General features: G+C 31.0%; 5 protein-coding genes across 8 annotated transcripts; 3 read left to right on the top strand and 2 right to left on the bottom strand.

Moving 5' to 3' along the window:
* Nucleotides 1–30430: 30430 nt before the first annotated feature.
* LOC112283370 (uncharacterized) lies at nt 30431–33560 on the bottom strand. Of its 2 annotated transcripts, XR_016503329.1 has the most exons (3): nt 32814–33560; nt 31715–32597; nt 30431–31523 (listed from the first exon to the last, which is right to left on the bottom strand). XR_016503329.1 is itself a non-coding variant. In XM_024521969.3 (2 exons), the coding sequence occupies exons 1-2, from the start codon at nt 33145–33147 to the stop codon at nt 32581–32583; spliced, it is 351 nt and encodes a 116-aa protein (XP_024377737.1). In that variant the 5' UTR covers nt 33148–33560; the 3' UTR covers nt 30431–32580. The 2 variants fall into 2 exon arrangements, 1 of the variants encoding a protein (XP_024377737.1); XM_024521969.3 differs by having other exon boundaries at nt 30431–32597.
* Nucleotides 33561–35323: 1763 nt separating this feature from the next.
* On the top strand, nt 35324–36185 carry LOC112283171 (uncharacterized). Its single transcript, XM_024521565.3, has 2 exons — nt 35324–35716; nt 35875–36185. The coding sequence occupies exons 1-2, from the start codon at nt 35407–35409 to the stop codon at nt 35889–35891; spliced, it is 327 nt and encodes a 108-aa protein (XP_024377333.1). The 5' UTR covers nt 35324–35406; the 3' UTR covers nt 35892–36185.
* A 10386-nt stretch (nt 36186–46571) lies between these two features.
* LOC112283366 (bidirectional sugar transporter SWEET4) lies at nt 46572–50071 on the top strand. 3 transcript variants are annotated; one of them, XM_090251256.1, is made up of 7 exons: nt 46572–46637; nt 47274–47533; nt 48655–48691; nt 48870–49083; nt 49218–49379; nt 49483–49605; nt 49730–50071. In XM_090251256.1, exons 2-7 carry the CDS (start codon nt 47494–47496, stop codon nt 49895–49897), a joined length of 744 nt encoding a protein of 247 aa, XP_090107382.1. In that variant the 5' UTR covers nt 46572–46637; nt 47274–47493; the 3' UTR covers nt 49898–50071. The 3 variants fall into 3 exon arrangements, with proteins under 3 accessions (XP_090107382.1, XP_073390679.1, XP_024377730.1); XM_073534578.1 differs by lacking the exon at nt 46572–46637 and adding an exon at nt 46935–47009; XM_024521962.3 differs by lacking the exon at nt 46572–46637 and adding an exon at nt 47016–47170.
* Nucleotides 50072–50153: 82 nt separating this feature from the next.
* Nucleotides 50154–51050, top strand: LOC141045489 (uncharacterized). Its single transcript, XM_073534579.2, has 2 exons — nt 50154–50293; nt 50410–51050. The coding sequence occupies exons 1-2, from the start codon at nt 50215–50217 to the stop codon at nt 50733–50735; spliced, it is 405 nt and encodes a 134-aa protein (XP_073390680.1). The 5' UTR covers nt 50154–50214; the 3' UTR covers nt 50736–51050.
* Nucleotides 51051–53332: 2282 nt separating this feature from the next.
* LOC112283839 (putative polyribonucleotide nucleotidyltransferase 1, chloroplastic) lies at nt 53333–62300 on the bottom strand. Its single transcript, XM_024523074.3, has 25 exons — nt 61861–62300; nt 61478–61625; nt 61110–61178; nt 60651–60757; nt 60100–60142; nt 59808–59891; nt 59605–59669; nt 59170–59326; nt 58867–58923; nt 58557–58670; nt 57909–58181; nt 57515–57589; nt 57088–57201; nt 56832–56924; nt 56435–56613; nt 56121–56304; nt 55954–56001; nt 55761–55833; nt 55325–55398; nt 54977–55084; nt 54699–54793; nt 54381–54444; nt 54100–54153; nt 53767–53808; nt 53333–53606 (listed from the first exon to the last, which is right to left on the bottom strand). Exons 1-25 carry the CDS (start codon nt 62028–62030, stop codon nt 53493–53495), a joined length of 2604 nt encoding a protein of 867 aa, XP_024378842.1. The 5' UTR covers nt 62031–62300; the 3' UTR covers nt 53333–53492.
* Between the last annotated feature and the right edge of the window lie 9789 nt (nt 62301–72089).

Here is a 72089-nt window from a genome sequence, read left to right as displayed (position 1 = left end):
TCAAGGATATTTAAAGAATCTTGTTTGGTAATACTATGGATGATTAATAAGTATTATTGAATGAAGATTTTGAAGGAGGTGATAAGGTAATAAATGTACATTCTAAGAAATTTTATGATAGAATAAAAGAATATATAGATAAGTATGAAGTGAATATAAATACAAAATATAAGACTGTTACAAGAAAGATTAAATTAGTGGCATTGCTACTACCATTGGATTTTGAAGAAAGGATTAAACGGTCTTCTATGCAACCAAACTTAAGAGATCCAAGGAAAATAGGTCATAAATTCAAAGTTGATTTGACACTAGATGGTTTGAAAATTAGATGTGATAAATTTTTAATAAAAGTTGAAGAGAGATGTTTTAAAGAAATGCTTTTACGACATCGTAAGGCATTTGAATCACATGAAATAGGGCGCATTGATCTAAGTATTGTAGCACTTATGGTTATTTTTACAATTCCACATGAACCATAGAATTTGAGGCCAATTCCAATTCCAAAGGCCTATTTGCCAAAGCTAGTTGAATTACTTAATAAAAAGATTAAGATGGAAATTTAAAAACCATCTATTGCACCATATTCCAATCGGTGGTTCACGGTGTCATAATACGTAAAGTCTTGCTTGAAAATGCTTTGGGCACCTTGCTAAAGAAGATAGAATGAAAATTACAACAAAAAAATTCTAACTCTAATAGAATATTAAGTAAACTCTAATTAGACTATAAAAATATTAAGCAAGCTTTAATCAAATTCAAAAAAACTTCAAAGAAATTAAAAAGAAATAATAAGAAATCTTAAAGAAATATTAGAATAATCAGAAATATTTCTTAAATACATCTCAATTCAATCTTAATTTAATCTTAGTGAAAATCCTATTGAATTTCATTCAAACATTAGGCCAAAAACTAACTAAATCTTAAATCCTAAATAAATCCTAATAAAATCCTTAACCTAATCAAATCCTAACCAAATTCTAAATCCTAAATCAAATCCTAATCTTAAATCAAATCCTAATCAAATCTTAAATCCTATACCAAAAGCTAATCAAATCCTAAATCCTAATCCTAAATCAAATCCTAAGCAAATCCTAAGCAAATCCTAAACTCTAAATCAAATACTAATCAAATCTTAAAATCTAAATCAAATCCTAATCAAATCCTAAAGCCTAAATCAAGTCTTAACCAAATCCTAAATCCTAAATCAAATCCTAGTAATTCCTACAATATATTTAAACCTCAATTACTAATGAAATTTATTGTTGATCTTAACTCAAAATTTTCACACTTCTTAAAAATTAAATTGAAAATAAGTACAAAAAATTTGAGAAGGATCGGAATTACCATATATTCGATAGCCTCAAAAACATGCTTAGGTATTGGCCAACCTCCTTCTCCAACCTTGATGCTAATCTCCCAGAGCTAATATCTCTCCTTTTCAAAATTAGATTGATTTTAAAATTCTCATACACATAAGAAAACAAGTCTTATATCTTCACATATAAATTTCACTCCAATCCAACTAGTAGATTGAAAGAAATCTTAAAAACCTTCATTAGATCTAAAATTCTACTTTCTAAGACCTTGACCCACTTAAACCTCAATAACCCTCAATTCAATCATTAGATCGAGCTAAGATTGACAATACATATTAAACACAACTATGACCATTAATCCAAAAAAATTCACCTATATATTTATTGCAAAACTCCTAAAATCATCCAAAACATCAACCCTATTTTATTTCACAAAACCCAAGTCATCCAAAAACAAACTTGACTTTGTAAAGGTCTTAAAAATTCATTATAAATCTAAAATATAAAAAAATAATGCTCATAAAAACCTTATTTAGTTTGCTATTAAATTTCACTCTCTAATTTGCAAAAGAATCCTCGAGTTGCCATAGGTGCTTGATTTTGTGCCTCGGGGTCTAATTTCAATCCAAGTTGATAACCAATCCTCCTCGGGTATCAAATTTTGTCTTTTTGATTAATATTTGTTAAAATCAACTCCTAAATTCTTCCTATAAATGATCATAGTCTTTATTTTTCTAATCTATTTTATTTTGTCTTATTTATGGTCCAACAAAGTAAATAGAAGTCAATTTTCTAAAAAGACAGCATTACTTCTAAAAGTTTTACTACCTTCCTATCTTTTATTCATATTTTTTTTTACTTTATATTTTAACTTGGCTATTCTATAATAAGATCTATATTATCTTCTTTCACCATATAGTTGTATTACAGTATGACAATAGTACCTAAGAAAAATGAGACATTGAAGTTTATTCAAGATTTACAACTGGTAAATAAGATAACTATTAGAAACATGGGCTCAAGTCCAATTGAGAATGAATTTGCAGAGGCATTTTTAAGAAGAGCAATTTATTCTATGAAAGAAATTTATTTGAGGTACGATCAATTTCACTTGACAATGCAAAGCAAAGATTTGACAACTATGAAGATTCCATTATGATAGGTCAAAATGTGTACCTTATCACAAGAGGCTATAAATTCTGTGGCAAATATGATGAATGGAATGCATAAGGTGTTAAGAGATTTTATTCCAAGAATAATAATATCTTTTTTACATGATGTATCAATTAAGGGATGTGAAGAAAAAAGAAAAGTTGAGACTTAGGATTAAAAAGGATGTACGAAGTTTGTGGCAGATCATATTGAGGATTGTGAGAAGATTTTGAAAAGGTTAACCTTATTGGGGACAAAATCAATGTTTGGAGTAAAAGAAGTTTTAGTGATAGAACATATGTGTGGATCATATGGACGTAAATCAAGTATAGAAAGGATTCATATTATTAAAAAGATGTAAGAATGTACAAATATAATAGAAATCAAAAGATTTTTAGGAGCATGTATTTTTTATGTATGGATACGTCACTTTGCACATATAACAGATCCATTGTATGAGTTATTAAGAAAGAATCAAAAATTTCAATAGAAAGAAGAACAATACAAAGTTATGAAAAAATTAAAAGAATTTTTTTCTTCATCTCCAACTTTGAAGAAAATAAATTATGAAAGTAGAAGGCTAATAGTATTAATAATTAATATAAGTCCAATTAGAATAGGTTGGACAGTTAGACAAAATAATGAACAAAAAAATAGATATGTAGTAAGATTTGGAGCAAAGGTATTGAATGCCAAGCAAAGGACATATGTGCAAATCAAAAGAGAATTATGGAGTATAGTAATAGCTATGAAAAATGAAAAAGAGTACTTGATTGGAACATTAGTAGTTATAAAAATAAATTATCTACCTTTATTAGGCATGATTATAAGTTCTTCAACTTATGATATTGCTATGTTGAGGTGGATAGCATATATCAAATCTATGAATTTAGAATTTAAACATATTGCAGGAAAAGAAAATTTAGTTGTAGATAGATTATCAATAGCAAAATATTATGATGAAGAAGAGATGATTGATTTGGAAGATGATGTGGGTGTAAAATTTTATACTAATGAATTATCAAAGAAAAAAGGTATATGTTTGAATATACCATTGAAAATACTTTTGAGAGATTTATATGAGAATGAATGGAAAGATGTTGAAGAGTATTTGAGCACATTAAAGCGACAAGAAGGTTGGACAAATCAAGAATTTAAGAAAATCCGTAAGAAAGCCTAAGGATATTTTTTACATGATAGATATTTATAGAAGCATTTAAAAAAGTGAGGGGAAGTACCACAAAGGATGATATGTAGTTTAGAAGCTCAACAAAGGATTATTAAAGAATTTCATGAAAGTTTATGGATAGGGCATTGAGGTATTTGGGCAACATTTACTAAGTTAAGAGAAAAATATTAGTAGAAAAAATTAAACAAAGACGTAGCAAATTTTGTAGGATCTTGTGAGACTTGTTAAGTATATTCAAATATTCAGCATTGAGATGGATTACACCCAACATATCTTTTAGCTTTACATTGTAAATAGGTAGTAGATGTAGTAGTAATGTCTATGGGACTTTGACAAATGAAGTATTTGGTACTTGCACAAGAAGATTTATCAAATATGATTGAAGGACAAGCATTAAGAACAAAGAATACTAAAAGTATATGCCAATTTTTATCAAAAGAGCTTATTTATTGCTATAGTTGTATTGGAAAAATCACAACAGATAGAGGTGAATAGGATACAAAAGAAGCACAAGAATTCTTTAATAGAATAGAAATTAAACTTCCTTTAACAACAACATATAACCCAGAAGATAATGATAAAAGTGAGCATGGGCATTCACCTATTGTTAAGACATTAGTAAAGGCATGCAATGGCAAAGCACATGATTGGCCTAGACTACTACCATTTTTATTATAGGCAGATTCTAAAACTCATAGTTCAGTAATAGATTATATGCCTTCTGAATTAATATATAGGCAAAAATCAATAATGTCAATAGAAGATGTAGTACTTATATGGAGTATATTACCTTAGAAGAATGATATCAATAGAGAAGAACTTTTAGTATTATAGATTCAACAATTATAAAGAATACTTAATGATATTGAAGTGGCAATAGAAAAATTAAAAGAGGTAAAGAAAATGAATAAAGAAAGACTTGATAAAAAAATATCAATTACAATCCAAGGCAATTAAAGATAGTAATTGGATATTAATTCATGATAGTAGCTTGGATAATCAATATAGCACTACAAAAAAGTTTGCAAAGAGATGGTTTGGGTCTTATATTGTCAAAAGAGCATACAAAAATAGAACATACTTGTTACAAAAACTTGATGGTACAGAATTGAATGTACTTATAGCAGGTAAATGAATCAAGTTATTTAAACAAAGAGATGAAGAGATTTGTTTTAATGAAGAACAAAGTCCAATACAAGATATTGAGGTTGGAATAAAAGAGCATATTGAAGATCAAGAATTAGACCAAGATGAAGAACATTCTACATCAACACATTGAAGAATCATTGAGGCATGCTAGAAGATGCACAAATTTAGGGAGAATAGATGTTATGATGTAACATGACTAATAGGTGAAAGAGTGTGAAAATTATTATAGTATAAAAGATCTTAGTTCAAATTATTAGAAAAAATTATCTTAGAAATATAATTAATAGTTAAAAAGATAGTAAAATTAAAAAATATTAATATTAGCTTTTATAAAATGGCCTTCTATTTACTTTGTTGGACCATAAATAAGGCAAAATAAAATAAATTAGAAAAATAAAGAATATGAGCATTTATAAGAAGAAGTTAGAAATTGATTTTAATAAAAATTAACTCAAAAAGACAAAATTTCATACCCAAGGAGGGCTAGTTATCAATTTGGATCGAAATCAGATCCCGAGACACAAAACTGAGCACCTACAGCAACTCCGAGATTCTTTTGGTAGATAGGAAAGTAGAATTTGAAAGCAGACTAGATAGAATTTTTATGAGCATTATTTTTGTGTAATTTGAATTTGTAATGACTTTGTAAGAGCTTTATAAAGTCAAGTTTATTTTCAGATGACTTGGATTTTATAAAATAAAATAAGATTGATATTTTGGATGATTTCAAGAGTTTTGTAATAAATCTATAGGTGAAATTTTGTAGATTAATGGTTATAGTTGTACTTATTATGTGTTGTAAATTTTAACTAGATCTGATGGTTGAATTGAGGATTATTGAGGTTTAAGTGGGTCAAGGTCTCAAAAAATAGAATTTTAGGTTCAATGCGGATTTTTAAGATTTCTTTCAATCTACTAGTTGGATTGGAGTGAAAGTTGTGTGTTTTCTTTTATATTTGAGAATTTTGAGATTGATTGAATGGTTTAATAAGAAGAGATTGGCATTGGAAATTCAGTATTCAGATTGAAAAAGAAGGCCGACCTACACCTGAGCACGTTTTTGTGACTATCATCCATTTGAAGTTAAGAATATTATCTTGCTCCTCAAAAATTTTGAATGCAATTCAACAATTGGATTGAAAGAAATTGAGTGCTAAAGTTTTGTAATTTTAAAGGATATTGGTTATTGCTACTAAATATTAGTTTTTGATATTGGATATTAGTTATTGCTAGTGGATATTGATTTTTGCTATTGGATATTGATTTTTGCTACTAGATATTGATTATTGTTACTTGATATTGATTTTTGCTATTGATTATTGGCTATTGCTACTATATATTGATTACTACTATTGATTTTTTAATATTGCTCCTAGTAATTAGCTACTGTTATTGGTTATTGGCTACTACTTTTGGTTATTGGTCACTATTATTAATTATTGGTTGCTTCTACTGGTTACTATTATGAAAGTCAATTACTTGTACTAATTATTTGTTGTTGCAATTTTTCCTTTATCTTCCATAGTCAGGCGCGTAATGCATTCTCAAGCTAAATGCTATGTAATATGACATCGATAAGTTAGCAAATGATAGCTTTTGAATTAAAATTATTAATTATAGATTTTTTATCTTGTTAACATTAAAAAATTCAAAAAAATTACAATAAAAGATAGAAGATAGAATTCAATCTCTATCAAACATCTTTTATTTTATAGCAAAGAATTGTTTGATTTTTTATTTTTGTTTTGATGGATGTTATTAATGAAAATTTTTAATCTTTTTTATTGTATTTATAAGATTCTTTGTTGGCTTCCTTGTACATTCATTAATATTATATTTGTACTAGTAAATAAGATATTCCAACCTATTTATGTGTCATATTGATTTTAATACTTCTTCTACCTTGAACTCTTGATTATTATCTACTTCAAAAGAGCCAATGGCATTTGTCTTCTTTCAGAGATATTCATTATTTTATATGGCTTAAGAAAAGATATGTAAAATACAAGATAGATCTTTATATAATTTGATAATTGTAATCAATATGCAATAGAATTGATTTGTTCATAAATAGAAAATGGTCCAAATCTATGGTAATCTAACTTTTGACAAGGACAAATAGTCTTAATATTATGATGAAGTAACCATACCTTATTGTCAATATAAAATTAGAATTGTTCTTTACAATAGGCATCCACATTGATCTTTTGTTGTTCTTGAGCTTCTTTTAGTTATGCCTTCATTTTTGTATGTAGCTCAAATAAACAATTTATCAAATCTTTTGTTATAAGATTATCAAATCTTTTGCAATAAGATTATCAAATCTTTTGCAATAAGATTATCAAATCTTTTGCAATAAGATTATCAAATCTTTTGCAATAAGATTATCAAATCTTTTGCAATAAGATTATCAAATCTTTTGCTATAAGATTATCAAATTTTAAAAATCAAAAGCATCAAGTTATGGATGGTAACCATAATTAACAAAAAATAGATATTTATTGAATAGAAGAATGTACTATATTATTATAAGCAAACTTTGCTAATGAAAAAAAAAAATTCAATCTTCATATTGATAATTAATGATATATTTCAAATATTCTTTCAAACTTGATATATGTACTTTTTTTGTTTATAAATTTGACAATAGAAAATTAAAGATAGTTTTATGTCTACCTTCAAAATCTTGAAAAGAATTCTCAAAAATCTTAATACAAATCAAGTATTCTATCTATTATAATATCTTATTATGGACATGCATATTTTTATCAATAATTGTATATATATGATAAGATAGAAGTAAGTAAAAATAGATTAATTTCATAATATCATTTAGAAATTTTTTTAGAAACTTTATAAATATAGTTTTGAATTTATACATGTTTATAATTTATTGATAGGTTAGAAACTTAATCAATAAATTAACCACATATCATACATGTTGGTAGCTTGTAGAATAAGCTAACAATATAATGCATATATAGATAACTTGCCTTACAAGTTAAGATATGTATCTTGCAAAGTCTATACATATTAAAGGTCTTGTAGAACATTACTACATAGCTCTAAGTTAGATAATATATATAGAAGTAAGAGTAAAGTCTTCTTCATTCTTATCAATATATTTTTAGTCTTTAATCTTATTTTAAGACTTTCTAGTCTTCTTATCTTTGAAAATAGTTGTTCTAATTTAAAATATTACTATCTTTGAATGATTATCTAATCTTTTCAAGTGACTTAAGACTATCTTGATTTTTTAATTCTTCAAGATTTATATCTTTGATAATTTAATAAGAGTGTTAACTTACTTTTTTTTGTCTTATTCTAGAAGTGAATAGATTATCTTATTTCTATTATTATATTATAAACATTATAAACTACTTATTTTTAAATAAATAATTTAATTTTTTAATACTAAGTATTTTTTAAAAAAGGTGGATTATCCTTCTTTATAGAAATTTTTATTTGTTATTAGAGTTTGTAGATTATTTTCCTCTAATTTTACTTTTTAAATTTATTTGAATTATTTATATAAGGAAAAATTATGGATGCTACTCTTAAAAGAAGTGAAAATATATTTGCAACTATCGTAGATCTTTATGAGCTTATTAATACTCTTAGGATAGAAATTTCATGTATTTTTAATATAAATCATGGAGATACAATTTCTACCTATATAAAAGAAGTCAATAATGAAGTTCAAAGTATGTACAAAGAAATTATGAAATTAAGAAAAATAAGTAGAATAAGTTAATAACTAAATCTAAGGAGTCTTGCTTCTACAAATATAAAGGACAGAAGGATAAGTATGCTAGAGAAGTTTAATAGAATAAGATCAAATTTTTGAAGGTTTTTACAACAAATAAAACTCTATCTAAACTTATATCCTTCTTAATACTTTGATGGATTTATTTAAGTTAGATTCATAAAAATACTTTTCTCTGGAAGTATTCTTTCTTTGTTTGCACCTTTAATGAAAAGATTCATAACTATCCTATGATTTTAATTTATTTTTAAAATTATTTATGGCTATATTTTTAAAAAAATAATAATTAAAAAAAGATAATAAAAACAAAGCTTGTATTTCTATGATAAAAGTCATATTTAGCCACCACATATACTATTGAATTTCAAAATCTTGCTTGTAATGTGGATTGCAATAACAAAGCCCTTATTAATCAATTTTGATATGAATTCAAAGATATTATCAAAGATTTATTATTAACAATATGAAGAGTAAATTCATAGGAGCAATTTATTCCTTAAGCCATTGCATGTAATGATTGTTGCATGCAATGGCTTGAGCAATAAATTCTTTGAAATAGGCCAAGAACAAAGATTTGGTTAAAGAAGTACAAGTCAAGCTATGGTAACACATTATAAGTTTTTGAAAGCTTACTTGTCTACGCTTGAGCCTATGCAAATTGACATAATATATTTTAATCCTCTTATTGAGAGAAAAAAGACTTATCATTGTCAAAAAGGTTTATGCTTATATTATGGAAAATCCAAGCAATCTACTTAACATTATCCAAAGAAGCAACGCAATCATAAAATAAAGAGTATGATTTTCAAAGAGGATAATGTGTTGAAAAATGAATTTTTTTAGCTGTAATAGAGACTATATGGTTGGAATCTTACATAACATCTAATAAAGGTCCTATTTTCTTTTTAGATCCTTCATCTTATTTCACAAAAGAAGTTTATTTAATACCAAAAAATTATAATGTCTTAACATTGTTAGATTCAAGAGCCTAAGTCTATTTTATAGACAAAGACTTTGTTAAAAATCAAGAAATATTTTTGGTTAAGAAAACCAAATATGTACATATAAAAATAATAGATAGTTGTTCCTTATCTTTTAAAGATATTATACATGAAATTTTTATTTTAGATTTGGTAACTAATTATCATAATAGTTTAGTAATATTTAATGTGATTAGATCTCCTTTTTATTTAATTATTTTAGAATTATCGTGGCTTGAAAAGCATAACCTTCAAATAGATTAGATTTTTTGTAACCTTGATTTTTCTTATGATTTAGCTCAAGCTTCTGCTAGGCAAGTAAAAATTTATAATACCAATATATCTAAACCATTATTGATAGGTACTAGAACTTTCATATATACTACAAAAAAATTTCATCTTTTGCTATATATTTCATACCTATTTTTGATAGAGAAAAGATTTCAAGTCACATTCCACATCAATATTAAGATTGTTAAGACATTTTTGAAAAAAATAAATATAAATATTCTTCTAGAGAGTTATCTTTATAATTATTCTATTGATCTTTAAGAAAGAGCTTAACTATCATTTGGACCAATCTATAACCTATGACAAAATGAGTTGGTTGTATTCAAAGAATACATTGATAATAATTTGGCTAAGAACTTCATATACTATTTTAAATCTCTAGAAAGGACTCTTATCTTATTTGTAAAGAAGAAAGATAGATCTCTACAAATATATGTGGACTATCAAGGATTCAATAAGATCACTATTAAGAATAGATATTTTCAACTTTTGATCTTAAGACTTTTGAATCAACTGAATTAAATAAAGAACTATACAAAATAGATCTATAAGGAATATATAACCTAATAAGTATTACAAAAATAGAAAATTCTATTTTAAATCAAGTATATATATTTCAAATATAATATTATACTTTTTGTACTCAAAAATGTATCAATTAATTTTTAACATCTAATAAATGATATTTTTATGAGTTTCTTGATGATTTTATTATCTATTATTTATTTAATATTTTAATCTATTCTAAAAATATAGAAGAACATAAAATTTATATTATTTTTATACTACAAAAATCATGAGATATAAGATTATATACCAAGATGGAAAAATATATATTTTATACTACTTAAGTTGACTTCTTAAGGCACACTATTTCAAAAAATGGTCTTATAATAGATTCTATAAGGTCTAGACTATTATGGATTGTAAAATCTCAAAACTAGTCAGAGATAGACAATGCTTTTTGAAATTAACCAATTATTACTAGATCTTTATTAAAAACTTTTTTCAAGTTGCAACTCCTCTTCTACGCTTGACATGTAAAGAAAAATTTGAATAGAATAAAGAAGCTTATAGATCTTTTGAAGCCTTAAAGATAACATTTATTTTTATATAAATCTTATATTATATCAATTTTTTTAAGATATTTTTTATAAAAATAGATACATTAGACTTTGTTGTAGGTATTATTTTATTACAAATGAGAGTGAATGACAAGTTCTACTTGCTTGATTTTTATTCTAAAATATTTTTAGGAGCCAAAATTAAGTGCAAGTTCCATATTAAAAAGCTTCTTGTAATTATGAATTCATTTCAAGAATAGCGCCATTATTTTAAAAGTGCTTTGAATTCAATCATTATATATATGAATTACAAGAACCTTGAGTATTTTATTTTAACATATATTTTGAATTATTATTAAGCTTGTTGAAACATGTTCTTATGAAGATTTAATTTCAAAACCACTTATCGACTCAAAAACAATAAGATTTATTAGATGCACATTTAAGATGTTTATATCTTATACCAAAAGAAAGAAATGTAACTTTTAATCAGTAAAGAATAATTTTTTTGAATCCGAAGGTGTCAAGGATATGAATCTTGAAGAAAGGAAATCCTTAATATACTCTTGTGTCACTCAAAAGAACTAGAAAGTCACTCAAAGATGATATAATAATGAACTAGAATGGCTATTGCCAAAAACACAAAAACTAGAAAGTCTTGAAATAAGACTAAGGACTAGAAAGGCATTGACAAGAGTGAAGAAGGATTCACTGTTGCCTCTTAATTAAGAGCTAAGTGGTGATATCTTATAGGACTTTCAAAATATATTGACTTTGTAAGACACACATCTTAACTTACAAGGCAAATTTTCTATATGTGCACTATATAATTAGCTTATTTTTGAAGCTATGAATACATAATTAACTTCTTGACCAAGTTTCTAGCCTACCAATCAACTACAAATATATATTAAGTCAGAGCAATATTGTTGTGATGTAACATGACTAATAAGTAAAAGTAGAAAAAGAAATTATTATATTATAGAACATCTTATTTCAAATATTATAGCAAATTATCTTAAAAAATAGACAAAACTCCAAAAGAAAGTGAATTAAAGATCTAAATGTTATCTTTTTACAAAGTAAGCTTTTACGTACTCTGTAAGACCATAAATAAGGCAAAACAAGATAGATTAGAAAAATAAAGAATATGAGTATATGAAGGAGAAAGTTAAGAGTTGATTTTAGAAAAAATTAATTCAAAAAGAAAAGTTTTGATACTAAAAGAAGATTGCTTATCAATCTAAGTCGAAATCAGACCTTGAGACACAAAACTAGGCATCTACAACAACTCCACAATTCTTTTATAGATCAAAGAATAGAATTTAAAGAAAAACTTGATAAGATTTTTTTGAAATTTTATTTTAAGTAAATTGAATATACAATGAATTTGTAAGAGCTTTTCAAAGTCACAATTATTTTAGGTGATTCTAGAACTTGTGAAATAAAAAGGATATTATATTTTAGAAAATTTCTTAAATTTGGTAGTAGATCCATAATTCAAATTTTGAAGACTTATGTAAATAGTTGTTTGGAGTATATGCTATAAGTTTGAGCTTGATCAAATAGTTGAATTAAAGGTTATTGAATTTTAAGTAGGTTGAAGTCTCAAAAATTAGACTTTGAAGAACAATTAGAATTTCTAAGATCTTCAATAATCTACTAGTTAAATTAGAGTGAAATTTATATATAAGAGTAATATACTTGATTTGTTATACATGTTTGAAATTTAAGAATAATTTAATGATTTAAAAAGAAGATATTAGTATCAAAAGTTCAACATTCAATTGGAATAGGAGGCCGGTCAATACTCAAGAAGATTTTAGGATTTTTTTTTTATTTGATTTATGCAATTATCCTCAAATTTTGTATATTATTAGTTACTTAATTATTGAAAAGTGTATAAAATTTTAAGCAAGATCAATGATTTAATCGATAGATATTAAGGTTCTAAGTTGTACTAGAATTAAGTTAAGTTGATTAGGTTTTGATTAGGATTTGGTTTAGGATTAGGATTGGATTAGGGTTTAAAATTTGATTAGAATTTAGAATTTAGGATTTTCTTAGAATTTAGAATTTGCTTAGAATTTAAGGTTTGATATAGGGTTTGATTGAAGGCCATTAGGATTTCAATTAGAATTAAATTAGGACTTAGTTGAGATTTATTTAAAATATATTTTTAATTATTTTAATATTTCTTTTGGATTTCTTAGGTATTCTTTTAAGATTTATTATAGATTTCTTTTGAACTCTTTTAAAATTTCTTATTATTTCTTTTGTAATTTTTTAAGGTTTCTTTTGAATTTGATTTAAATTTTTTTAGTTTTTTTATGGTTTAATTAGAATTTATTTAATATTTTATTAGAATTAAGATTTTTTCTTATAATTTTTATTACATCTTCCATAATCACATACTTGGTGCATTTTTAAGCAAGACTTCACATAATACTACAATATCTATGAAGCTTCTAGAAAGCTTTTTTAGAAGGTATTATAAAATTAACCTACTTTTATCTATTCATATAGGTATTTATTAGAATACTTATGTATATTTGTAAAATTACTTCTTTTTTTAGAAATAAATTCTACAATGAGCGATCTTCATATGTTGAGAGAATCCAAGATGTCGTAAATTATATTTGCTACATATTATAATCTTTGGTTGCTTTAAGATGATTGATAGGTCTTCTCAGCCATTGATAGTTTCTCATACAATAGCAAGAAGATCACCTTGTTATTTGATCATTGTAGAAGCTTTTGTAACTTCCTTCAAATAAAACATTTAGAAAACTGTTTAGAGTTGTTTCTACCTCTAATAAAATCACCAAACCTTTGAAGTCCCTTCTAAGATTGTAATACCAAGTATGTTGTATCTTGCCATCTATTCATGGAAAGACATATCTTTCTTACAGATCTTCATCTCAGTTATGTCATCTTGAAGGTTGTGACAATTATAATGCATTGTCTAGTAAGTTAGCAAATAAAAGTTCTTGAGTTGAATCAGCTGATTCTAGGTTTTCCATCTCCTTAGCATCACAAATACACAAAAGCTAAAAAAAAAAAATAGAATGTAGAGTATTATCTTCTTTTGATCTTGTTTCTTTTATAGCAAAGATTTGATATTTTTCATCTTGATTTTGATGGATGTTATTGATGAAAAGCTTCAGATTTCTTTGCTTTATTTATAAGATTCTTTGCTAACTCCTATGTATATTCACTAATATCATATCTATGCCAATAAACAAGATATTTCAATATATTTTGGTGCCGCCTTAAATCTAAGACTTTTTTTTATCTAAAACTCTTAATTATTATCTATTTTTATAAGAAGAAGTAGCATTTGTCTTATCTCAAGATATTCATTGTGTTATATGGTTCAAGAAGAGATATATGAAATATGAAGTGGATCTTCATAGACTCTGATAGATATAATCAATATGCAATAAGATTGACTTATTTACTAATAGAAAAAAGTCTAAGCTTACAATAGTCTAACTTGTCACAAGGATGAAACATCTTAATATTACGTCAAAGTAATCATACCTTATTACTTACATTATATTGTGGTTGTTCCTTGTAATAAATATTTGCACTATTCTTTTGTAGTTCTTGAACTCTCTTTAATTGCACCTTCATTGTTGCATGTAGCTTTGACAAATAATTTGAAAAATCTTTTATCATAAGATTAACTTTTAAAAAGTCAAAAGTATCAAGTTATGGATGATAACCATAATTGGCAAAAAAGGAGTTTTTTGAATAGAAGAATGTATTAAATTATTGTATGCAAACTTTGCCAATGATAAAAAAGTTATCCAATTATCTTAATGATAGTTGATGGTACACTTTAAGTACTACTCGAAAACTTGATTCATCCATTCTGTTTGTCTATTAATTTGAAGATAAAAAGTTGAAGAGAGCTTTATATCCACCTTTAAAATCTTGAAAAGGGTTCTCCAAAATCTTGATATAAAGTAAGTTCCTCTATTTAATATAATATCTTTAGGTAATCCATAATAAAAATAGATATTATTAAAAGAAAGTTTAGCTATTTTTTCACATATAATAGATTTTATATATGGTACAAAATATGCCATCTTTATAAAATAATATATTACTATAAATATAAAATCATATAAATTTGAGATTAGAAAATCCATGATAAAATCCATAGAAATGAAAGACCATGGTTGTTTTGGAATAGATAATGGTTGAAAAAGTCTATAAGATCAATGGCGAGGAGTTTTGGATCTTGAGCAAATATTACATGATTGTAAAATTCAAATATAAAAAGAAGCCATCAAAAATCAAAGTCTGATTTTTGATGACTTCCTTTTATATTTGAAGCCATCAAAAATCTCTTAATATTAGCTCCAAAGTCTTGTTGTATTCAAAATGTCTGGTTGTTAAAAAGTCATGACGAGTTTGAAAAACACATAATCATGCCCTACCTTTTGGAATACATAATTGTCCCTAAAAAATAGAAAGTTGTTCTTAAACTCAAATTTGGAAGTATCATGAGACTTATAAGAATTATTCTTGATATCATGGATAAGAAGTTCAAAGGACATACTTATTTAAATTTTTTTGATAAAGGTTGAATCAACAATCAATGTTGATTTTATTACTTGAAGGTAAAAATATTCTAATTTTAAGAGAATTCTTCTTTGTTGATTAAAAGATGTATTTTCTTCTTTTGGTGTAAGATAAAAATGTCTAAAAAGTGCGTCCAATAAATCTTATTGATTTTTGACCCAATAAATAATCTTGATAAAGACATGCTCTAACGAGCTTGACAAAAATTCAAAAAATGTGCCAATATAAAATACTCAAGATTCTTATGATTTATATATGGTGTGATTGGACTCAAGGTGTCTTTTAAATAATGACACCATTCTTGAAATGAATCTAAGATTACAAGGAGCTCTTTGTTGTGGATTTCATAATAAATCTCAGCTATTGAAAAGTTTTTGGAATGAAAAGCTACTAGATGGAGTTTGTCATTTGCTCCTATTTGTGATAATACTAAATATAAGGTAAATTTTGATGCATCTATTTCTATAAAAAATACCTTAGAGAAGTCAACACAATATAAGATTGGTGCAAAAGTAAACTCCTTTTTTAAAACATCAAAAAATACTTTTGCTTCTTTACTCTATTTAAGTTTGTTTTTACAAGTCAAATGTGTAAGTGGAGCTATAACTTGAAAAAAATTCTTAATGAAGATTCAATAGTAATTGGCAAAGCTCAAAAAATATTGCATGTCTCTTACTATTCTTAAAATCTTCCAATTCATAATAGTCTGGATCTACTTTGGATCTATTATTAATTCTTTGTTAGAAATGATGTATTCTAAGAAGTCAACTTGAGTAATGTAGAATATATACTTTTTTAACTTGACATATAATTTTTCATCTTTAAATTTTTGTAATACACAATAAAAATGAACTTCACCTTCTTTCATATTCTTAGAGTAGATTAAGATATTGTACAAATAACACACAATAAAATCATTAAAAAACTCACAAAAGATATCATTTATTAGATGTTGAAAAGTAGCTAGTACATTTGTGAGTCCAAAAGGTATGACATTATATTCAAAATGCCCATACTTAGTTCAAAACTTAGTTTTTGATTCATCTTCTTTTTTGAAATATACTAGGTTATATGCTCTTTGTAGATCTATTTTTATATAGACCTTTATTTAATTCAATTAATCAAAAAGTCCTAAAATCAAAGATAGAAGATATCTATCTTTGATGGTAATCTTATTGACTCTTCGATAGTCTACATACATCTGCAAAGATTTGTCTTTTTTCTTCAAAAATAATTAGGAGCTCCCCTTAGAAATTTAGAATGATGTAAGAAATTTTTAGTCAAGTTTTCATCAATGTACTCCTTGAGTGTAGCCAACTTATTTTGTCATAGGCTATAGATTGGTCCAAATGGTGGTTGAGCTCCATCCTAAAGATTAGAGGAACAATCATAAAGACAATGCTTTGAAAGAATATTTACATTCTTCTTTTCAAAAAAATCTTTGAAATTATGATATTTTCTAGGAATAACACTTGAAGTCCCTCCACCATCAAAAATAGGTGAGGCATATAAAGCTAAAGACAATCTTTCTTTTGCAGCATGCATAAAAGCTCTCATATCTATCAATAATGATTTGGACATACTAGACTTATGTATTTCTACTTGACTAATGGAATTTTGGATCAAACTATGAAAAAATTAAGATTACAAGATATCCAATTTATATAAAGATTATATTTTTTTAATCAAGATAATCCTAAAATAATTTAATTAGACAAAGATCTTATTACATTAAATATTATTATGTTATTATGATATTTAATTGCTATATTTAAAGGAATAATTTCATGCATAATATCTCCAAAAGATAATAAACCACCATCTATAACTTCTATATGTATAGATTTAGTTTTTTTAATTAACAATATTTCTTATTTTTTGACAAAATCTTTGTCAATGAAACATGTGGAGGCTCTAAAATCTAACAAAGCTAAGACTTTGTGATTTTTTGGTCTTAAATAAGCTTCTATTGTAAATCAAGGTGAAGGATCTAAAGCGAGAATAGAACCTTTACTAGGAGTTATATAAGATTTTAGCCACACAATTCCTATTGTAGTTGGAAAAACTCATTTTTTCACATATTATCTTCTTTAACAACCATGCTTCTTATTTTCTAGTTGTGTTGTTTCTTTGAACAATATTGAGCAGTATCTTTACCTTCTCCATAATATAATCATAAACCTATTTAATATTTTCAAGTCTTTTCCTACTCTATGAGGAATTTAAAACATACGATATCAATTTGCGTTGGTTCTGGCTTTAATGAATGAATTTTTGAAATTTAGGAAGTGTCATCATGATTTAATTTTTTCCTCTGCACCCAAGTCTTTGACATTATCTTTCAATCCATATCAAAATTGATTGATAAAAGCTTTATCATTCTAGTCTATGTCACAAGTGAGGTTTTGGAATTCAACAACATATATAGTGGCTAGCCGTGATCCTTACTATAAAGATAAGAGCTTGGTCTCTACTTATCTTTCTTCATCACTTTTTCCAAATGTGGCTATAAATACTTCTAAGAATGAATTTAAATCATAAAGAAGTTGTGAATATTTTTTTATTAAAGGTGCAAATCAAGAAAGAGGACTTTCTTGATTCAAACCTATGAATTCAACTTAAGTAAATCCATCAAGATATTGGATGACATGCAATCTTAAATAGAGCTTGGCTTTTTGCAAAAACCCTCAAAATTTTGATCTTGTTCCATGAAACTTCTCAGGCATACTAATCCTTATCCTCATTATACTTATAGAAGCAAAACTTCCTAGATTTGGTTGTGAAGTGGATCTACTTACTTCGCTCAATTGTAAAAAAATTTGTTGTAGACTTTGAACTTTTTTTATAGGTGTAGGAATAGTACTTCCATGATTCATATTAGAAATATATGAGATTTCTATTCTTAGAGTGTTGAAAAGTTTATAAAGATCTATAATAGTTACAAATCTATTCTCACTTCTAATGAGAGTAGTATTCATAATCTTTTCTTCCATAGATAATTCAAAAAAATTTAAAATCTTGTTGCTAAAAAATCTTGAAATAAAATTAAAGATTATAAAGATATTGACAAGATTTGGAAAATTATTTATTTGATCTATATATACTAATAAAGGCACATTTAAAAGAAGCTTAAGAATGATAATAGACTAACATAGATGCCTATTACAAAGAGCAATCTCAATTCCATATTGGCTACAAAGTATGGTTATTTTGTCATAATATCAAGTTGGATTATGGTAGATTAAGACCATTTCTTATTTGTAAATAAATAAATCTTATTGATTATTGATTATATCTACTAGAGTCTATGAAGATTCATCATATATTTTATGTTGACATGTGGTAATACAACTATATAGTGAAAAATTAAAATATGGATGTTATTATAGAAAAATCTAGTAGAAAGATATAGTATAAAAATAAAGATAAATGATAGAAAGATAGTCTCAATGTTTCTTCTTATAAAAGTAAATTCTATTTACTTTGTATAAGTATAAATGAGCCAAATCAAATTAAATGAGATAAGAAATTGATATAGGCGTGTATAAGAGAGAATTAAAAATAATTTAAAGAAAAACTTATCTCAAATTACCAAAAATACTATGAAATTCTTTTATAGATCAAAGAGTGAAATATGAGAGTAATCTAGAGAAGAGGATTTTAAGCAATGATTTCATGTCATTTGAATCAATATTGAGATTTTAAGGGATTTTTAAAGTTAGTGATATTTTTGGTAAGATGAAGATTTGAAAAATAAAAATATGTTTACAAATTTGAAGGTTTCTTGAATTTTGTGGAGTAATCATAGGTAAGATTTAAGAAATATATTGATGTACTAGTTATAAATAAAAATACAAAATTTAAAGTCAATCAAATAATTATATTAAAATAATTATATGGATACTAAACTTGATTTTTAACATATAGATGAAATTTGAAAGTAATTCAATAATTTGAGAAGGAAATATTGGTATTGGAAGTTTAGCATTTATGTTGGATAAAAAAGCCATCCAATACTTGATTGGATTATCTTGCATTTTTCTCAATTGATAAGTGCAATCAACTTCATCTTACTTGTTTTTAACTAAGATGTTAAGAAGTAAACAAATTTTGAATTGATATCAATGGTTTGATCATAAATTATTGAGATTTTGATTTACTATAGGATTTGTTAAGAGTTTGATAAAGATTTAGAATTTGATTAGGATTTTCTTAGAATTTGATTTAAGATTTGTCTAGGATTTAAGATTCATTAAGTTTTCATAAAAATTTGATATAAGATTTGATTAAGATTAAATTATTATTTTAATTAGGATTTCAATTAGGATTTGACTTAAGATTTTTTTAAGATTCAATTAAAGTTTCAATTACGATTAAATCTAAGATTTGATCAAGATTCATTAGAATTTTAATTAAGATTAAATTAAAATTTGATTAGAATTTATTTTAAAAAATTATTTTTAATATTACTATGGGATTTTTTATTATTTATTTTAAATTTTCTATTTATAGTATTTTTAAAAGATTATTATTTCTTTAAATTTTTATTTTCATATTTTTTAAAGATTTCTTGTTATTTATTTTTGACATTAATTTAGGATTTTTTTGAGTTTTTCTTATAAATTCTTTTAAATTTATGTTAGATTGGTCAAAATTTGATTATGATTATTAAGGTTTACTTAAAGTTTATTTGAGATCCTATTAGAGTTAGTAGGATTGTTATTGCATTTCTACTTATCTTCTTCAACTAGGTGTCCAATGCATTTTTCAAGCAAGAATATACGTAATATGACAATGTAGATTTTTTTGAGCCATATAAGACAATGAGTATCTAAAGAAGAAGACAAATACCACTTCCTCCTACAAAAGTAGATAATTATCAAGAGTTCAAGATAGAAGAAGTCTTAAACTCAAAGATGCACCAAAATAGATTTGAATATCTTCTTCATTTTCATCTTTCTAGCCCTTAGTCTTATTTTAAGACATTCTAGTCTTCTTTTCTTTGATAATAGCCATTCTAATTTAATATTATATTATCTTTGAGTGATTATCTAATCTTTTTGAGTAATATAAGAGTGTCTTGATTCTTCAATTTTTTAAGATTCATGTCTTTGACATATCCATAAGTAATCTATAATAGTGATAGATGTTGTTAAGAAAAAATTTAGTCATTTCTTTACTGATGATAGATTTTATATATAGTGTAAAAAGTATCATTTTGGTGAAATGATCTAATATCACAAATATAGAGTTATAATAATTTGAGACTAAAAAATCTATAATAAAATATATAGAAATAGAAGACCATAGTTGTTTTAGAATAGGTAATGGTTTAATAAGTCCATAAGGTCAATGAAAATGAGTTTTTGATCTTGAACAAATATCACATGATTGTATAAGTTTTTTGACTGCCTTCTACATTTGAGGCTATTAAAAAAATTTAGATATTAATTCCAAAATCTTATTGTATTCAAAATATCCTGATATTGAGTAGTTATGACATACTTGAAGAACACTTAATTGTGCTTCACCTTCTAAAACATATAAGAAACTCTCAAACTAAAGTAGATTATTTTTAAATTCAAATTTAGAAGTATTATGAAATTTTAAAGAATTTTTTTTAATATCAAAAATAAGAAGACTAAAGGACATACTTGATTAAACTTGCTTAAGAAAAGTTGAATGAATACTTAATTTTGATTTTATTGCTTGAACATGATATTATATTGGCTCCAACAGAATTGTCTATTGAAAGAACTCTAAGTCTTCTTGGAATAATGTTGAGCAATGTTCTTAGGTTCTCCACAATATAAGCACAATCCTTCCCAATAATGAGAAGTCTTTTTTTGCTTAGTGAAGGATTTGAAACGTATTACATCAATTTGTACATATTCTATTTTCAAATGTATGTACTAAAAAGACATTGGTATTGCTATTAAATTGAAATAACGTTAAGGCTTACTTGTGCAACTCTTGAGTTAAAACTCAAAAAGTTTATTTTCACATTTCATAGCAAATTTGATTGTTTGGCTTAATGTTTGAGAGTTAGATAAATTGAACATCAATTTTTTTATCTCATATTATAATCTATAAAAAAATTGGATAATGAATGCAATATCATCCTACTTGATATTAATTGTAAGTTATCAAAATTGTGAAGCATACAATGTTATGGATCAATTGCCTTGTTGCAATACATGGATTTTGTTTTTTTATAATAAAAATTGTATCATATTTTCCATCAATGAATCAACATTCTATCAAAAAAACTTCTAAATTATCCAATATTGGATCTCATTTTTCAAAAGAAAATAAAAACTACAATAATATAGAATCTAAAATAATTCTATCAATAAACTTGATTTATGATTTTTGAATTGAATAGCTTTGAAGTTGAAGTTCAATTGCTAGTTGTATTTGATTGATGAACCTTTGAAATTTTCATCTTGTGCCATCAAACTTTTTAGACAAGGAAATTTTTGGTTTTCTAATACTTGAACAATGTCCCATTATAGGAAGAGTAGAATCTAAAAGAACATTTAACTACCTACTTTATTTTAAGATAATTTATAAAAATCTTCTTTTTTAAAAGAAAAAAAAAGAAATATATATATATATATATATATATATATATATATATATATATATATATATATATATATATTCTAGTGATTTAAATTTTTATTAAATTTTTTGGTCAAATTTTAGTAATTTTTTTAAGATATTTTTTATTATTTCTTATAATTTAATTTAAATACAGTAATTTTATTTTTGTAGTTTAATTATTTAATTATATGTTAGTTATTTGGTAGATGTTTTGAATTTTTAATTTTTATGTATCTCATCATACAAAAAACAATTAAAACTTAAATTTTACATGTACTATTATTTGAATCAAAAATAATAAAGCATAAACTATATATATATATATATATATATATATATTTAAGCTCATTTTAATAAATAAAAATAAACCATATATGTATTATTACTATTTGAAATTATTTAAATATAAAGATACTATTTAAGGTAAAAATATTTGTACTATAATTCTATAATCTAATTCACAAAATAATAATAAAAATAGTTAAAAATTAGAAATAAATTAAATTTCATATTAGGTACTTGATTGAATTTAAATAATTTCAAAAGTTATTCTTTATAAAAAATATTTTTTATTATAAATATTTTTATAAATAGATAAATTTATGGATTGAATCTTTTTAAATTATAAAAAAATACATATTTATTTTTTATATTAAGTTTTAATGAAAAAATATGTTTATAAACATAAAAAAGATTTTAGAATTAAAAAGAGATCTATCTTTGATAGTAAGTTGATAGTATTTAGTTATGCTATTCTTAATATAATTTTTTTTAAAATTTTTTATAGGATTTTATTAAAAATTACTATTTTTTCAAGCTTTAAATGGTATATTTTTATTAAATTAAATTAAATATATATATATATATATATATATATATATTCAAAAATATAAAGCTACATATTGTTTCATTTTTTGACTTTTATTCCTATTTTAATTATTAGATCTAAAAAGTTACATCAATGTATAATAAATAATATTTTTTCTTATTTAGAATTGCTATTGGTACTAAATATTGTTAATGCTATAATTTGACATGTCTGAGTGTATGTAATTTAAGTTATATTTATTTATATGTTTGATTATTGTGTGGACAAAATCATGAAACAAAATTATGAAATATTTTTATGTTTGAATTTTTAGAAATAGATATCTTGTGTAACTTAAACTTTAGATTAAACATTGACCCATGATATCTGTTTTATTTTAATTGATAATAATATTGAATTGCCAAAGTTTTAAATTTTATATAGAATTAGATATTATTAACAGGTTTTTTAATTTTTATTTTACAGCCTTCTTTTGCCAAATATCTCTCATTTTTTCTCAAATTTCTCAATAATTTATTTTCTAATTAATTTATTTTTCAAAGATATATTCTAAAACTCATGCATGCAAAGATAACACAACTGTTGTCAAGTTAGTGTTTTGAAACCTTACTTGAATAATTCATCAGAAAAATATAAGAGATGGCCATAAAAAAATACCTGATTTTGTTAAAATCTATTTCTGCAAAAATCTGTTATTATTCTATTAATTTTACATAGACATTTAAATAATAGTCATTTATAACTAACTCGTGGTCATTTACAAATACATAGAATTATGTACTGGTAAGAAAAATTTTATTTCAGTTTTTTTCTAAAAAACACTACCCACCATCTTTTAATAATTACACACTTTTTTAGTAAAAATAGATGATTTTTTTATATTGATATTTGGTAGGGTTTTTTATTTTATTTTATTTATTTATTTTTATTTTATAAAATAATCAGAAAAACTAAGATAAATGTATAAAATATGTATAAATTTAAGTAATACAAATTTTCATACATATTTGCATTTTTTTAAGGATATTAAGTGTGCTCCTAAAAAAAAATACCAGATATTATTAAAATATCTTTCAAAAGACATTCACTGTCTTATTTGCTGCAAAACTATAAGGTACAATCAATTTTTCTATAATTTTCATACAAGTCAAAACATAATTAGTTTTTTTTTTTTTTTTTTTTTTTTTCTACTCTACAAAATTTGGGTACTTTGCAAGCCTTTTCTTTTACCTCTTTTCGTTTTTCAGAAGCAACTACACTATTAACAACCACTGTTGTGTAATTGGAGTAACATTAAAACAGGAATATTATTCAATTATTTTTGTTAAACTCTACTATGCAAAACATTTTTTGGATAAGATTTCTATCCTTTAAGCTTAAATATGTTAAGAAAATAAAATCTATGAAATAACAGTCTATAAAAGAGATGCTTATTGTTTGTATTTGGTTTTGATGTAATTTAGAAATACAATTCTTGCTATGGATGAAAATCTTCTTACTATTTAATTTAAAATAATCTTAAACTACGTAGTTTAACTATTTTTTATTTAGTTGATTAATAATCTTTGGTTTGCATATTTTTGTTGTTTTTTATTTTTTTAATATGTATATATATATATATATATATATATATATTCAAATTATTATAGTATTAAATGTTTTTAAAAATTATATATAAGTTCATTAAACTGCAAAATAAATAAATAAATAAATAAATAAATAAATAATGCTATAAAGTGTTTAAAGAAGAAATTAAAGAGTCAAATTTTTCACTTAACAAAAAAACTGAGTTTTTTGCCGTATATTTGTAAAAGATTGTTGACAATCATACTCCTTTAATATTTTGGAACTAAAATTAATGATCAATGAGTGCAACATCATTTTGCTTATTGTATTTCTCTAATCAAATTTATTGTAATGTAAACTAAAATAAATGACACAATTTGATGTAAAACATTTTTACTTTTGGTACATTCTAAATTACATTATCTTTACCATAAATATGCAAGAATTTAAATTTATTTTTTTTAATGTTGTGTGAGCAATAAAATTATGGATGCACCTTGTAAAAACAACCACATGTTTTTTTTAGTAACCTTAGCTCCTATTTTATTTTTCTGCTTAAATATATATATATATATATATATATATATACATGTATGACCGAAAAGAAAAGAAAAGAAAAAGCTGCATCTAAAATAAAAAAATCACTTGTTTTACAATGGATGCAAAAATTACAAAAATTAAAAAATGCTCAAATCCAGTGCTATATCTCTCAATCTCTGTTCCAGGTTGTGAGACATTTTGGTTATGATGCTTCTAATTAATGATCTTATCATCATCAAATTCATCAATGTTAATAATTATAAGCAAAACCATAAGAATAATAATAATAATAATAACAATGAACTAATTTGTTCAAAAGAGAACTTCGTCAAAATCGTATTACATCAAAGAGAGAAAGAGCTCAACAACAAGTGGGTTGGTGATGTCACAAGAGTAGAGCATATCAGCACAGCAATGGATTCGTTGGAACAGGTCCATTCAATACAGTAAGCTCCTGTACAGATTGAGTTCCTGATATTTTTGCTGTATTTTCCAAAGGTCGCTACAGACAAGGCAAAGTGGTGCTGCCACTTATACCGAACCCACGTTCCAAAATCCAATTGTTGTAACATGTTTCTAAACAGTGTTGTTCGGAAGTCACTTTTCAACACGATTTTGAGAACCTTCGGGATCACTAACTTGGGCGAGAGTCCAGCAGGAGCTACACAACACAAAAGCCTGTGACATCAACCCGAAGTTGACCTTCAGTTGTATGATCACTATTTCTATCCTGGATCAGACGATTTGTTGACAGTAGCAGTAATGAGCATCCGGAGATCAGAGCTTGTAAAAAAACGAGAGGAAGAAATGAAGTGGGAATATGTGTTTGCTTGCAGATATTTCATGCTTTCCGACTTAAACTCTCGCATTATCGGCCAAAAAGCAGATGGCGCAATGTCAGTCGCCATCTCTGGTGAATCTAGTGTACAATATGGGTTTTGTCTGCATATGGCTGTTTGTGCAGCACAGTACCGGTTGGTCGATCGCATGGAAAAAAGGGAGGTTCATAATGTGCACTTACTGCGGAGCCTGAGAAGTCGTCCTGATTGAGAACAGGATCTGTGTGAACTGCCACCACCGGTGTGATCATACACTCGCAGCTGGCAGCTGGCCATCAACCTGGCCAGGCTACGCAGAACATGATTCAGTACGGCCATGAAAATTCAAACATTTGATTGTAAATAATCCACTATGTTCAAATTATATTCGTGCCACATTTCTTCTTTATTTTTTCTCATGCCAAATAATATCTCACATTCTCCATCTTCCAATCTCAATCCACAATTTTACTAAAACCTTCCAAATGTTTTGGTTATACTACCTCTCTTATAACAAACTTGTAATACCAAAATGAGTAGATCTCTCTCCTCCTCCTCCTCCCCTCTCCCTTCCTTCTAGCATTGATCACAAATGACAACCTTTGCACTATGCAAACATTGACTGCTTGTCTATGTCGACTCGATCCAACAACCACCCCATAGTACTAAATTGGATCAATATCTAACTGGCCACAACAACTTAGGTCAATGTCTATTTGGCCATGCTGACGTAGGTCAATGTCCAACTTGCTATGGGACCCTCTTATAATGCCAAATCTACATGTGGTTCCTTTGCAACGCCTATCACAACCTCCATTTTGGCTTAGAATCTTCCTAAAATATTAATATTAGTATTTAAAAAATTATCAACATTATTAACATCATCTAGATATGTTTCCACATTCTATGCAAGAATAAAGGCATTTAATTGTTCAAATAGTCTTCTTGACACTCTTACTAATCATACCATAGACAACTTGACTTAGAGGGCTAGACAAGCTTGGTATAGAAATACTTACTATTCTTGCAAATCTTGGCATTACACTTCTTTCATGCATGTGACTATTTTATGTAGAGCTACTTTGCATACAACCAAAAGTAAGGATTTTTGCTCGAGCATCTTACAAGTATGTTCTTTTGATAAAGTATTCCACTTAAGCACCTTGTAGGTGCACTCTTCCATGATAGCTTCTTATTGTATAGGCTTACAAGCTTGTTCTTCTCCCATTGAAACTTAGTAAGCTTCTCTTAAAATCCTTTTCTCTTCCAAATCTACTAATCTTCTATATTTTGATTCTTCATATCAAATTTGTGTTCTTTTCTTCTCTCTTTCTTATTCAAGTTTTTAATCTTATATTTGTTGCATAATACTCATATATACCTCTCAGGTTAGTATTAATGTTTTAGAAAAATCTACTATAAGATTCACATTCCATCTCCTAGAGTTGGGTATATTTGTAATAGTAGGTAGTATTAGAAATCAAGTTATAGATTTTGAATTAAACCATGCAAGGTCTAATTTGTCAACTTCTTCTGCCAACTTCAAATTTAATATGTTTGCATCAACAAAAAATATTTAGTAGTAGAATTTGAAGCCAGTTTTAATTCCACTGCAATGTCATGAATCAATAAAGTAGGTAATTCTTTAAAAATTGACTCCATGCTATCAATTTCATTCTTTGAAGAATTTTCAATTACATTATTTTTACCTTGTCCAACTTCTATAAATTACATGTAAGTTTGATTTGGATCCATAAAATTGCCCATTGAGTTCTATCAAGTAGAAAAATATCGATAGGGCTAAAACCTTTAATGATATTATTTGTTGTCAAAGCACATTTTAAGCTTAAGGACATCCAATGTATAAGAGTTTATTTTTGGATATATTAATTTAGGTTTCTAGAAACCTAATAATTCCAATATCCTTTGAAATATGTCTTGAAAGGTCTAAATATACATATATCTAAAGACTATATGGCATGCGATATAAGAGATGGTAGGATTAGAATATTTAGTCTTACATTGTATGCTAGTCTTACCACTTCAATAGTAACATAGCTTATATGTCCATCAAAAATTAGTAGATACTTCTAAGTAGGAGAAATGCCACCAAGTTGTTCCATGCTCTTAATAAAATAAGAAATCTACACAAAAAAAAAAAAACAACTTGTCATCCAAGCCTTAGATTGCATTGCCATAGTTGCATCTAGCTTCCAATGCTATATGTTATTTTGTCAAAAATGTTTATGTTGAAAAATATAAAAAGAAAATATGCAAATCTGCATTGCATTGATGTAAATTGACACTAATAGCAATTTTTTTTTTTTTTAATTTGGAATGGTCAGATATATCCAACAAGCACTTCTTTAAGCTATGATAAGCATACCACCATTTTTTCCTACACATATATTAGATTTATCACAATTTTACACCTTTTTTTTGGAGAATATCCATGCAATGTATATAACTCACTTAGATTATCATAGAAGCTTTGTATATTTTCTTTGGATAGTATCTTTGCACTAAAAGACACAAGAGCTTGTACCATTCTCACTATGAGCTTTGGATGATGTTTTTTAAACCACATCAATCATCCATTACCTAAAATTCTATTCTAAAATGGAGTTCTTTGAACCATAGTTACTTCAAAAACCTTCATTTTCAAAGTTGTAGGTAAGAAACTTACGCCCCTATCACATATGGCTAAAATATACTTCACAAGCTCACTTTATCCTTTTATAGTTAGAACCCTTTTAACTCCTCCTTTTCTAAAAGATCACATTTCATAATACCACTTCATAAAAATTGTGTATAAAATATCATAGTTTATTATTATTTTTTTGATGCTTCTATGCTCATCATACTTTGTTAATGCAACACTCATTTTCTCATTACTCCATAAAGAATTTTTTTCTTATATTTGACAATGCCGCTTATACATTGCCTTGATGATAGTAATTGTAATGCTGATTGTTGATATGTTGCAAAATTATTTGATTGCCTATGATGTCCTCCATGTCAAGGTTGCTAAAGAGCAACACCTTACTCTCCATCCTTACCCTTGTCCTCTTTATAAATCCACTTGAATTGACTCTTTTCTTGCCTTGATAGCCTATTCTTTATCTCCTTCTAACCATATTGCCTTAACCTTCTATTAACTTCACCACCCCATAAAATTCTTCTAATTTGTGAATGTAAAATTTCAAGACCTTTATAATTATCAACTTTAGTCCAAATAGGAGAGTTTGACTCACTTGCACTACTATATTGATTATATTTATTAGTATTGGAGTTGATTTCCAATAGCTCACTAAGACTTGGTAATTTATTATTTGCTCGTACCATAATGTTGATTTCAACCTATGAAAATCATATATTTTGGATTAAGATCATCTAAAAAAGTCAAATAAGTATGTATTATACAAGTTAAATAATTATTCATTCAACAAGTAAAATGATTCTACATTAATGAGCTAATTACTTAAGTATTATATAAGTAAAATAATTATATGTTAAACAAGTCAATTACTTGGGCATTATACAAGTAAAATAATTATATATTAAATAAGTCAATTACTTAGGCATTATACAAATAAAATAATTATACACTAAACAAGTCAATTACTTAGATCAATTAATTATGCATTAAAAAATGAAAATAAAATCAATAAAATAAAGTGATATTATTTATTCTAAAATTTTATTATTAAAATCTAATTTAAACTTAAAATTAATAATAGGTATTGAAAAAAAAAACTGCAATAACGTTTTTAACAGTAGTCCAAAAAACTATCATTCAAATTGATATTTAAATTATAATTAAGAATAAAATTAATAAAAAAATTAAAATTTTATTCTTAAAAAAATTCAAAAAAAATTACATTCAAATTAAACATTCACATTACCATAAAAATAACATTTGAACTTAACATTAATAATAAATGAGAAAAAAATTAAGAAATGTCTTTAACAGTTGCAAAAAAAAAAAAAAAAAAACAAACAAACAAACAAACAAATAAAAATAAGCATTGAAATCATCATTTGAATTAGAATTAACAACAAATTGAATAAGAAAATTGAATTTCTATTTTTTAAAGTATTCAAAAAAATTAACATTCATATTGCACATGATAATTACCATAAAAATTACATTTAAATTAAACAGTAATAATAATTGTGGAGAAAGAAAAAATTAAATTGAAGAACTGTCTTTTACAATTGTCCAAAAAATTCATTCAAATTAATATTAAAATTTGGTAACCCAAAGTATATGCTTAAAGCTTTTCAGTTTTTATTGGAATCCCATTTTGAGCTTAACATGGCAGAAAGCAACAATCCAAGTTGATTCACATTATGCAAAAGCGCAGCACACACACACATTGAAAGTGTTCCAATCGATTTGAGCAATTTGGTCAAAGGAAAAACGTTCAACAAAAAAAATGAAATCCATGGGCATTTTGTACATGAATCAAAACTTCAAATATAATGAATATAATTGAGTAGAATAGTTCAAAATGCTTTACGTATGGCAAGTTTTCTAACTTCACATGTTTTCAATGGGGGAACTAGTATATTTTCGCACTCAAATTGTCGAGGAATTTTTTACAAGAACAAAGTGTACATTTTGTCAAAGATTGATGCTTTGGACTGATTGTGTAAATTGCGGCGACGAATTCTTAGCACATTATTCATCACCCCACTCACATCGCGTCACACTCACCCTCCGTCATTCCCTCCGCTGTATTCTACCTGGCGAGCATTCATGCGTTCATTCGCTAACTTGCAAATTCAAAAATGCACCCAAAGTATTCTCTCTTGTACCTCGATCAAAGCCAGATGACTTGGTGCGAGAATCTGCTCTCCCTGCTGTTCGACTTTGTCAATGTGGGCTTTCGTGACAGTGCTAAATTTGCCCTCCGAAATGGTGTGGCCTATGGTGCAAACACGAGCATTCACAGCAGCTAAGCTCCTCGGGTCGGAAGCTGCTTGGTCAACTTTGCTGATCACACCAACGGTCCTTGCAGTGGGAGCCGCTGGTTGATTATTATGTGTTGGTGAGGACAGTTCATCTGGTAGCGTGCTCTGGTTTGGGGATGATTCATTGGGCGAAGGTCCTCTCGTATTGCTGGGTTTTTTGCCCCCGAGAGAGTTGTGCAGTCATGAATCAAGTGTGCCGCCGAAAGACAGTAACGGCATCAGATGGGCAGATGGTTGTAATCGACTTGGATGCGTGCCGCTTTCCCCGTTACTGGATTTATTGCTCCAATGGTGAGTGCGTGTGGACTCCCGTTCGTTAGCGCTACACAGAATTTTTGGTCCGCACTTCTACGGTTTCCTCTGTCTCTTCCCAATACCCGGCCAAGACTCTGGGCTATGTCTCTAACACTGCTTACCATTTCATCTGGCACAGCTTTGAGCGTGATCCAGGTTGGCATTTTCATGCCGACCTGACGATTGGATACGATGTCCGCTACCTACGATTGGATGATGCAGGGCCCCCATTGTGGGATATGGAGGGTCCGCATCAACACCTTCTGTGTTCCTGCTATGTATTTGCTTATGAGCTGGAAAAAGCCGTGCCCTAGGTCTCTCCCTAGAAGTAAATCCTCATGTATCTCTGTTTTCAGGTGATCGAGACATGCTCGCAGCGTTTTTGTGGGAGGCCTGCCACTCACGAAATACGCAATTACCATGCATCCCTGGAGGTATTCCATCTCTTTCTGAACTTTTTCTATATCTAGTTGGACTTCGACGACTTTGGTGCACGGTAAAAACCCGGTGCAGCTGCGAGATAAACCATCAGGCAGTTTCTCTCCCAGGCATAGCGTGAATTGGGTTGATGGCCGCAAACTTACCTAGATTAGCTGTCGCAGCAATCACCTCCGGTTTCACCTGGTCGTCCTTTCGTGCCTGTTACGCCGTGCGACCTGCCTCAGACACTGTGGGAGCCACCGTCGCGTCTGCCGAGCCATCTTCCTGAGCACGTCCGCACACAACGCCCTGAACGGTTTTGGTCCCACAAACCCACTTCGTGCTAATTGTGGTGTTAGCCGCCAAACCCTTGTTTAGAACCCTAATGCGAACCACTGTTCCACCACACTGGTTTCACTCCCATTAAAGATCCGAAGGCGGGGAGGGATAAGCCGAGTAAATACAGCATGTATTAACTACTGCGGCGACTCTCGGTGTTCTTTCGCAGCGCGACAGGAGCTCCAGAGCGTCATCGTGTTCCCCCAAGACTTTTCTCCACAAAGTATGTTTTGATAACCTCGGCCAGAACAAGCTGGTTAGCAGAATGTGTCACTTGGGTTCCTGGTGATTGAAATATCTGTGGGAGCGATTTATGATTCCCCGAAAGGAGCGCCGAACCACACAGATGACTCGTGACGTGTTTGAAGTATATGGAATGACCGATAAGGCTGAATGGAAGCTTGTTAATGCCTTGTGATCTAGTTGCAAGCACGTGCGAAAAGCTTTAAGGTTCAATTTGAGCTTCTATGCTGATCTTGAAGAAACCTTCAACTTTTGATCGTGTTGAAGATTTGTAGAATTACTTCGCATAGTTCTCCACTGGGTAGCGACAATCTTAGTGACAAACCTAATTCGAAGTTACAACATCCTCTGATGATCCATGTCCATGCATCCTCTGATGATCCATGTCCATGCATTTTCACTCCCGGGGTTGTTCTCCATGTATGAACTCACGGCAGGTTTACGTCGTTCAGTCGATGGTATATACTGCACAACCAAAACCAACAAAGTTACGAAGTTGTCGTACAGCCAATAATTATGGTCAATGAGCACCACCCAATACAAAAACACACATCTATATGTGTATGTGTAAAATGCATATATATATATATATATATATATGTGTGTGTGTGTGTGTGTGTAGAATTATTGCACCAAGTGTGCAGTTGAAATGTATGTTTTTAAAGGTGCATTGAGGCTTACTGCCGCAATGAAAGCCACTGAGATTGGTGCGGCCACAGGCTTTGGGCATCGCCAGCACGTTTTTGATGAAGTTCGGGGAGAAGTTGGAGTTAACGTACTCGGAGCAGAGGCAGCTAGGGTTTGCCTCCATCACGGCGATGCAGCAGGTGTGATCAGGCTCGGGAGGGTAAGGGCCCTTGACAGTTTGCAAGCAGGGCATGAGTGCCTTCACGCTACAAGGGTGCTGCTGGCCTTCCCCATGTGCAGACGTGGACACCATCGCCAACAGCAGCACTGCACTTATCAAACTCATCGACGCCACGGAAGTACAGCATTGCTTCAACCCGATCTCCATGGCGTCTGATCACAATCACAATCACTCAGGCTCCTGGCAGGGACTCCCCGCCTCTGACACCACTGACAAGACGCTGCTACACGATTTCTTTCAGAAAATTCTGACGTAGGTGCAGGAAATTGCGATGGAGGAGGGAATGGTGTCGGAAGGGTCTTATAGGAAAGCGTGGCTCATGACTGGCGTGATGGAGAAATACTTGAGAACTAGATGTCACGGGCATTCAGTGCACCAGGATCGTACAACCAGCTGGAGAAACGATGTGTTCTCGAACTTCAATGTCTTGAGGATATGAGTCATCGAATTAGCTTTGGAAGAAAAGATATGCAGTTCAGATCTTGGAGAATGCTGTGGTGTTGAATGAATTCCCCATGATCTGAACTTGAGTACAACCCGATTGCTCCTACATCACCAAGGCATGGAAACAACAAAAGAAAAGAAAAGAAAACAATCGATTTTAGGAAACGACCAAGAGCGATAACTTAAGACGTGAGCCGCGCATCGAAACAAGTCGCGATTGGAACAACCTTCATGAGGAACTGGGAACAACGTGCATTCAGTGCATCTAACTTACGATAGATTAGTCTGAAATATTCTGAATTTTGACACGAAGTATGAAGAGAGCTGGCACCTGAATGCCCAAACTGACATGCAGGACAAACTGGTTGCAGTGCATTCAATTAGTAAGGGCCACAAGCATTATGAACCATCATAAAGAAGCTTGGTAATAATTCTTCCTAGAAACAAGGTCACCAACTATTCAGTGAGGGTCACAGTACAGATGCAACAAGTACCAACTGAACCACTTCACTTAGGTTTCATATATTACTGAATCAGCATCAATGGATTTCCTCAATTCAGCCGTTCTTCTATTTTCTTTGGGGGTGGTTTCGGTAAAAACTTGTTAGAATTAAATAGTATTGGGGTTGGCAGCCTCAGTTGACACCTCGCAATAAATTCACACGCATCATCTGTTCTTGTACCTCAACTACTGGTCAGACTTGTTGATGTACTGGCATACAAAGATACCAGCCTTCAGAAATGAATTTAACATAACAAATTGTCTTTAATTCTGGATCTCATGTCAATGACCCTCTGACGACAGTAAAGAAAACCGAGGGCCTTCTGTAACAACAGTTTACATGCAGCTACTCTGCATCATTAGACTGATAGTTGGCCGCAGTTAATTTCATTTAGAATGAGGTTAACTTGGATTTTACGAGGCCAATAACTTCAATGCCACTACATACTGCCCTGCCACGCTTACCAATTGTCTTCAGGACAGTGAGTAGTAGCAATGGAGTGGCAATGTCTGTAATCAGAAGAACTTTACTGCTGCTGTCTCCATTCGTTACTTCTCTCTGCCATATTCGTTTAAACAATATTGCGTCCAATAATATACTAGCTACCAAATCTTGGTGAAAATGTTTTAGATCATCGCCTCATCAATAGCCACGGTTGCTGAAAATCCAATTGTGAAAGGTCCAATGGCCGCGGATTCCTTGACCAGAATTTCGGGTTTTGTAAACCCAAAGCCTTCACTGCAGTTGTATTTACGGGTTCTCCAAGTTAAATCGAGATGAGGAAAATGTGTAAACCTTTTTTTTTTATTAGTGACTTGTTCGACTGCACCACTTGGTCAAACAAAATTATCAAAAACAAACTACAAGCAACTTTGATTCAATTCACCTAATTCCGGCTATATCTTACGTACCATGATAACAAAAATCGCTACTTCCTTAATGAGATGCTTGTAGAAAATTCCACAAGCTGTGCTTTTCCACACAATTACGACATAATTCTTTGATGTCCAGTCAATAGCTATACACCACCCTGTCCACCTGAAGACAGATCTACCTGTGTGGTAGCACCAATTTTTTACGAACCAGGGGTGATCAGCATCAATGCACCATCGTTGACGAATATTTACGCTTTACAGAATTATGTCCTTACTCAGTGCATGTCAATATGACATCAGGAACTGATAGACCGCGAGCACCCGGAAGGCCACAGAAGATCATTCACTCATTTTGTCCGTCACTAGAAAAACTCTGAAAGTCGCAGCCACCCCAAATCTACTGACAGACCGTACTCAAGCATCTGTGCATCTGCCAGTTTACACTCAATCAAACTGATATAAATTGTGCCACTCTACATCAACGTCCTCACATCACCAGTCAGCGATCTACTGAGCGTGAGATTTCGTGAGCTACCAGATCATTCGAAGGGATCCCAGACTCCAGAGATCGGCAATCGATCAGTATGAAGGGGGCGAAGCGCACTGTGCTTTTGAGCTTGCTTGTGGTCGTGGTGGCTTCCATGGTTGCACGCAATGTCGACGCAGCCTGCAGCCTGCAGCAAGTGGCTGGATGCCTGGATGCCGTGACCAAAGGAGCCACCCCCACTGGTTCATGCTGCACCCAGCTTGGACAGGTAGACGCCCCCTGTTTCTGCAACTTGCTTGCGAATGGCAAATACTCCGACGCCTACGTCAACAACGCCCTTCATGTGCCGGCGAGATGCGGAAGTAATTCTGCCGCCTATGCCAAATTTAAGGGCCGGAACTGCGCGGGTAAGATTCCGAAATACTGAGGTTCCATGACTCCGTCGCTATGAGCTTTCCATCGTGAAACCTTTAAACTATCTAGAGGCTAAATCTAGATGTGCCGCACAAGCAGCTCAAATAGATGATACTGATGGGTACTTGGGTGTTTTGTGATGGGACTGCAGGTTACGTCGTTCCTTGAAACAACTCCTCATAGACTTTCACTTTGATCGATCGCCATCTCGGCGACGACATGGTTTCACTGAGACATGGGTTTTAATCTAGTAAGAAGAGTGGTACGTATAGCATTCTTCAGGGGTTGAAGGGTTTAGTGGCTGCAGACAGTCTTGAAGTTGCTATAGCAACCATAACACGAATTTCCTGATGAGCAGGACATACTTGTGATGACATTCAGTTGTATGTGATGATGACCTGAATGCCGAGGTCTCTTGCACCTCAGTTTCAGGCATTGGAAACTCAACACTGATTTTCCTAAGTCCATATCTCCTTTGAAAAAACTCCGCACAACTTGTGGGTTGGTTTGCGTTCATCGAGCTGGGCGTTTTTCAACCTCATCTAATTGTTACAACCTCGTAAGTCTTTGATTTGTGGCGCCTGTGAACCTCCTTCTCCTCATTCCAACACTTCTGCTCGTACTTCATAAGCATTTGATATCATTCGTTCAGGCTGCTAAGCTTCGGTGCACAGCTTGCTTTGCTATTAGTACTACTCATTAAGTAGATGGTTGAAGCAGGATTGTTCTAATTGACTTTTGATACACTGACTGACTTTTATTCCACCGTTCTAAAGGGTCTGAAGTCGACAGACACAGTTGAATATATCTACTGTCTCATATATTCATGAATATATGAGACAGTAGATAATAGAACAGACAAGTTAATCCTTGACAGTATCTATATAGGAGTGAATATAGATATGTGAGATAGATATTGTCTTTGAAGTTCATCTTACAGTTGAAATATTGAGTTGTGAACAATGGAAGCAGCCACTTTTAGAGATAAGAGTATACCTTGTGAGAAAATAAGAGTTGAAGTGCTGCACAAAGAAGGCGAACCATCTTTGAATTATGTATCAGAATGGAGCGGACAATAAAAGTAAGATAGGTGGCCACTATAAAGTAGAAAATCAATTACGATGTATGCAGTAACTAACGCATTGAATCTGGAAGAACAGAACTTTTTGTGCAAAAGACTGAAATTGATCATTCATTGTCGTTTTATGTCTGTCAAAACGGTTCGGAAAAAATTAAAATAAGCTAAAAATAAAATAAACCCTGATTATATCAACTCAAATTAACTAAATAACGAATTTTTTTGAAAAATTAAGCATGCATATCTATAACACTGGAAACAACAGGATGTCTGTTGTTAGCGTGTTTATCTTTTAAATTAGAGAGATTATCTTTTTAAATATATAATTAAAAATTTATATATCATATCTTGATACTTCTTTAAGAATATATGATATTTTAAAAAGTAATTCTACAACTATACATTACGTGTTCCAATTAATTCAGGTTGTGACAAATTTTTTTAAAATTTAATTACTTGTTTAAGTTTCTTGTTGTAATGTTTTTTAGAAATTAAACTTTTTGGTAAACTGTTTATTTTCAAACAATATTTTCACCCAACATGACCAATAGCTCAAATGCGTAATTTTTATACATATATAATCCTGAAAGAAGAAAAAATGAAATAGAAAAAGAAATAAGAAAAATAAGAAATAAAAAGAAAAACACAAATGTGTAGAATGTTTCTAATTCTACCACAATTTTTGCTATTGACACCATAGGCTATCCAAAACTTATGTTGCAATGCAATTTAAGACAACTTGTGGTGGTATTGGCAAGAACTTGTAATAATAGTTATTAAATAAATTATTTGTTTACTTCTAATATTAATAACAATAATTTTATATACTATAAAAAAGTATATGAAAAAGTACAAACTAATCAAATCTTTTAATTATACTAGTTGATTTTACTAATTAAAAGCTAAAATAAAAATCTCAAATATAATATTCAAAATATTTAATTTTAAATAATAATATAAAAACTCATTCAAATATATATATTTTTAAAAAATATTTTTAAATCTTATAAGTATTATATATATATATATATATATATATATATATATATATATGCATACATCATCTTTAGTATTTTCAATATTTATTTGGAGTTTGATTCTTTATCTTACAAACTTTCATTTGCTTTAATAGCAATAATCAAATAATTCTTTTTTTTCTATTATGATTTTTAAGTTTAGAATTTTTCTTTTGATTTTTATCATCAAAGGTAATTTATAATTTAAAAAATAATTTAAGTTTAAAATTAATACATATATTTTAGCATAAAAAATCAAAACTAAGATTTTAAATATATTAATATAAGGTATAATTAATTTTTAAAACATCTATTAAACTTTTATAATATTATTTTATAAAATTATATACTTTTAAAAAATTAAGATAATTTTTTCATTACATAATTAGATATTATATAAAAATTAAAAACTTTTGTTTGTAATTATTAATCAAGCAAAGATGTTACTTTGTAATCTATTAGTCATGTGATCACTCTTTAACTTAATAACTACACTAAAATACTTCTAAAATCTAATAAATTTTTAATATATATATATATATATATATGTTTGTGTGCATATGCATATTTTTGAATGTATTAATATTGAATATATATATTGAATTTATAGGAGGTTGAATTGGAAAAAATAGTATCTAAAGTGAAAAGGTATACTAATTGAACAAACTAAAGTACTTCAAAACACCCAATAATGCAAGAAAAGTTGAAATTACTTAAAATTTTATTTGTAGGTCCAATTAACTAAATTAAACTCTTCTATATAAACAATAATATTTTAATACTTATTATGAAAAAATTAAAAATAATAATTATAATAAAATATTTTTTTTTTATATATTTTTAAATGTTTTGATTCTTAGTCATTATTAACTAATATTGGTTTTTAAGTCATGATAAACTTGGTAGGTATGCATTTGTTTTCTTTTTCAACAAAAATTTCACTAAATTTCAAGTGGTTTATTAATGATTTTTTAAAACTTAGAAAATAATATTAATAATCTGAATTAAATAATACTATTCAATTAAATATACACTTTTATATTTTATTAACATTAAAATTATTAAACTTTCTACTAATCAATATTTTTACAATAAATTTTAAATATTTTATGAATTTATGTCTTTAGGAGTAACATAAAAAATACTAATAATTCTAATATCCAAAAATTTCACTTTAAGGACTTATTTAACCATGTATAAATATGTGCAAAGAATATTTTTTAGTTTATGAGTCATAAATATGTACATAAATGCATTCCATTAATTGATAAAAATAATGTAATATTGATTGGCTAAGATAATTTTAATGTGTTAATAAATATGAATTCTAACTAATAAATAGAAAATAGTATACTTCATGGTTTGAAATTTATTTATTTATTTATTTTAGGGCATCAGATAGAATAATAGAAAATTTATAAAAAGATCAATAGTTTTAAATATAATGCCATTGTAGCTATAAGACTGGATAATTTTAATGTATGAATGGACTTTTTTATTTTGTTAATACCGACCCCAATCAACAATTAATGAATTTAAAACATTTTATAATAAGATAGAAATCAAAATCCTCTTAAAAAGCTTCTATGTAACTTAAATTTATGTAATAATTGATGAACAAAAAAGATATTCAGATTAACATAAAACTATATTTAGAGTATGTTATTTTTAATTTAATTTGATTTAATTCCCTCCTTTTATTTTTATTATCAATATTAATAAAGAAATCTATAATCTTTTAAAATATAATATTTTATTATTGAAAAAATTAGTACAGATTTTTAAAAGTAAGAATTTTATGAATTTATATTATTAAAATTAATTAATTGAGATATTTTATTGCTTAGTTGTTGATTTTTTATAGGTATATATTATATTAAAAATTATTTTTTTGTAAATATTAATTTAACAATCAATACAAAAGCTCTTATTAAATCTTTGATATTTGTAAAATCACTTCTAATTTGTAAGTAACTATATTTTTTCTTAATTAGGATCTTGCATCTTTTAATTCTTTATAATACTAAGATTTTTTTTTTTTTTAAATTAAATAACCTTCTCTTAAGAGAATTTGGTAAAATATTGGAATTTGAAGTCGACATGAGAACTTAAATTTAATTAGCAAAATTAAAATTTAAAAAATTCAAAATAACATGCAGTCCTAATAAGGTATTACAAATCATAGATTTAGATTAAAATTGATGATTTGTCAAAATTCTATTGTGACTCATATGTGACAAAAAGTAATTTTTTGAGAATCTATAAATTTTAAAAGTAAATTACAAATTTACTGTTTGAAGATTATAATTTTTTTAATAACATTATTTGAAAAAATACATCACATCTGTTTACATAGGTATTTTTAAAAAAATCATTACTTTCAACTTAAATAAACCTCAAAAATTCAAAATAAAGAGAGAAATAAAAATAATTTTTTTTTATAGATTTACATTTAATGTTTATTTAATGAAAGAAAAAACTGCAATATTGAAGACCTCAATTAATCAAAATAATAAAATATTAGGTATTATAATAATAAAATGAATTACAGTAAATAAAATTTTATTTTCACAGATTTTTAAAAAATTAAACAAGATGCGAAGGTAGAGACGTTTTAAAAGCAGCCTAAGAAATTATATGTGGTTTTAAAAAATTAAAGACGAATTTTTTAAGAGTATCTTAGAGAAAAAGAAGTTAGGTTGTAAAGTGCTATAAAAATACTATAATGGATTTTTTTCCCCAATAATTTTTAATAGTTATAATTTTAAAAAAAAAGATCATAAAATTGATTTATAATATAGAAAGACATGATTTTTTCTACATTTCTTGATTAAAATAAACTCCAACTTATTAGGATTTCTAAATGTGAAAAAAAGTTGCTAGTATTAGTTAAAAGATATATATTTTTTTTTTCAATGCTATAATTTCAAAGATAACTTAAAAAAATTACACATGAGATTATGTAGAAGCAATACTTAGAAGTATTTACAACATCTATATACCTGCATTTTTATTTGTAAAAAATAATTATTTGATTTTAAAGTTATTAGCTAGATATTTGTGTATTTTTTATTGCATCCTAATACACTGTATAAATCACTTAGAAATTTGTGAAATAAATAATTAAACATATATAAAATAAATAGTTTCTCTCAAAAATCATGAAGATTTTGATGACTTATTGATTTATCATAGATAATTTAATATCCAAATTGTAAAACTTTCTAAAGCATTTCAAAATTTATTTCAATTTATTTATTTAATTGAATCCACAGATTGATCAAAATTCAACATGATAAGAAAAAAATTAACTACGAAAGAAATAAACAAAATACATCTCCAATAACTTTTCTTTTTTGGTCTGTTAATAGCATCTATTAAATATATTGTTCGTTGTGTATCACAATCATGCCTGTTCATCTTATCAACAAAATCTGATTGTATTATCAATACAAATATTCAATTATTATTATTATTATTATTATTATTTTATTCTAGTTATTGAACAACTGCGCTACCATGAATTTTTTTCATAAACAGAACCTTGCACAGCATGGATTGAACTGTCAAAACTTATTATTTCAGTTGGGAATAGAATGCCCATTTTGTCATTCAAAAACCATGTTCAATCTGACTTTGAGGTATACATAGAACATAACTCACAATTGTGAAGCCACTAATTGAATAACTCAACATCCATGTGAAACCCTAATTTCTCATGCTCTGCAGTTGATGACATTGAACCCGGATTGCTTATGGGTATGTTAAGAAACTAAGACAGATTTTAGATAATTGTTGCTGTTGGTGCCATGGCCTCCTGGAAAGTTTAGTTATTCACGAAAACGTTGAAGATTAGGAGCTGCAATGTAACAGAAACTCACTAAGTAGATACATTTCCTGTTTTATTTCATCTTGTTTCTTTCATTCTGCAACACCTGAAAATGATTTTGCCCATTCTGTTGGAACTCCAGGTGAAGGCCCGATCCATGAGTTGTATGTATTTGCATTGTACAAATCCAGTAGTCTTGATTGAGTGAGACCATGAATGTGGCTCCAGCCTTTGATTGTGAAGATTGAAATGGTTTAAGTTGGAGCACATCGTTTCAGTATTTTTTCCGGAACCAGAGGTTCACAACAATTGAAGCTGGCGTCCTCGATACAACATTCCAGTATCAGTTCAGCTTAACATGATAACTAATACAGAGTACTATACTCCGTGAATAGATTCGTCATTTATATCTTGCAAGTTTTCATTGAAGAGGATAAGTTCCTTGCGAAACTGCTAGAAAAGATGTTCTATGCTCTTTGTACCCTCGATCAGAAGATTCTTTATGAGGGACTTCTCCAACGTTGGCACGAGCAGTCAAAGCTTTGAAGGTGGGCTTGATCTAATGCTTGCATCAGAACTTGGTCACTTAATTCATAAGAAACCAATTATCTTACTTGAGGACAATTTTCATTCCATGTTGACTATGCCCAAATCCCACACTTCAACTTGCTGCTCTAATTCTTATATATTGACGATTCATACTTTCCAATTACCAGTTCAAAACAAGAAGGCGCATCACTTTATCTAACAGCAATCTTATTCACTATATTCAGTTTATGTATATTTCATTGTGAGCTAGTTACTGAAAGGAAGCATTCTGTTCAGGTAGGTGTTCACCTAGCTTTATATTCGAACAAAGCATCAGCTTACCACGTCACTGTTTGAAACTAGAATCAGAAAGCTCCACCGAGGAGATGATAGAACCTTACTGTAGTCAAGGTCATCTCGAGTCTAGAACACACCAACTGCATCAAATTGAGACCTCGGCGAATGACAGAAAAAAGCAACAATTCCTCGCTAATCGGGTGCTGGCAAAACACTTTCATTAAAAAAATGGGTTGTGAGCAGGGCAGTGAAACCTTTATCACCAACTTGCCTTTATGCCACATTTACTTCAGTTTTTTAAAGAAGAGAGTTCTGAAACTGGAACTTTCTGTCCCAACAAGCTGTTCCGTTGATGCTTACACGAGAGCTGCAGAATATTCGTTACCCCATAATACTACTCCAATGCCCAGGCGATTGAGCAAAAGTTTGATATTTTTAAAGTCGAAGTGTGAAGTGGTGATGGAGATGCATCAGTTTTCTGAAGTCATCTATGGAAACGCCACCGTATTTACAGCTCAGCTGTGGCGCACATGACGCACACGGGCTCCGTAGACCTCGCACTGAGAAAGATGTATCTCCATCGTTCTCACACACATCAGCTCTACCCAAAGGGGTTTCAGTTGGTAACCAGCGCACTGTGCCCACCATCTCGACTGGGAAGGTCGATTGATGAGACAAATGACGTGACCAGATGATCAAGATCAGTTTGTCCAGATGCTGAGCTCGCCGAAAATGGTTTTCATATTTCCTGGTCTAGGGAACCAAAACGCCATCACCGTCCTAAATGGGTCGCTTTGTGGAGATCACCTTTAAGGCAGAACTGACAACCCCATGGCTCTGTCCGCATACCACATTCCAACACTGATGCAATGACCTACGCTTCCAATTTCCAAACCCTATTGAACCCAAGTTCGAAGATCCTCCAAAACGTCCACACTGAAAATAAAAAATAAAAAACTCTGGCCGTTTCAAGTGAAGTGACTTCCGTGAATGGTGTCCAAAATGCGGAGCAGAGCTAGTCGCCCTCACGCATGTCCTTCGAACCACGTGGGCGACCAAGATTAGCAGCAGCACTTCAATGCTTCACTAGCGATGGCGTGAAGAACTGTCTACTGACACCAGCCGAAATGGAATGCTTGGACTTACGCATATTCACGTGAGATGGACATGTTGTGCTCCCAATACAAATTCACTAATTCGAAAAGAGTAGACTCGGTGAGCGTGTAGTCGCATCCAGACATGGTGGTCGACAGTCATGGAGGTCCAGGTTCCACAAAGCCTCCACAAAAAACACCACACAGCAAAGGTCGGAGATGATCTGGTTAAAGCCTGAGACTTTTGCGACAGCATAGCACAACACTTCTCTTCCTCTTCTTTCATGGCCTAATCCAACCAACCCAGCTGGTCCGAAATACTGAGCCAAGCTTTTGCAAACAATGGCATGACCTTGTGAAGTAGCAACAGCGGTCGTGGGCCCTTCTGAGGAGGAAGACTTCAACACCCACGCAGCAACCCTGACATACCCAGATTTTCATGAGCAATACCATGCAAGCCGAAAAGCCATGAACAATCACGATTAATGCTCAGCGATGGTGCTCTCACTTATGTGCTGCACGGGCCAGATCTGATGTGAGATCGCCACCGCTGAAGACTCTGCTTACTCTCTGGTATTGTGATTCCTGCTTCTTCATGTTCTATTGTTGGTCCTTTGCATGGATTGATTGTGTGAAAAATTGCATCCAATTGGTGCAAGTTTGTGAAAACCATCGTGGAAAAACTCCACGCACCGTTCGGACAGTTTCAAGCTTCAAAAACCCATTCTGTTGCCGAAAGCGTCATTTTGAAATTGTTTTTTGTTTTAACTTCATCAGGGAAAATGCTTCTCCTGAAAAATCTAGCAGAGGTGGGGTTTTGGTTGAATTGATTTCTTTACCAAGTACTTTCAAGAATGCTGTCATTGAGTCCTTTCAGTGAATAGGCATGGAGTTACTGCTTGTTCATCCATGTCCGTTAATGAATCTGCAATGCATGTTCATGTTAAATGAACAAGTGAGTGCATACATAATTGAAGAGAAATAATTCTCACTCACATGTTTATTTATCAATAGTGGATACAAAATGTTGGACAGCAAAGAATCATGTTTATTTCACATATTTTTATATACATGTAATTGAAGAGACAAAGAAGAGATATTTAGAGAGAGAGAGAACCTGAGAAGAAATGACATATTTACATATAATAATAATACTATTCACATTAATTTTTTATTCTCACATAATATTTGACTTAGTCATCTGAATATGAAACTTTTGAATAATAAAGAGTATAATTAAAAGATAGAGAAAATTTATAAATTAATAAATATTTATATATATATATATATATATATATGTTTGTGTGTGCAAGAGTTCATCTTTTGCTAATAACTATTTGTATTCAACCAAAAATATTGTATTAAAACTTATTATTGTTATTATTATGCCTACCATGAAAGAAACCACCAAATAAAATAAAATAAACCATTCTATTTCAAAATTTACTAATGATGTAAAAGTGTGATCTGTTATCTTAAAAATCATATTTCAAAATTACATTTTTTGATAATAATATATAATTAAAAATATGATATATTAAGTAAAAATAAGTAAAAATATGATAAATAAAACTTAACAAATCTAGTCCGAGTTAAGTGAGAATTGCATGCAGAAGTAGCAGCTATTTAATTTGCTTTTAGGTGGCAATGGACTTCCAGTGAAACCGCAAAAATAGCTCCGGATGGCAGAGAATAAATAAAACACCATTCCACCATGCATTTCCTGTCTCTCACTCTCTTTTACTGTACTGAGGAGGAAGAGGAGGAATCTAGGAAAATGATGAAGAGGAGAGATCCTCCCCTCTCTTTATATTATTATTATTATTGTTATTAGTACTACTACTATTATTATTGCTCTTAATTAATTAATTCCCCATCCATACATACCTTTTCATTCTCTCCCTCCTGTATCTTCTTCACATGGGTGGGGACTTCTTCTTCTTATTATTCTTCTTTGGTGAAGGGGGGTGGGAATCATTCAAACAGGACACTGCCATTGAGGAACATCACATGCTCCTCCTCCTGCTCTCACCACAAAACCCAAATAGTTCTTCCTCTTCTGCATGGGATGGAACGTGGGAAACCCATACCATACTATACACATATATATATATATATATATATATACTATTTTACTGTCTCTACTGGGTTAACAAACCACCTTCTTCTTATTCTTCTTCTTCATATTCCCCATGAAATGTAATACCTGGAATATGGAACCATTGAAACCAAAACAGCTCATTTTAATTTTTTTAATTTTAATTTTAATTTTTTTTTCTATTCCTGTTTCTAGCTGAGAAGGGAATGACAGACAATGGGAGACAGACATGTGTTATTCCGTGAGTGAGTGAGTGAGTGAGTGAGTGACTGGGAGTGATGATGTGGCATCATCCACCTCATTTATTAAAGGAAAAAAAATGAAAAAATGAAAAGGGGGGTGTGGGGGGAGTGAAAGTGGAGAAGTACTGCAATTCGTTATTTTTTTAATTATTATCCACTGAGAGTGAGAGAGAGAAGAGTAGTAACCAACCCCCTGTTCATAGCGCTAAAAGACGTGGTGCACTGGTAGAAAAATATGGGCCTGTTTTTCTCTCATGTATCAACGCAGCGCCTAACGACGTTCATGGACTACAGTGCCTAACCACGACGTTGTTTAGGAGATGAGATGCAGATTGATTGAGCAGGAATGGAATAGATGTGTGTACCCTTGTGTGAGTGAGGTTCAGTCGCTGAAGTCTTCCTTCCACAGATGGTCGCCGAACCTCGTTGTTGGATTCCACTCCACCTTGCCATTAACACTTCGGTATGATCGCGAACTGTTCCTTCGCCAAACTCAAAATGGAACTTTCACGTTCTGTTAAGTTACCGTGAACTCCAGCAAAGCGAGATGCATGCCGCGAATCAGAACGCCGTTTTGTCTCGGTTGTTTATCCCGTGTATGGATTTGTCCCACCACCCCCCCCCCCCCGAGCAATTCTATATAATAGACTAGATTGTTATTGTGTTGATTGTTATTGTGTTGCTGTTTTCTGGTTTCAATGATGAAGAGTTTCGCATAATCTACTGGCTACGGTAACAACGAGGCAATCTCAATTCTGATCATGAGTTATATATATATATATATATATATATATTTGTAGAATATGTGAAAGTTCCACTCTCACTTGCGTCCTGTGACCATCAACTCACTACCAAGTCACGCAATCAATAATGTACAGTTTCGGTGATGATGACGCTGCGTCGAGCTTCATGCATGCTGTTGTAGTTAATCTTAACTGAAACAAAACATATTCATCGAAAGAGGGAATAGCGAGGAAAGAAAAGGATTCGGAGGGAGGGGCAAGGGAGGGAGGGATGTGGGGTGAGGGAGGCTTATATAATATTCAAGACAATGCCAGAGAGTGGTCTTCAGGATTGTTCCTTTGCCTTTAACTCTTCTACAAGGTTGTCTTTTGTTGTCTTTAAGCTTGTCCCTCCTCCTTTCTCGCTCGCTCTCTCTCTCTCTCTCTCTCTCTCTCTCTTCCAAGTTCATTCAAGCATCTATCCCATTTTATCCTGATTCCTTACACTGGTATCTGATGCTGCGAGCCCATTGAAATTGACATGTACGAAGACGTCATCCTTATCCTGCAGATGTCGCACTGGTTCGTTAGCCAGTACTGGCAGTCTGTTGCGAATGCGTACTTCAAAGTTTGCCGCCGTGTGCAGAGAGCGAACAGAGTAAACGGGGGCGTCGACGCCGTGGAGGACCAGTTGCTGCACTGCTTTGTGCACCACCACAACTCGAAGCGGTCATCACACTGTGGCTGCACACCAAGTTTCCTGCACAGTACCTGTCAACTGCGAGTGGACCTGTGGAAGTAATCTACGTATTCAGCATATCGATTCCGGTCAAGAGGGATTTGCAGCAGCAGCAGCAGCAGCAACCATGGGTCACGTCAATTTCAAAGTCATTCTTGGAATCTTGGGTAATGCTCGAACCCCTTGGAGATGTGAAGCATGAGTGGGTCATGAAGCTGGACATGGAATGAGTGAGTGGGTCAGAGCAGCCATAGTCGTGCACTGGAAGTGATGGGAAGTGGAGACTGAGCAATGAAACATGTGGAACGAACATGGTGCTGAGCTGATTGTTGCGAGAGTGAGTGAGAGAGAGATCGAGAGAGAGGTGGAGTTGTGTGTTAGTGAGAGCATTAGACATGCTGGTCATCCACACTGTTTCGCTGCTGTCATGCTTCCTTTTGTGGTTCCAAGCATGGCTCCTGATCTCTGATCACCAGAAAACATCTCCTGCGAAAGTTTATGTTACATTTAAAATATCAACCAAAATAGCCATGTTTGAGTGGGGAGCATACAGGGAACATGTCGTTTATTTAATACATGGTCATATTCTGGACACAAATTGCTAGCACAGGGAACTAGAGAATCTCAAGCTTTTCCATCAAATAAACAATCAACTCAGGGAATTCATTTAACGTCGAAACCATAGACTGATACAGAACAACTTCTCTATCAAAAAATGACGCTGAAAGTTGAGGTGATTAGATGCTCACTTTTGCATAATAATGTATTTGTGAACAACAATCTACTCTGCCGAAGACTTTTCTGAGCTTTCAATTCTAATGTCTACTTTCATTTTTCACCTAACGTAGCCTGACTAGAGATGAAAGAGATTTTTAACTGGCAATATTGCTACATAACCTAATCTTCATGAAAGGCGTCCATCAGATACAATTTACTGAGGCTCTGTCCAGCAAACCTGTTTCAAAGAACCAACCGCGAGGTTAGGATTTGATAGCCAACCATAATTTGAGAGCAGATCACTCTGCTAAGCACTGACATTAAATTGTAATATAAGCGATCACAGAGGATGCATTCATCAAATGAATCGAACCTCAGCAGCTCGTTTCGCACACCTAGTTTTAAGATAACAAGCACATCAAAGAAAGTCCCTTCAATTTTATATTTTACTAGAGTATGCAGACAGTATTCATGCGTGGAAGAAGTGTAGAGCCCATATCCATTCACTGGTATTTTGCAGCTGCTGTCTCTGATCACCAGAAAATGTTTTGTCCCGTGTGCTGTTGGTCAGGAAACATCACTGCCATCTGCCTGTTTACGTCGCCAGTGTGAGAATCTACAACTTAAACTATTCTGTTTTTAACTTGTTGATTGAATAGTTTGTTGTTAACTTGGATAAAATGGCAGTTGGTTGATTTTTTGAATGACATGACAAGTATTACATTTAGAATTAGATTTGTATTGTAGGTAGTAAACAAATCTAATCATGTTTTTGTGTTATGGTAGTCCCACTTTTTCTAAGATTGTGAAGAAGAAGACTGTGGCTGAGTTTTCTGGTATTCCATATGTTTGCACATTGCTCAATTGCCTACTATGGGTTGTATATGGCCTTCCAATTGTGGAATTTCAAGTACTTGTAATCTCCATCAATGCAGCGGGTTGTCTTATTGAGTTTACATATCTTGCATTGTATTTGACATATGCACAAAAAAGTATTAGGGTAAGTTTGTTCTTACTTGCAATTTTATAATAATAATTTTTTACATTTTTTTGTTTATAATTATTTTTGGTTTTTTAGTTATAATATGTTTTATTCATTGCTTATGGCTAATTGTTTATTGATTATTATGCCAGATGAAGGTTATGAAGGTTTTAATGGCAGTTTTGATAACTTTTATTGCGGTAACAATACTTGTGTTGGAACTAGTGCACGACAAGAAAAAACGCAAGCTTATTATTGGAACTCTTTGTGCCGTATTTGCCGTAGGAATGTATGTCTCTCCGCTCACTGTAATGGTATGTTTTTCAAACACATCTACAATTAGTTTTATAAATAATTCTTTCTTATAAATCATTGTGGATTTTTCAAAAATTTATACTTCATATTTTCTTCTTACAGAAAATGGTGATTCAAACTCGAAGCGTGAAGTATATGCCATTTTTACTTTCACTATTCAATTTCATCAACGGTCTTGTGTGGTTTGGCTATGCATTTTTTGGTGGAATAGATATCTTCATTGCCGTGAGTTTTTAACCTTTTTTCAAGTCTTTCAACAATTTGGTTGTTTTACAATATCTATATATATATATATATATATATATAGTGTCCAAATCCTATACTACTAACGATATTTGTGGTTGTTTAGATTCCCAATGGATTAGGGGCACTCTCCGGTATTGCTCAACTAGCATTGTATGCATTTTATAGAAATGCAACACCAAGAGATGAAGATGAGAAAGATGGCCCTACTAAACCTACAAACAACTCTATTGAAATGGAGAAAAACGACACTTATAAGCAATCCAATGTTTGAAAACGAGTTCCATCAAAACATACCATAATTGTACTTAGCAAGACTTACTTTTTAAGCTACGACAAAGTTTTATTTTCCTTAAGTTTGTCTATGTAACAACGGTTGTTGCATGTACAAGCACTTTCTATGTAACTTCTTTTGTGTTTGATTTAAATAAAGATATGCATGCAAATCCGTGATTTGTTAATGTTATAATAAAACTACATCTATTAAGACATTCTGAGTGAAATAAATTCGAGTTTCATTACTGGTATCTGTATCAATAAGAACAAAATTTTATTCCAATACAGTTCTGTGTTAAGAAATAATCAGCATGGATGATAATACTCCTGGCTGTGGCTCCGAAAGGGACGAGCCTCCCCAACATTTTCAAGGCTTTTCACAACAACAGGAAAGGTTTGTAATTCTCCGTTCTTTCCTTGTTTTGTATTCTGGCGATGTCGCACTGGTTAGTTAGCCAGTACTGGAAGTCTGTTGCGAATGCGTACTTCAAAGTTTGCCGCCGTGTGCAGAGAGCGAACAGAGTAAACGGGGGCGTCGACGCCGTGGAGGACCAGTTGCTGCACTGCTTTGTGCACCACCACAACTCGAAGCGGTCATCACACTGTGGCTGCACACCAAGTTTCCTGCACAGTACCTGTCAACTGCGAGTGGACCTGTGGAAGTAATCTACGCATTCAGCATATCGATTCCGGTCAAGAGGGATTTGCAGCAGCAGCAGCAGCAGCAGCAACCATGGGTCACGTCAATTTCAAAGTCATTCTTGGAATCTTGGGTAATGCTCGAACCCCTTGGAGATGTGAAGCATGAGTGGGTCATGAAGCTGGACATGGAATGAGTGAGTGGGTCAGAGCAGCCATAGTCGTGCACTGGAAGTGATGGGAAGTGGAGACTGAGCAATGAAACATGTGGAACGAACATGGTGCTGAGCTGATTGTTGCGAGAGTGAGTGAGAGAGAGATCGAGAGAGAGGTGGAGTTGTGTGTTAGTGAGAGCATTAGACATGCTGGTCATCCACACTGTTTCGCTGCTGTCATGCTTCCTTTTGTGGTTCCAAGCATGGCTCCTGATCTTTTCAACTCAGTCACTCCGACCATTTCGATCATGTTGATCGTCCAGACTTTTACGCTGCCTGCACAGTTTTGGCTTGAAATATATTTTGCAGCTGCTGTCTCTTGAAATGTTCGGTGGCCGCAACCATTGTCGAGTTGTGTGCAGGAAACAACATCAGTGTCATCCCATCTGTCTGTTAATGTCGTCAAGTGTTGGTTGATCACCTTCTGTTTTGTTTTGTTGCAACACAAATGGTACACATTCCATTCATATAGTTAGTTTGTTTCCACACTAGAACAGTGCCGTGCGGTGGACAATATTATGTTCAATATTATGTTCAAGTCAAGTGATGATTCTTAGTTCGGGGTTGTATTTATTTTATCTTATTTTTTAATATGTTTTGGTTTAGATATTGTGACTTGGAGGTGTTAAAAAAACTTGTTAACATAATCTTGTGTTGGATAAGTTCAAAATTCTTTCAAAGTCACAAACTAATGCTTAGAAGATGATCAGATTGTTGTAGTAGAATGCTACTACAATACAATAGGAATATCAATAGTTGAATTTTTAAATTTTGTATGTTAGTAATTTATTGAATTATTTGTTGTGCATTACATGGTGTTCTAATGGATAGAATTTCAAGTGTTCATAGGGAAGTCATTTGGTTGGTTGAATGTAAAAATATTTAGTTAGTAGAGAGTGAATTAATAAAATATATTTCTTTTTAGATAAATTTGCAAATAATTATCTATTCAAGATCCATTTATTTGATTGATCTACAATCACTTTTTTTCTACAATCATGGAAGTTTTTGTTCCTTTTTGAGTGAAATATTTTTCTTACTTATCAATGTAGGGTCAATTAAGTAATTTGAACATGTTTGGATCCATTTAATTTGTTTACTTTAGATAGTTTTATCATACAGAGTGCTAATATTTCTTATAAGAAAAAAAAATTGATAAAAGGAAAGTACAATTCTTATGTTTTGATTATTGATGGTATTAAAATTTGGACCCTTTTATATAATTAATTTCTTTTAAGATAGTTTATCATTAAATATTCCTACATTATGTCTATATTACTTACCTAGTATTAAAATTGGCTCAAAATTGATGAAAATTGTTTGACTTTTTTAAAATAATAAATGTATATATATATATATATATATATATATATATTTCAAAAATCTTTATTTCAATGTAATTATAATAAAAATATATATGAATAAATTTAAATTATGTTGGTTGCAACTAAATAATATAAAGAAGTGAATATTTTCTTAAATTTTATTTTTTTTGTAGAAAGAGTATTAATATGTTTCAGCATCAAATTTATAAAATTTAAATACTATAGTGTTCTATATCAAAATTTCCAAGTTCTCCTTCATGTGTTTTATTCCTTACAATTTAAATTAAATTATATTGAAAATTAAATTAGCACAATCTAAAAAATAGTAATAAAAAAAATACACATATAATTTCTATGTAATATAATTCCAAGTAAGATTATATTTTAGAATCTACAATTTTATTTTAAATTCGTACCATTTAGTAACAAATTCATTTAATTGTAAGATTCAGTTTCTAATGCTAAGCCCATTTAATCTCTTTGCTTAGCATATGATAAGTTCAAAAAAATGCTTCAAAAGAAGAGCAAATAAACCTTCGTTATTTTGCTTGAAAAAATTGAAGAATTTGTCAATACACTTAAATCTTCACAAATTTATCCAAGAGAAAGTACTTTTTGTGTTTATCAATAGATAAATATTGCCTTATCAATAGATTAATATTGATTCAATTACTGTTTATTAACCTGAACATAAATACTCTTTCTATATTCTGTTTGCAAATATGTATATATGAGTGTATATATTTATATTTATATTTTCCCCTCCATAAAGTTAACAACATGAAACCTACACATAGTTTTTGGATTTCGACCTTTCGAATAGCATTGTTGTTGTTTATAATAAACATGGTAAGACGAGGCAAAGTCTTTTCTCCACCCACATCACTAAATTCCCGTAAAAAATGATAAGAACTATTATTTGTAGTGGCATCTGATTAATATTCACAGAACATAATGTACAGAACATGATGCAGTCCTCGCCAAATTTACATAAGTTCTCATATCGGCACAGCAGCCTCAGGTAACTTAGATAATCAGCAGTACACAACAAAAGTTTGGATTCAATGATTGAGCTCCGCTAGATTCATTCTGCTTGACATGTATCAATTGAATCTTAAATATAGCAAGAGCTTTTTCTGTTCACATGGCTTTAAAACTTGTATAAATGAAAAGCAAAGAAATGTTGAAGGAATATGACCCAAGAGAAGTAACCTTATTTGGATCAACACAAGGGTCTGTGTAACGAAACGGCAATAATTTTGGAAGTTCAGACTAGATAATTATCTTACTGATAAAATTGTGGTGTCAATCAGGGAGAGACGTCTAAGCAATTTATTGAACGATAATGTTCAGCCAAATTACCAGGTGTGTACAACAGAAAAAACGTGTTCAGCAAAATATATGATTAAAACTATTAGACATTTTCCTTGCTCACACCTGCAAGCTCTGGTTTACTTTTCGTGCCCTGCGGAGATATGACCTCAGAGCATGCACGATGACTCAGTCGTAGCTGACCCCTTGCATTAATCTGTAAAACCATTCCATCCATTTGTAAGAATCTTGCTGCACGATTTGGGTAAAAGGTTCATTATCTGCTCAACATTAAAATAAATTTCTGATTTAAAAGTGAAATGTCAACGTCCGAATTTTGCATCTTGCGATGGAAATTAAAAACTGAAATGACGTACCTCAATCAGCTTAACATCTAAGAAATCTCCTTCATTCACAAACTGAACACGCAAGTAACAGATAAAAAAATTAGTGTGCAGTGATTGGGACTATCAAAAGAGCCTGTAGTGATCCACGCTTTACTACGCATTACCATTACCTAGTCAAGTAACCTGCGACCTGTTACGAGATGCATCCTTTGAAACTGTACAAGATCATCCTGAAATGACATACAGAGCCATGCACTTGCAGGGGTGGCTAAACAGAAGTGACACGTCATAACCACTATCTGAGATTGTCATTCTTGAACAGGGATAACATCATATAGACTAACTACAATAGGAGAAACTTACATCTTCAACTCTTGCCAACTTCTTGGTGCTCAATTCGCTAATATGACACAGACCCTGCATTCATAAAATACAAGTTAAGTATGTAGCTACATCATAATACCCTATATGAGTAAATACTCTGTTAAGTTGTAAGCAATTCTAGTCCTGAAAATGAAGGAACCATTCATTACGTATCCAACATACACTAGACATTAAATAGCTTGGAAGTGGCATATAAAAATCAGTCACCATTTGACATCCTCGTAAATATGAAACTGCGTATGTGTGAGATAGGCACTGACCTCTTTCCCTGGAGCTATCTCTACAAAACATCCAAATGTGGTAACACCCTTCACCTTACAATTCCTGCACCAACACTTTCACCACAGTTAGCAGGAACGGATGACCCAAGAAAACTCGATTTGAATCTTAGTGTTTTACCGAATGTAGACGGAATTTTAAGGGGAAACGTTTTGCGCAACATTACAAGAAAATTATTAGGCATGAATATCAGAAAATGTTTAAATCCCAAATATTTTCGAGTCCATAACCATTTGCTTGCCCATAGTTACGAAATGCAAGATGACTAGAAAGAACTGGAAGAGTCAAATATGGCATACCTATATATAGTACCCACTTTGGGGACCATTGTCAAACCTTGAATCTTGGCCTTGGCAGCCTCCACGCCCTGGGGAGATCGCCCTACAATCCTAACCTGGCCGTTGCAGAATCAAAGGGAGAAAGAACATGAGAGGCGATTCAGAGGCAGCGAGTCGACAACTTGTGATACTGGAAACTAGAAAATACATTTAAATAAAAAATACAAATCGTAATGGTGGCGTCAACAGTATTCGAAGTAAACCTTGGTAAGAATAATTTTCCATGAAAGAGAACTTACAGAGCCATCATCAGTAACATCCACTGCCTCAACCCCGGAGGACTCAATGATGCCTCTTATTGTCTTTCCTCCAGGACCAACTACTATGCTTATCTTGTCAGAATCTACCTGCTCCATTACAAACTTATCTTCATCAGAAATTACAAATCAGATAAGGAAGATGACGAGTCTAAACAATGCAAAAGTGTGCCATGTGTGCCGAACTGGTATAATAATCCAATAGCAGCGGTCATCTGGGCAAACAAAAGACTACTATACTACAGATATGTTAAATACATCAAAGTCAAGATACTCTTTGCCTTAAGCAACAGAAACCGACAAACCATCCTAGAAAAATCGACAGGTTACCTTGAACATTGTGATTAGCGGTGCATGTGTTGACACCTTCTGAGCTGGAGGAGGCATGCTCTTTGTCATTTCACCTGCAAAACAAATGTGTCCAGAACCGAGTAAAAATTGAGGTACATGCAAAGAAGTTTTCTTTTGACGGTAACTATGTTTTGAAGTCCTGAACAAGAGAAGGCAAAAACCAACCACATTTCTGCTACGTTAACCATCTGAGGATGTTAACAATAAATACCAATTTACTGCAGACTATCAGAATGGTTACATTTCTTTTGATATTTGGAGTGCATAGGAAGATTATGGATGCTTTAAGAAGTTACCTAGATATTCATACGTTTATGGAGGAAAATATAATAACCTATTTCCACATAAGTGACCGTAGTTCGTAAACAGCGCAATAACCACATTTTAGACGAAAAACAGTACTCAAAGAAAATACCAAGAATATGAAGGCGGCCTGCCTTGGCTTGATCCAACGCCTTTCTCATTACAGGAATTGTAATGCCCTCTACCTGCCCATGTCCAGGTCACTCCGCGTCAGAGCTTGCGTTACCTACATATCTGAACTAAAAAGCTCTTCAATTATGATCGGACACAAATTGCAAAGTTTCTGATATGATTGTTTCACATACCTTGATATCCATTTGAAAAGCCGTGATTCCAGATTCATTCCCAGCAACCTGCCAGAAACATCGATACTAAACATCTTGTAACACGTTCGTAAATGTAAATAAATATGTATGTCAGAATAAAAGATGAAACTAAATGCAGAGAACAATGAGCAAGTAGTGACGATCACCTTGAAATCCATATCACCTAATGCATCTTCTGATCCTAGTATATCACTCAATATGAGTGGCTCTCCATCCCCTCCACAGTCTCTAGTGTTCAAAATCAAACCCATGGCTATTCCAGCTACAGGCGATTTAAGCGGAACACCCGCATCCAGCATAGCCAGGCAACCTCCACAGACTGAAGCCATACTACAAAGACAATAAAAACAACGAATAGTAAGTTCACAACAAGTCAACAACTCCGCACCGATAAGTACTTCTACAGCACCAATTCTACTTCTTCCAAAGACTGATGTAATATTCGGCAGAGGTTTAATACCTAGATGAGCCATTGCTCTCGGTGATAGTACTCTCTACTCGAATAGTATATGGGAAACTTTCTTCATCTGGAATAATGGGTTCCAATGCCCGCTCTGCAAGTGTTCCATGTCCAAGTTCCCGCCTACTGGGTGCACCAAGCCTTCTCACTTCTCCTACAGAAGATGGAGGAAATGAATACTGAATACCACACAGTGATGTTAGCAATACGAACATAAAGCATGCTCAAGCTAAGCCTCAAAAATAGTGGAAATGGGATTCAGCAACCAATGAAGAGGAAACTGACATTCTGCATAAATAACAGACAAAGGTGCACTATTGACGGTAAAGATGCGCAGGCTAATGTTCTACCTAAGCATAACAAATAAGAACAGGAGGTACAGAGATATTTGACGAACTTGTAAATAAAAGCGTTTGAGGTCTTCCGTACTGGTAAGATTATCAATACGCTGTCCCATACTGTCGCCACCCAAAGTTGTCACTACCAATGCCTGCATAGAAACCAGAAAATCAATTTCAGAGCGGAGGGCAAGTAGAGAATGCCTTGTAACAACTAACGATCAAATATTAAATAAGCTCGTCCAAGACAGCAAGAAACATGTTACACGTAAAATGACAATGTATAATGAGTAGCGAGAAGCAAATTCCTGGTACCTGAGTTTCCCCTCGAGTGAAGAGGGCACTGCCGTGAGTTCGTGGAAGAAGACTACACATACTTTGAATAGGTCGAACATCAGTAACCGCCCGACCATCACTTCTTACACCCGTCTGCATTGAGTTTCAAAAGTCAAAACTCGGAATCCATATAATACCCGTCCCTGACTGTATTGAATGATTCGACACCCTTGTCAGAAACCTCGACATTCACAATACTCTCAATTGCATTTTTGAAAATATTCCTATTGCATATTTCTACAAGATCCAAATCTAAAAAGTTTTAAAATAATACATAGGGATTGCAATTGTCATAGCTTTCGACTCTCATTCAAGCAAAATGCCAACCTCCTTAAAGCTAAAGCCATAGATTTCCATCTACTAATTAAGTCCTACGGTTACAAAATTGGTAAGTACGTTGACGGACCTTTACAATAAGCCTCCGCAGTACTTCAGAACAAACTTCCTTGTAAACTCGCTTCACGTCAACAGGGTCGAAAAGCTTCACAGTCACAACGCATAAAAAGGCCAATTTAGCCATAAAATACTAAATCTCAAAGCCACGTAAAAACCAACTACTGACGATGAGAGAACATGGTGCTATTCCAGATCAAATTTAAGAAGTACCCTGACATCCTACAAGTCTGTACCACTGGACTGTGTAATATTATCTTACAATCACAGGTAAGGCCCAAAGAAAAAGCATACCGTTCGGTAGCAGCACAAATGGAAAAGGAAAGGAAACTCAGTAAACAGACCACACTAACAAATCGTCCTAACCAAGAAATGCCTTGCATAGAATAGCCAAAATCAGAGCATACCTCCATTACTAGTTTTCTAGGGACGGATGTCACATGGATATCGCTCTCGTCTACTAAGCCATCTTCCACCAAATCCTCTTCTTCCTCCCACGTGCCAACCTGTACCTCTTCAGGAACATTGGCTTCAGCTGCTGCTACGACAGCTTGCTGTTTGCGGACCCCCTCCTCAGTCAATGCACCTAATAACTTTTCTTCGATCTCCTTGATTGCTGCAGCTCGCTTCTGCTTAACACCAATTTGCAATGCTTTCTCTAATTCCGTTCCAACAAGTTCCTGTTGAACATACAGCAACGACAGGCGCAAAATTTAGCCATTGTACAAAAGTAACTTAACAACTAAGGACAAATGAGTGGGTCATGCAATTATGTGAAACGTTAACTACCTCGAAAACTAGAGAAATTGATCCGAACCTCTAAATTTCATGAGCCAAAAAAATAGGCGGTCGGCATGAACGTTCTAGGAGTCACAAAAAAGAAACTGCTTCCGACAGATAATTTACTTCAGAATGAAAATACACAGGAACAAACAGGGAGACCAAAATCCTTACAGGATTACAAGCTCTTCTAATGATCACTTCAAGCTATTGGCAGTCTCTAACATAGATCACTTAAAAGGGTCCATCTACATATCAAGAGTAACAGGGCAAACCTCTATATAATCCTTGATTAGCGGCGGAGGTAATTGGATTGCATCGAAGTTTTTTTCTTTACCAACCATATCCGCTAATTTCTGCAGTCCAGCACAGATTGCTCGTACGGCATCCTGGAAGCAAAAGAACCAAAAGAATGAAAACCCCATTCATATCTACGATGATAATGTAGTACCTGTTCTACAAGTTAAAGCTTCAAAATCAAAAACCACTGATATTCGATAACACACGAAACCGACAAGAATGTAAGAATCAATATAGAGCACCAAGGAAACTGCAATAGGGGCCAAACCAAACAAGAAGCATTACATGACCAACTTCAACGGCCTTCATTAACTCCTCTTCAGTCAAAAAGTCACAGTAACCCTGCACAAAATCCAGGGTACAAAAAATAAAAACTCTGTTTCCACAATAGTAATGCGAAAATTCTAACCGATGTCATGAACTCATCAAGTCAACCATCAAAGCATACAAATTCATGCAGACAGGACTTTGTAGTGCTAAGATAAGCAGCTTCGATTCCCACGTGCTTAAATAAGACAACGTTCACGGAGTACAAGAATTTCAGCAACCGAGTTCCTGTTAATACATGATGAATGGAGACATTCATACCTCGATCATGAGCGTCGCATCGGCTGTTCCCGCTATCACTAGATCCAGGGTTGAATTCTCCATCTCGCCAACCGTTGGGTTCACTATAAATTCACCATTTACAAGACCCACACGTACGCCAGCTACTGGCTTTGACATGGGAATATCCGATACCGCCCTGGCAGATATCTCGGAATATGTTAAGCTCAGAGAACCTCGGTTCAGATACGAAACTGCTAATTGTTGAAGGATTCAATACTATTGTGAATAAAATGGGCATCAAGCAGGTAAACTGTTGCAGTCCATACGTTGATAAGCGAAAGGAAGTCAGTAGAAGTAACAAACGTTCTCATCGCATTCAACACATGGAGCGACGAATAATTTTTTTCAGATATGATGTGAATCGAGAACGTACGAAAAAATCGTCAAATAACAGAAATCCATTAAAAATCTTACAAGGCTGCTCCAGCTGACGTGATAGCCAAAGGGTCAGGAGAATGCACGCCATCATAGCTGAGAACCTGTTCATTATTTGAAACCATTGCCATTACATCATGGACACTCGCTACACCATCACGTGTCTTGTGGACACAACTTCAGATATAACATGCAACTTCAATCCAGAAATAAACGTTTCAAACAGGAAAAATCAAGCTTACCCAAACAAGCACTTGAGTTTCATAATGAAATCCATGGGCGATCATAGGACGTATTGGCCTGTCTATCAATCGGCACACCAGAACCTACTCGCGTACAAAATGTAAGAAACTGGTCAGTGGCTGGAGACCATGTGTATCTATGTCTACTAGAATTTAGATCAGGAGTGAACAAGCGGAGTTCCCTCACAAAACGAATGCTTCATGTTCACATTTCCGATCCTGAATGTGATACAATTGAGTCACATGAATCAACATTAGTTACAAGGAGCCAATAGACAATAAGCTTTCATACCTCATGATCGCGGACCCTTCCTTCCCTCTTCACGAAGCCGCCACTGAGGATACAATAAAATATCTTATTAACGGCCACTACAGCTATTTACTCATCAAGAAGGAAATCCATCTCAGCATGTCAACAGTAGAAGTGTTTATCCTCTACTTCAGGAATTTGGATATGTTGATAAATTTGATACGGATCAAAAATATGGCATTTGTGAAATGATCCAGACCATCAAAAAACTTTCCAGAAACAACTTCGAACCTTACAACATCCATTGTCACCAACTATAAGCAGCTTAAGTTCCTGTTTTTCCGATCGTCAGTATTCACAAGTATACAAGTTCTTGACGTTTATGATTAAAAATGAACCACCTATCCCCAGAGACCGAATACATTTAGATCATACCCTGCTATCCACTTTCTTGGAACATCCATCAGTAAAAACCAAACATAAGGGACCGCAATCCCCATGATCGTTTCCTTGCCCGAGGAGGAAAACGAAAACCTTGTCAATAACAAGAAAGTCGACTAATCTACTGGATAAAAAGTGCATCTCCAGCTTACCTGGTTCGACCAGCTGCTGAGAAGCGTTCCTGATATTGAACAGAGAGGGGGACGAAATCTGATGGTTCGCTTGGATCGCTCGACGAACATACAGTCGTGTAGAGCACCTATTTTGCAATAAACAGAATCGACATAAAATACACACACACACACACATATATATATATATATATATATATATTACAGAAGTTCATGTCACTTGAAGTCAATACCAACAGGAATGGATGTGTGATAACTTTTCATGTAGTGAAGACATCAATATCCCATACTAGAAACACATTTGATAAGATATATAGACTCCAACAAACAACTTCATGTTGTATCTTTCGCCGTCTCAGAGAATGCTTAAGATAAGCATTCAGGAAATTAGTCTGCCACTACAGAAAACGAAAAAAATCAACAGTTGTAATCTGCTCACGGCAGGACTTCATGGAATTGAGGTTCTTTTAAAAAACTCACCGTTTCACCATCAGTAACTGTGACTGCACCATTGGCTTGCCTTCCAATTAGACCAGTCTCCACTACTATCTGCAAAGCAATAATCCACTATACGCGTGAGATCTCTATCCCTCTACAATTTTGAAAAAAAAGTTGTTGAATGCTAAATACCGAGTGCAAATTAACTACAAAACTAGGTGGGCGAAGTGCGTTGACAATTTAGACGATTCTTGGAAATTTGCTGTACCTTCAATCAGAATTGAAAGGCACGAACCCCCCAAAAGGCTAAGTCTACAGTTAAACTCGTACTAAATCTGAATTTGAGTATACATGCACACGTTCACGACAGCATGACTTTCTACGCGAACATCAACGAAAGTGATTCCAACCTCCCGGTTGCCGACTGGAATTGTTACGGAAACGGGATGGAGAAGCTGAGTGGGAGTGGAAGCTGGAGCTTGAGCTGGAGATGCAGAATTAAATGTCCCCCGCTTCTTGGTCGAAGGACCCTTCACACCCTCAGCTGCATCGGTCGCCCTGGTAATCCATCGATTTCACCATAAGTTCTCAAAAATCGGTGAAGGACATTTGGTTCCAACCCTAACCCATGTACTATCGCCAAACTATAATTCACTCGTCCTGAATTCAAACCAGGCACCCCTACAGAGGCAGCAGCCCGATAAACTTACGAATTTCTTTCGACAGATTGATTCAATTCAGCATCCCATTTACTTAAGACCGTGAAATTTAAATAAAATAAAATAAAAAATACCTGATACCCTCATCCTTGCATTCAACAACTAAGAAATGGCCATTGCCCGGCACCACTCGTCCGACTCGCGTGTGCACTCGCTCGACCCGCCTTGACGCAGGAGAGGAGAGACGCAATCCTGTGGCAGCTGACAAGTGAGGAGCCTGCAATGTTCCCTGACCGCCCCACATTGTCCGATGCTCACCAGCAATGCAACTTTCTCTCTACTTGTATCGTCCTGCTCCCATATGCAGCTCTCGGCACAAATCCTCCTCCCCTTTGCAACACCGACTACAATCTACCTGCTCCGCAATGTAAAACCTCACAAACTATTTCGAAATAAAGAATAAAATAAAAAAATACGCTGCGCAAAGGAATGCGAGAATGGAATTGGGACGCCGCCGCGACGCAGGCTTTGAGGAAGTGGTACAATCCAGAGTGCAGAAATAGAGAAAGGGAGAAGGAGCGCTCCACCAGCAATGAGAGAGAGTTCAGGGGGTTATCCTCAGAAGCCAGCCAGCACCCCCCCCCCCCCCCCGCTTTTCACCACTGTCTCATCCATCCACCCACACGTTCATCTTTATATTTATTCATTACACATGTATTCATTCATTCTCTGGATGAGTATCATTTATCGATCCCTACTTTCTTTCTCTCGTCCGTCGTTCGTCGCCCTCGCCGACGATGCTGGCATCATTTCCACAATGCTGACGAATTCGCTGTTAGGGACGAGGATGGGGACGGATCTCGTTCGTCGAGATGTGTTCGTCCTAATCCTCTGACGGTGCGGTTCCGCTGGAGGTATCTGGTCGTGGCAATGGACCTTTCATGGCCCCAAATTGGGCTTCATTCTTTTTGTGGGAATTTGTTTAGCAATGTTTCTGAGATATGTCTGACATTTTATATATAAAAGTATTTTTTTCCTTTTGGGTGTTTTTAAATCCACCACAATTTTTGTTACGCTTTAAATGAATTTCTATATTTTTTTTTTAATTCCAATCAAAAATTTAGTCAATTGGTTAAATTTTTTCACTTTAAAAAAAAATCATATACAGAATTGCATTTTATTCTCATAAGAAACAATTGAAAATTTGTTAAGAATGTGTTGTGGTGACAGTAGCAAAAATTGTGGTCACATTAACAACACCTTTTATTCTATAATTGGTGAATAGTATTAACTTTACAACATATTTTTTGGTTTATTAGTAGTCCAAGTGTCTATTGTGGCATGATGTGATGTGCAAATAAATAATGTATGTATCACATAGCACAACATGTATTTTATTTCATATTATTTCAAAAAATAATGAATTAATATAAAATACAAATATTATGAATTTCAGAAATAAAATCAAAAAATGAAATAAAGCTTATATATATATATATATATATTTAACAACTTAGGTCTAAGATAAAGACATAAAGAAGGTGTCTTATTGGCCAAACATGGATGAACAATGGTGCAAGTTTCTACTAGTATATATATATATATATATATATATATGTGTATATATATACATATACATACTTATATACATACATATATTAGATAATACAAAGCAAATCAAAAGAATAAATTTTTATTTTTTATCATTTTACATATTAACACATTCTTAATGAGAATAAAATTATTGAATTTATTTTTTAATTTAAGATTAAAAAAATGTAATTGGATGTGTTTATCATATTTTATGCATTAAAAAAAATTGTACATTCTATCCATAAAATCTAGATTTTAGAACTGAATTTAAGAAACCATTAAAGTTTTTTTTCAGGTAACAAGTAATTAATTTTTCATTAAAATAAAGAATATTTTAAAAAAATGTTATAAATTATATATTTTTTATAAAATTTTGTAAATTTTTATAAAGAAAAGAACTTCAATTTTTTTTTATAAATTTATAAGTAAAGGAAATAATTAAAATTTTATTATATTATATTAATTTTTTATAAAACTCTAACATAATGATATGGAATTCAATAGTATAATTAAAATATTTAACCATGACAATAACGTCTATTCATAGAACTTTAAAAATAAAAATAAAAAAATTAAAATATATGATGCAAAAACTAAATTAAGTTCCTATCATTGCATTTAAAAATTATGTGATGAAAAAAAATAAATTATGATGTTGATTTTGACATATGCTATATGTTCAATTGTTATAAATTATATATTTTTTTATAAATTATATAATATATAATTTTATAAATTATTACAATATTTTGAAGAAAAAAATACTAAATCATACATATTTCATGTTCAAACATCAAGTAAACATTGGATATTATTTAATAGTGCATATTGTTAGATATGTGTTCTATTACATATATTCTATTGCAAAACAATTTGCGCTATGAAAGTTTACAAATTAATGCATGATTAATAAATTCTAAAACATTTAATAAGTATTCAATGCAACTTCAAAAACTTAAATGATTTTTTGTAATATATTATAGAATTCATTTTATTTTCATTTTAAATTTTTTAAAGAGATTCATAACTTAAATCATCTGTATCAAGCAAATTCCAAAATTTAACTTTCTGGTCACAACTCTATCCATCACAATCCTACACCTAATTATTCTTTTGTGCATTTCTTCTTAATTAAATGTCACAATATCTTAAAACTTTGTGATTTTATTTTTGAATTGTTAATACAACCATACTATAATTCACATTACCATAATTTTTAGACATTAAGTTCTAATTCCTTAAAGTTGTTGATATTGACTTATAAACTTATTGAAAATACTTTGCTTTAGTACAACGTTTTATCTTAACCTAATTAATTTTTACCTTCATTATTTTCTATAAATAGATGTATTTATTTTAAATATTATTTCAATAGCTTATTCTAATCAAAGATTCTAATTAATTAGAATAGGCTTTAATCTAAGATCCAAAATCTACCTTCTTTATTAACCAAAATAATAGATACAACGATAATCTTTGTGTTTCTCTTCACTTCCTTAAGACACCTTAATACCTCAAATATTTTACCAAGATATCTCTAAGATGATTCCTAGTTGTCTCCAAAATGATTCTTAGTTGTCTCTAAGATGTAAAGCCACCACATGTGGTCTACTTTATTATTATCATAACTCTCACCATAAAATCTTTTTGATTATCAATTCAATTAATGATCCTCTACTAATGCAATCAAGTGCATGAACTAAAACAACACTATACTAATATCAATCTAATTATATACTTAGTATTAAAGACATGAATCTCAAATAACTAAAAGATCAATACACTCTTATGTCATTCTAAAAGACTAAAAAATCACTCAAAGATGATATAATATTAAACTAGAATGACTATTGCCGAAGACAAAGACTAAAAAGTCTTGAAACAAGACTAAAGATTAAAAAAAACTAATAAAAATGAAAAAAAACTTCATTCTTGCTTCTATATATATTATCTAATTATAAACTACATAGCAATATTTTATAGAACGTTTGATAAGTATCCAACTTGTGAGACATATGACTAACTTACAAGACCAATTTTTTAAATATGCACCACATAGTTAGCTTATTCTACAAACTACTAATATGTGCAACATGTGGCTAATTTATTGGCTAAGTTTCTAATCTATTAATCAACTATAAATATGTATACAATCAAATATATATATATATATCTATAAAGATTCTAAGAAGCTTTATCAAAACATAATTCCAAATCTATTTATATTTATCATCTATATAGTATTTTTTTATCTAAGTAAATATGTATTTCCATAAAATTATTCTTCTTTCTAAAGATGAATTCTATAAATAATAATAATCTACATTGAAGAAGTCTAAGATTCAACAAATTTACTACATACTGTGATTTTTATTCTCTTTAAAGGTGGTTGATAGGTATTTTAAGCTATTAATAATATTCCATACTAAGACAAGAAGACCACCCTATTATTTAATTATCATTGAGGCCTTCCTAACTTCCTACAAATAAAACATTTGAAATGTCATTAGAGGTTGCTTCTACTTCTAATCATATCAATAAGCTTGAGGAGTCTCTTCCAAGGTTGTGATACCAAAAAAATTGCATCTTGTCATTTATTTGAGGAAAGACAAGTCATTCTTAAAGATCTTCATTTCTATTATGTTGTCTTAAAGGCCATGACAATAATAATATCTTGTCAAGTAACTTAACAAATGATAGTTCTTAAGTTGAATCTACTAAATATTGATCCTCTATTTTTTTAGTACTATAAATATATAAAAATTACAAATAAGAATAAAAAATAGAATGCTATCTTTTTTAGATATTATTTACTTTATAGCAAAGATTTGTTATTCTTCATCTAAATTTTGATGGATGTTGTCAATGAAAAGTATTAATTTTCTTTGTTGTATTTATAAGATTCTTACCTAGCTTCCATGTATGTTTGTTATTATTATATCTACACCAGTGAAAAGATATTTTAACCAATTTTGATCTTGCCTTGAATCTAAGACTTCTTTGACTTCATATTCTTAATTATTGTCTACTTCTATAGGAGGAGGTGAAATTTTTCTTCTTTCTAAGATATTCAATATCTTATATGATTTAAGATGTAATATATATAATATAAGCTAGATCTTTATAGATTCCAATAGATATAATTGATAAGAAATATGATTTATTTATTTATACATAAGAAATAGTCAAAGTCTAAAATAATCCAACTTATCACGAGGAAAAATAGTCTTGATATTATAACAAAATAATATTATCTTGTTCTTGATGCAAAATTGACCTTGTTCCTTGCAATAGGCATTTGCATTGATATTTTATTTTTTTTGAACTTCTTTCAATTGTACCTTCATTTTTATATGTAGCTTTGACAAATAATTTACCAAATATTTTGCAATAAAATTATTAACTTTTAATTATTTAAAAATATGGAATTTTAGATGATAATTATAATTAATAATAAAAAAATTATAATATAGAAAAATATATCTTGTTATTATAAACAAATTCTATCAATGGTAAAAAAGTTATTTAATTATTTTATTATTAATTGATGATACACTTCAAATATTACTCCAAAACTTGGTATATATGCTATCATATAGTAATATGACTATATAGTAAAAAATTAAAATATAGATGTTATTATAAAAGAACCTAAAAGAAAGATGTAATAGAAAAATAAAGATAAATAATTAAAAGGTAGTAAAAAGTTTAGTTTTAATATTGACTTTTATAGAAAGAATTTCTATTTACTTTGTAGAGGCATAAATGAACCAAATCAAAATAAATAAAATAAGAAATTAGTATAAGTATGTTTAAGAGAGAATTAACAATAGATTAAAGCAAAAATTATCTCAAATTACTAAAATTTGATACTCAAAGAAGACTAGTTGTAATCTTGAAATGAAATCAAAGTTTAAAATACAAGCTCACACACCTATAGTGATTCTATAGCTGTTTTGTCAATCAAAGAATAAAATTTTAGAACGAACTTAAGAAAAAAAATTTAAGAATTTTTTTTATGTCATTTAGATAAATATTGAGATTTTGAGGGATTTTCAAAGTTGATAATGTACTTGGTAGGTATAGATTTTGAGAAATAAAAATAAGTTTACAAATTCTAGGATTTTGTAAGTTCTATAGCATGTTTATGAGTGAAAATTTGGTAGTTAATTTTTGTAATTATTTTGAGTTTGTATAAAAAATTTGAAGTCAATCAAATAGTTAGATTGAAGTGTATGAGGATTTTTGTGGATTGTAGTCTTAAAAATTAGGATTTAAAAAACTTGCGAGGATTTCTAAAATATCTATCAATTTTCTAGTTGGATTAAAATATAATTTTATTCAAAGTTAGCTAGCTTCAATTTCAACAATTAAAAAAAATTAGAAATAAATTGAACGATGAAATTAAGAGATTGTGGCTTGAAAATATCAACTTTAAGGTTGGAAAAGGAGGCCCGCCAACTCCTAAGTGGATATTGGAATTATTTTCTATTTGATATGTACAATCTTCTTTAATTTTTTTTTGCTTATTAATAACTTAATTATTGCAAGGTATAAAAATTTTGAATTAAAATCAAAAATTTTATTATTTTTTATAAAATTTTTAATCTACCAAAAGATTTGTAAAGAAGTTTTTTAAGATTTAAGATTAGATTAAAGATTGATAAGATTGATTTAAGGTCTAAGATTTAATTATGATTTATTTAAGATTAGATTAAAGATTGATAAGATTGATTTAAGGTTTAAGATTTGATTAGGATTTATTTGAGATTTATTTAGAATTTATCTAAGATAAAGTTAAGATTCAAGATTTTGTTTGGTTTAGATTAGAATTTGTCAAAGGTTTGATTAGAGTTTCACAAAGATTATATTAGGATTTATTTAGGATTAAGGATTTCATTATAATTTTTACTAAGGTTTGATTAAAGGTTTGATTAAAGTTCATTAAGATTTCAATTAAAATTATAATTAGAATTTTTTTTAAGATTTGACTAAGTTAATGAGGACTTATCAATCACAAGAGCATAATAAAGACAAATAAACTAGTGAGACTTCTCTCAAAGAAAGACGACAAAATAGAAATAACTTGATACGTATGTTAAGAAAAGAACTGGAATAGCTATTGCCAAAAGCCAAGAAAACTAGAAACCCTTGAAACTAAACTAGAAGCAAGAAAGGAGTTGACAAGAGTGAAGAAGGCTTTACTCTTGTCTCTATATATACTATCTAACTAGGGACTACGTGGGGACGTTCTATAGGACCTTCAATATGTGGTGACTTTGTAAGACACATGCCTTAACTTACAAGGTAAGTTTTTCTACGTGTGGGCCACATAGTTAGCTTGGTCTTCAAGCTAACAACATGTGTGGTACATGGCCAACTTGTTGACCACGTTTCTAATCCAAAAAGTCAATTAAAGACACCTATAAAGTCAAAGCAACATCTATGAAGCTTCTAGTAAGCTTTTATATCAAATACTATAGAATTAACTTACTTTTATCTACTTTTACTTGATTCTACCTATTTATACATGTAATTACTGGCTTACATGAGTATGTCTATGACATTACCCTCTCTTCTAGGGACGAGTTTTATGCAGAGCAGTCATCATTTGTTGAAGAAATCTATGATTTGACGAATTATATTCATCACAAACTGTGATCTTTATTCTCTTTGAAGATGATTGATAGGGCCTCTCAACCATCGATAGTGTCCCATACCATGGCGGGAAGACCACCTAGTTATTTGATCATTGTTGAGGCCTTCATAACTTCCTTCGAATAAAATATTTGAAACACCATCAAGAGTTGTTCCTACCTCTAGCAAAATCATAAAACATCGGGAGTCCTTTCCCAAGTCATGATACCAAACGCGTTGTATCTCACCATCTATTTGAGGAAGAACATGTCATTCTTGAAGATCTTCATCTCGATTGCATCATCTTGAAGGTTGTGACAATCGTAATGTCTCTTCTAACAGGTCAGCAAATAAAGGCTCTTGAGTCGAATCCGTTGGTTGTTGGTTCTCCATCTCTTGAGCATTACAACTACAAAGAAGTTACAAACAAGGATTGAAAGTAGAATGTTATCTTGCCTAGATCTTGTTTTTTTATAAAAAAGATTATCATCTTATTTTTGATGGATGTCATCGATGAAAATCTTCCATCGCCTTTGTTATATTTGTAAGTTTCTTTATTGGCTCCCATGTGCGTTCACTAATATCATATCCATGCCAATAGACAAGATATTCTAATTTATTTCGGTGCCACCTTGAATCTAAGACTTCTTCTACTTCAAACTCTTGATTATTGCTCACTTTTATAAGAGGAAGTGGAGCTAGTCTTTTTCTTGATATGTCGATTGTCTTCTATGATTCAAGAAGAGATACATGGAATACTAGATGGATTTTTATTGACTCCAATGGATGTAAACGATATGCAACTGGATTGATTTGTGCAAAAATAGAAAATGGTCCAAGCCTTTGATAGTCCAACTTATCACAAAGACTAGTGGTTTTGATATTACGGCAAAGTAGCCATATCTTATCATCCAAGTGGAATAGTAGTTATTCCTTTCGATAGACATTCGCATGGTTCTTTTGTTGTTCTTAAGCTTCTTTTAACTACGCCTTCATCGTTGCATGTAGCTCTGATAAATGAATTGCCAAATCTTTCATAGGAGGATTATCAACTTTTGAAAAGTCAAAAGTATCAAGTCGTGGATGATAACCATAATTAACAAAGAAAGGTGTTTATTTTGTAGAAAAATGTACTGTATTATTATAAGTAAATTCTTCCAATGGCAAAAGAATTGTCCAATCATCTTGTTGGTAATTAATGGTACATCTTAAATATTGCTCCAAAACTTGATTAACACGTTCGGTTTGTCCATCAGTTTGAGGATGGAATACCGAAGATAGTTTTATATCCACTTTTAGAATCTTAAAAAGAGTCTACTAAAATCTTGATACAAATTGAGTTTTGCAATCTGATATAATATCCTTGGGTAATCCATGATAGCGATAGATATTGTCAAGAAAGAGCTTAGTTGTTTCTTCACCTGTGATAGATTTTGTACATGGTACAAAATGTGCCATGTTGATAAAATGATCTACTATCACAAATATAGAGTCATAAGAACCTAAGATTGGAAGATCTGTGATGAAATCCATAGAAATAGAAGACCATGGTTGTTTTGAAATGGGTAATGGCTGAAGGAGTCTGTAAGGTCGAAGACGAGGAGTTTTTGGTCTCGAGCAAACATCACAAGATTGTACAAAATCTTTGACTATTTTTCACATTTGTGGCCACTAAAAGTCCCTCGATATTAGTTCCAAAGTTTTAATGTACCCAAAATGTCCTGCTAATGGAAATTCATGACGAGTTTGAAGAACACATAATCGAGCTTCACCTTCTGGATCATATAGGCATCCTACAAAATATAGTAGATTCTTCTTGAATTCAAACTTAGAAGTATCATGAGACTTTGAAGAATTTCCTTTATTATCACGAATAAGAAAATCAGAAGACATACTTGATTGAACTTCCTTAATAAAAGTTGAATCACAGTTAGTATTGATTTCATTACTCAAAGATGAAGATGCTCTGGCTTCAAGAGAATTTTTTGTTGTTGATCAAAAGTAGCATCTCCTTTCTTTGGTGCAAGATAAGATCGTCTAGACAGTGCATCTAAAAAAACTTATTGTTTTCTTGGTCAATAAGTGAACTTGAATTCGAATCTTCATAAAGACATATTCCAACCGGCTTGGCGATGATTCAAAATACGTGCTGACATAAAATATTTGTACACACTGAGACTGGACTAGAAGCACCTTCTAGACAATGGCACCATTCTTGAAACAAATCCATAATTGCAAGAAGTTCTTTATCGTGGATCTCGTAGTTGAACTTGGCTATTGAAATTTTTTTGGAATGAAAAGCTATTGGGTGAAGTTTATCATCTGTTCCCATTTGTGACAATATGGCACCCAAAGCAAAGTCAGATGTGTCTATTTCTATAAAAAAATGGCTTAGAAAAATTGATGCGATATAAGATTGGTATAAAAACAAAGGGTGTCTTCAAAGCTTCGAATGTTAGTTCTACTTCTTGATTCCATTAAAGTTTGTCTTTGCAAGTGAAACATGTAAGTGAAGCTGCAACTTGAGAGAAGTCATTGATGAAGATCCGATAGTAGTTAGCAAATTCCAAAAAGCATTGGACATCTCTTACCATTTTTGAGATCTTCCAATCCATAATAATTTGAACTTTCTTAAGATCCATCATAAGTCCATCATTTGAATTGATGTATCGTAAGAAGTCGACTTGAGTAGTGTGAAATACATACTTTTCTATCTTGGCATAGAGTCTTGCATCTCTTATTTTTTGTAATATTTAGCGAACATGAAGTTCATATTCTTTTGACTTCTTAGAATAGATTAAGATGTCGTCTAGGTAATAGACAACAAAATCATCTAAAAACTCTAGAAAAACATCATTCATTAGATGTTGAAATGGTGCTTGTGCATTTGTAAGTCTAAAAGGCATGACATTATATTCAAAATGTCCTTACCTTATTCGAAATACAATCTTCCATTCATCTCTTTCTTTGATGCGTAGCAAGTTGTATGCTCCACGTAGATCTATTTTTGTATAGATCTTAGGAGGATTCAACTGATTAAAGAGTCCAGTTATTAAAGGTAGTGGGTACTTATTTTTGATAGTGATTTTGTTGAGTCTTCCATAATCATCACACATCCGCAATGATCCATCTT

The sequence above is a fragment of the Physcomitrium patens genome, chromosome 6 (genome assembly GCF_059467195.1).
Source record: "Physcomitrium patens ecotype Gransden chromosome 6, ASM5946719v1, whole genome shotgun sequence".
In the NCBI taxonomy this organism is placed as follows: Eukaryota; Viridiplantae; Streptophyta; class Bryopsida; order Funariales; family Funariaceae; genus Physcomitrium; species Physcomitrium patens.
The sequence above is the reverse complement of the archived record's forward strand: the minus strand, read 5'-3'. Positions and strand labels throughout refer to the sequence as shown.

What these genes read in the sequence shown, in the direction of transcription:
- LOC112283370 (XM_024521969.3), bottom strand. Translation starts at nt 33,147, where the DNA reads ATGGAGATCGGGTTGAAGCAATGCTGTACTTCCGTGGCGTCGATGAGT.
- LOC112283171 (XM_024521565.3), top strand. Translation starts at nt 35,407, where the DNA reads ATGAAGGGGGCGAAGCGCACTGTGCTTTTGAGCTTGCTTGTGGTCGTG.
- LOC112283366 (XM_090251256.1), top strand. Translation starts at nt 47,494, where the DNA reads ATGGGTCACGTCAATTTCAAAGTCATTCTTGGAATCTTGG. An exon ending in AGTCATTCTTGGAATCTTGG is followed by an intron (nt 47,534 to 48,654) that starts GTAATGCTCGAA and finishes GCTGTTGGTCAG; the next exon opens with GAAACATCACTGCCATCTGC. An exon ending in ATGCACAAAAAAGTATTAGG is followed by an intron (nt 49,084 to 49,217) that starts GTAAGTTTGTTC and finishes TTATTATGCCAG; the next exon opens with ATGAAGGTTATGAAGGTTTT.
- LOC141045489 (XM_073534579.2), top strand. Translation starts at nt 50,215, where the DNA reads ATGATAATACTCCTGGCTGTGGCTCCGAAAGGGACGAGCCTCCCCAAC. An exon ending in TTTTCACAACAACAGGAAAG is followed by an intron (nt 50,294 to 50,409) that starts GTTTGTAATTCT and finishes CGCCGTGTGCAG; the next exon opens with AGAGCGAACAGAGTAAACGG.
- LOC112283839 (XM_024523074.3), bottom strand. Translation starts at nt 62,030, where the DNA reads ATGTGGGGCGGTCAGGGAACATTGCAGGCTCCTCACTTGTCAGCTGCC. An exon ending in AAACTCAAGTGCTTGTTTGG is followed by an intron (nt 59,670 to 59,807) that starts GTAAGCTTGATT and finishes AATAATGAACAG; the next exon opens with GTTCTCAGCTATGATGGCGT. An exon ending in AGGCCGTTGAAGTTGGTCAT is followed by an intron (nt 58,671 to 58,866) that starts GTAATGCTTCTT and finishes TTTTGCTTCCAG; the next exon opens with GATGCCGTACGAGCAATCTG.